Genomic DNA, 72,089 nt, shown 5'->3' with positions numbered 1-72,089 from the left:
TTGTTTCTATGAAAACCTGAATTAGTCACATTTTTGAATTTTAAATGGTTTTCATTTTTAACACCATGATAATTACTATTAGGCTTATTCTCAGTTTTAGTAGACCTTACACCTCTGAATCGCTGCTTCAGAGGGCAATCTGCAACTAGGTGCCCTAATTGATTACATCTAAAACAACACCTATGCTCAACTTTTTTATCAACCGGTGTTTTAGATGTCGAGGCGTTATTACCGCCCGTTCGTCTCACATATGGTGGGACGTACAGGTTTAGTGGAGTACTCTTTTTATTCGTCTTATCTTTCTCTCCACCATTGGGTAATACCTCATCCTCTTTTGCCTTACCAGACTCGGATGACTTATCCGAATCCGATGAGACTGGACTTGGATCAGAAATTTTAACACTTGAAACAGGCGAACTTGTTTCGCCTCCACTAACATTTGGTTCTTTACAAGTTACTTTAACTGGTACTGTCTGAGCAACCTCAAAGTCAACAGATTTCTGAACACTAGGGTTAAAAGTGTAATTGTGATTATAAGGTGGTGGAACCTAATGATAACCGATTCCTCCTCTCTTAGCAGAGGAACCTTGATCACTAACAAGGTGATCAAGAATAGCAGAAGAATTTCTGAACTGCTCTAGTTTTCTATTCAGTTCCACCACTTTTACCTGGTGATCAGCAATATGTTTTTCTCTATCAGCAATTAGTTTGGTTTTTTCCTCCAAAACTTCATAGCTTAAATCAATCACTTCAATTTTTTCAGCAAGTTTTGTTTTTAGACTTTTAACATCTTTTTCACAAGCTTTTATTTTGACTTTATAGCTATTTTCTCTTGCTTTTGTGAAATGATGATCTTCTTTTAGGGTTTTAAATTCAGCATCCAACCTAACATACTGATCGGTTATAGTTGCTAATTGCTCAGACAAGTTTTCACATTTAGAGCATGTAGGTTTAGAACATACCTCGGAGAGCTGGTCATTAACGTCTGCCATAAGAGCTTTTTCTTCTCCGGTAACCTTCTCATTTTCTTCAGTTTCAACCTTCACCAAATTTGCCTGCTCAAAAGTTTCTTTAGAATGCAGGTTCCAGTTGTATTCACCATCTTCTCTGGACATCATTGCACTATAATCTTTAGAACCCCCACTTTGCTGTGGAGACCTGCCCTGACTTCGTTCCACACGCTCATTCCTGCATTCCTTTGTCTTGTCAAACCTTGGCTTTCCACCGACAAACTTTCTTCCGGTCTTCCTCATAAACCGCTTCACTCTTCTTACAATCATGGTCATCTGCCATTGCAGATCCATTTCCTCCAGATCATCAGCATCAATCTGGTCATAGTCTTCATCCAACATAGCTGGATCAACAACCTTCCCTTGAATGTAGTTCTCATAGGAAGCAATAAAAGAAGCATAGAGACCAAACTGCTCTTCAGCAGACTTGACACTCATAGGCATCTTGGAGTTGTTGTTGCTGGGAATACTTAGAGAGCAACTACTCTTGCTTACCTGGGGTTGAGAACCACTCGATCCACCTGCTACATAGCAAACATCACCATTTGTGTTGACTGACACATGACCCTCATGTGATGAGTTTGCGCCCGACTCTCCCTTCGAATAGTAGGCAGCAGATTCAGTCTTCGATCCTGAGCTAGTGTTGACTTTAGCTCCATACATACCTGGATCTTGAACCTGATCCATAGGTGTCTCTTTTCTGACCATGTTAAGCTCAAAGGTTCTGAGCTTGTTGACTGCCGTTTCTAGATCATATGTGGGAAAGTCTTTGTCTTCCCTCATCAGCACAGTGTACATCTCCCATTTTGGTGGGAGAGCATCTAGAAGCTTCTCAACTATTTCTTCTTCTCGGTAGGAAATTGAATAGTTGCTCAATTCAGTCATCAGATGGTAATATCGAGTGATAATATCATCTAAAGATTCATTCTTCAAATACTTGAAGACTGAGAACTGGGTTTTGAGCAATTTTATTTTTGAAGCACGGATTCCTACATTCCCTTCAAATCTGTTCTCAAGAGCTTCCCAAAGCTCTCTTGCTGACGTATACTTTCTAAACGTATGAAGGATCTCTTGTGGAAGAGCCATAGTAATAGCAGCATGAGCCTTGCTCTCGGCCTCATACATCTTTTTCTCTTCTTCTTCCATTTTGCTATACTTTTTGATTTGATCACGACCTTCATACTCCATAACTGGTGGAATATAACCATCCTGGATGCATACCCACATCTTCGCATCCTGGTATTTGACGTATTGTATGAACCGATCCTTCCATGCAACGAAATCGGTTCCCTTTAGCAATCTTGGGGCCTTAGTAGCTGACCCTGCTTCAACTTCCATCTTCACTAACTCAGAGATGTTAATCGACAACATCTTTCCCGAAAAGTAAGAAACCCGAAAAAATCAAAAAATTTCCTGAAAAGTACTGTAGGCGAAGTTACGGATAACTTCCCATAAGCCTTAACTTCGCCGCTGATTAACTTCGCTGAAGAACTTCGCAGATGATTAACTTCGCTTAAGGTAAGCGAACTTAGGAGGTAGGCGGAGTTGTAGAGAACTTCGCTGAGTTAGGCGAACTTGAGAAGGTAGGCGAAGTTGTGGATAACTTCGCTTAACCTTATATCTTCGCCGAAACCCTACGTATCCTGACGGCAACTTCGCCTGATGAACACGGACGTTTTTGCATATCTGAAATCTGGTTTTTACGAGATTTTTGACGGTGCAAAGGCTTGAATACGATGGTAGGAGGTAAGATTGACTCAAAAACACAGAAAACACGTCCCGCGAATAGTCGAAACGGGACGATTTCTACACCCGCGTGAACATCCCGAACCACACAATCGAGCAAATGCTCTGATACCAATTGTAGGTTCCTTGGACGGATCGCACTAGATATCTCGGTCTACTCAGGTGCGGAATCCCTGCGTAGATCGTTACGAGTATAGAACACGAATCACACGAACACACGTTATATATTATAACTCAAACACGTGATGTAATATCACTGTTACAGACTCTCGTCCTGACGTTACAATGAACTTGAACAACTGACACGAACTTAAACCACGATTACAAACCAAGCCGTAACCTAGGACTATTTATAAGCGACAACTTTGCCACGATTACAAACCAAGCCGTTCCATTGGTGCTCTGATACCACATGTAAGTCCCCCCAGGGAGTCGCCGATCGATACGAGATCCGCACGAGGTCTAGGAGTGCGGAATCCTCCTAGACTCATTTATTGGTGTAAAGATGAAGAACACAAACACGTACACGAACAAATACAAGAACGGGATAATCAAATCTGCAGATTCTTATATAATAATCAAAACACGTTACATACCGTAACCAAACAGAAAACACGACTGACCCGAGGTGAGCTCTACCTCGGGTCGTCTCACACGACTCTCCTTGTCTCTTACTCTCTCCAAACAAACTGCTCAAAACACACACTAATTTCTGGATTACTAAACCTAAACAAGACACACGTATATATATATAAAACATTCTCGGGCCTGGGCTTCAGTAGGCGAAGTTGTTCTAACTTCGCCTATGGCAGAAGTTGTTACAACTTCGCCTACGGCGAAGTTGTTATAACTTCGCCTATGGCGAAGTTGTTCTAACTTCGTACTTCGTTTCCGCTGATCAGAATTGCATAGCGACGGTCACACAATGCACCAACAGTCTCCCCTTTGACCGTTGCTCTCAATTCTAACAAACACAAAAGATCATCTGTTACACGACATGCACCAACAGTCCCCCTCTTAACTGATGATCTTCTGTTTGCAGTCAACCAGCCGTGTCTGAATCTGTCATGTAGCTTCACAAATCTACCAATCACCCAGCGTCTTCCATATCAGATCTTCCCTTCAGTGTTAGCTTCTCCGACTATAACGATTGAGGTCTTTGAAATGCATGCATCCTCGTGCCAATAGATCATCTCAACCAATCACGTGAGTCCATCTGACTTCACCAACACGTGAAGTTGGGCTTCCTCCACAACTTCACCAACTCGTCGGCATACGATAAGGTTTAATCTTCAACTACTCAACATCAAGTGATCAATTTCATCACAAAACCACCTTGACAGAATCTAACACATGACCATTAATTAATCCGAAGCATCTTCAATCACCAGGGATAACGATCAAGAACATAAACACTTTAGTTCCCGATTAAATCCAACTTGTTCCAGAATTTTCACTCTAATAAATAAGCATCCCGTTTCAGGATCCAATTCTCGAACGCCTTGAAAATAACATAAATAATATGCTCTGACCGCAATCCAGTAATGACAAAAACCTTCCGTTCAATTTGACTTTCTTCAGTTGGTCAACCTCGAACAACAACAATTTCATTGCCCACAAACACCCAAATATGTGTCAATATCCAGTTTCAATCAATATCCCATTCACAAACTCAACTCCATATCCAGAGTTGACACGTATTTGTTCACACGTAAGACCCAGAGATAACAAGTTTCACTCGTTGACGGAACAACATCTCCGGTCTCACAATAATCGTGTACACCTGGCCATACAGACGAAAACTCCAAAACACTCTTTTTTTTTTCCCCATTAACTTCGCCTAAAGTCAACTTCGCCTGTCCATAACTTCGCCTATTCCATAACATCGCCTGACTGATAAGCGAACTTGTGAGGTAGGCGAAGTTGTGGATAACTTCGCTTAACCTTATATCTTCGCCTAAACCCTAAAATTTAAGCGACAACTTCGCCTGAACCCCATAACTTCGCCTGCGGCGCTGTTCAGCCAAGAACACATCAGATTCGTGCCAGAAACACCAAAACGCAGATCTCGAACCATAGCATAAGAGCCTAAGGCTCTGATACCAATTGTAGGTTCCCTGGACGGATCGCACGAGATATCTCGGTCTACTCAGGTGCGGAATCCCTGCGTAGATCGTTACGAGTATAGAACACGAATCACACGAACACACGAAACGAACACACGTTATATATTATAACTCAAACACGTGATGTAATATCACTGTTACAGACTCTCGTCCTCACGTTACAATGAACTCGAACAACTGACACGAACTTAAAACACGATTACAAACCAAGCCGTAACCTAGGACTATTTATACACGACAACTTCGCCTGGCATGTTCAGGCGAAGTTGTCCATAACTTCGCTTGACTAACAAGTTCGCCTGTTAAGCGAACTTGTCAGTAACTTCGCTTAAACATACAAAACATAATTAAACATTACAGACTCGACTACAGACACTAGACTATGAACTACTGACATTATGCACCAACAATATAAACCATACAAGGCATACACTTACCAGTTAAGGTAAGTGTATTAACTATCACATCGAGTATGCACACAGCCCCGAAAACATAACAAGGAAATGGGGCTAGAAACTCACCTGAATGCGGTTACGTTCACCGTTAATGGTAATCCCTTTCTTGAGCTGTGGACGACTAACTGTATAACAATTACATGTATCAATTAACTATTACTACTCATGTCGTATTTCTATCTTTATATAACCCACAACGAACGGGGTCCGAGGGCAGCGCCCTAGCAGCGGGGTTATAGGGGCGGCAGCCCCTAGCGGGGTCCAGGTCAGCTTGGAAAAATTTATTTCCATTAACTATATTAACACATTTTCTTTTAGGATTTTAATTTAATTTCTAATTCTTTAACTCATTGTTCATAACGAATTAAGTCTGATTCGCCATCCGATTCGTTACCTTGTATTTATGAGCGGACATAAATGTAAGCCAACATACATGTTGGCGAACTTAGTGTCCGGCGAACTTAGTGTTCAGCGAACATAGGTTCCCGCGAACTTAGTGTTCAGCGAACATAATGTCCGGCGAACTTAATGTGGCAAACTTATCATCAGGCGAACATATTGGTAAGCGAACTTGCTGGGCTGCTGTACACGGGTTCGTTTATCGTCCAAAGCATGCGCTTTACAACCCTTAAACCGCTCGTTTAAGGCTCGGCTTTAGTCACAGCCATTCCGTAGTCCGATTGCGGCCCAAACTTGACCCGTTTGTAACATAAAGCATGAACCTTTAAGGCTAAACGTTTAGTACGAGATCTAGGGTTCATTTTAAACGATCCGTTTATGGTTATAAGTTCGTTAGGTTCGTTTTTAACATCAAGTTTGCTACTTTGTCACTCGTTTATACCCGATCTACTCTAGGTTCAAGTTTCAAGCCTAACCGTTCATAAAAACGTAAACTTTAAAGGTAAAAGACATACCTTTATGCGTTTTGAGGTTACGTTTTAGCTTGGTTATGAACTTTAGGTCTTGAATCTATCTTGTATCACGAGAATCTACCAAGAATCGATGCTCGTTTGGCTTGGATCCCCCCTTCTCTCACGGCCGTATCTATATATGGTGATATATGTGTGTTTTTGAGTGTGTAGGCAATTTATGGAAAGATAGAATGAGGATTAGGGTGTTAGGATGGTTTAAGGGGTATTTATGTCCCTTAAAGCCCATGGACCTAAGACCCATTACCCTATATTCCACTTTAATTAATTCAAGTCCATGACCCTTTCTTTATTTAATGCTAGCTAGTTAATTGTTTACGCCCAATAACTAAACGCGACTCTTTTATTAAATGTTAGAATATTTTAGGATGTTACAAATTTTTTATCTCTAATAGATCAAATGTTAAAAGTAAAATAAAGTAAACAGGTCAAATAGGTTTATAGTTGCAACTTATATTAAAAAATCTTTACCAGATTTCATATTTCATAGCAGGTGGTATACTTGTATGTGAACCACATGGACAATATGAGTATTTAAGTAATTTTTGTTGATCACTTTGGGGTACTTTTACTTGTTTGACCCGTTTATTTATGTTGATGTTACTTTTTCCTGTTTGACCTGTTAGAGATGACGCATAATCTGAAAACGGGTAGAACCTCATCATACGGAAGGTCAGACTATGACACATCCTAATACAATGCAGATATGGTTAAGTTCAGAAAGATAGCTTTAGGTAGACAAGAATATGCTAGCAGTGAATATAGCCGACCCACGAGTGAATACGGGTTGTATCTGCCTGGATCGAGTAGTGAAGCGCAGAATACCCGTCAAACGGAAATGGGTAAGTTGATCATCACTTCATCAGCCTTACTGTTAAATAAGAAATTAAAAGAAACTGTTAGCAAAAAAAAATTAACAAACAGAAGATGCAACAAAAGGGTGCGTTCCTCTAACCTAAACAACGAAATCAATCAAATCAACCAAAAATTCACAAACGAAATGGATAACTTACATGATGATTAGATAACAAACGTTATTGGATTCAGTTCTGGATATAAGGTTTCTTTTCCGGGTGGGCGAGTATCAATTCGTCACCATCACTACTATTTGATGATTTATGGTCGCATTAGTGATTGCACGCAGGGGATAGGAAGGGTCCTTGATGAGTTAATGAAATTACTGATTATGAGTATAATAGCATCATAATGGATGAACAATTGGGATTTCAATAATATTGATTGCAATTGATAATCAATTGTAACGTCGTCTGAAGATTAATTGCAACGTCGCCGAATAAATTGAAAGTCGATGGCCGGTCACCGTGTAATTAATTTAACGGCGTCTCCCCATTGATTGTAAACGGCGTCTGAAAGTGGTAAAATTACCATTTGATCCATCCAAAATGTTTTATATGTAATATAGATATATATATAAATGATCCAATACAATAATCCCTTATCTTACAATAGGTACGCAAGTTTCTCGAACGTCGATTTGTGGAAACACGCGGTGGTAAAATTGTAAAATTTGTTCAAATCCGATTTCGTCCCAAATTAAATCATTTGCTCCTCAACCACGATCATACAACGACTCATCAGAAACATAATCAAATTTAAATTGAAAATGGAACGGTGTTCTCCGTCCTTGTTCTAGTTCATGGAGTCGGACTAATTGAATATTGAGAATTGGACTAATCGAGCAATTGAACTTAACAAACAATAATGAAGGTTCAATTTTGTTTTAGAGTAATTCATCTAAAACCTAATTTTAACATATCTGAGCCATTGAACGTTTAAACATTCAAAGGTTTGTTTAGTACAAAAAGTTTAGAAGTTCAGAACTTCTAAACTTTTTAACCCCTAGAAATTTTTATTTTTGATCGTATTAGTTGAACGTATTAATTTAGTGGCATTTTTCTGGTTTTGATTGATGACTCTGTTCGTTTAATCGTGTTGAGCGTTTAAAGATTTTGGCTTGAACGTTTAAGGGTTTGTGATTCTGGGTGTTCAAAACTAAGAACTTCAGTACAAAAAGTTTAGAAGTTCTGAACTTCTAAACTATTTGTCCTTGACTTTTTTGTTCAGAACGTTTAAAGTGTGTGTAGAACGTTTAAACATGAACCTTTATTCAGAGCTCAATTGGATGTATTATTCTGCTATTTAATAATCGACCTCATGATTCTAAACCCTCTTACACGTCAATTCCATTGATTAAATCATCAATTTGTTTTATTAACATGAAGATCAGTTCAATGACGTTTTATTTCAATCTTGGTTTTTGACTTTTGAGATTTCATACTTTAAGCTGTGATTAGAGTTTAGAGATCGGATGAGATAAAACGATGAGTTCCGAATTTAGATCAGAGCCGATTTGTAATCGATGAATTTGATCGCGAACTACTGTTGGGTTATTTACGAAACTGCCATCACGTGTTTTTAATCTAATGCTTTTGAAGATCGCGTACGTAACGTACGATAAGCCGTTATTGTATGTTAACCCACCCCTGAATATATATATATATATATATGTATATATATATGTGTATATATATGTGTGTGTGTGTAGGTTGTTTAAATTTGTGTAGGTAGATGTTAATTTTTTAATGAATTTGTGTAGGTAGATGTTAATTTGTTTGCTCAATTATATAAACTGCATAGGTTGTTCATAATTTGTGTAGGTATATGTTAATTTGGTTCTTCAAATATATATAAACTGTGTAGGTTGTTCAAAATTTGTGTAGGTATATGTTATATGTTAGTTTGATTCTTCATATATATATACTTTGTGTAGTATATGTTAATCTGGTTGTGTAGGTTGTTAAAAGTTTGTGTAGGTATATGTTATTCTGGTTGTGTAGGTTGTTCAAAATTTGTGTAGGTATATATTAATTTGGTTCTCAAATATATGTATATAATGTGTAGGCTTTAAAATTTTGTGTAGGTAGATGTTAATTTGTTTCTTCAATTATATAAACTGTGTAGGTTGTTTATAATTTGTGTAGGTATATGTTATTTTGGTTTTCCAAATATATATAAACTGTGTAGGCTGTTCATAATTTGTGTAGGTGTATGTTATATGTTAAATTGGTTATCCAAATACATATACATTGTGTAGGTATATGTTATTTTGGTTTTCCAAATATATATAAACTGTGTAGGCTGTTCATAATTTGTGTAGGTGTATGTTATATGTTAAATTGGTTATCCAAATACATATACATTGTGTAGGTATATGTTAATCTGGTTGTGTAGGTTGTTAAAAGTTTGTGTAGATATATGTTAATATGGTTGTGTAGGTTGTTCAAAATTTGTGTAGATATATATTAATTTGGTTCTCAAAATATACGCATATATTGTGTTGGCTTTACAATTTTGTGTAGGTATACGCTTGTCGTGTAGGGATATGTTATTTAATGTTTGGGTATGTGTATATAATAGTTATGTAGGGACATGATTTTTAATGTGAGTATGTGGTGTATATGTTACGAGCTTTTAGCTACATAAAGAGATGTTGATCTGATATAATTATGTATCTCATTAGACCTTGTACATCATAGAACACATACTTATATTTATTACGTGGTGTTTGCCAATAAACTTAATAAAATAAAAATAATAATAAGATTCATAAGAAACATGCATAAATAGGACGTAAAGTTTATACGTCGCATAATCAATATAGGCATTTTCATCCAAAAACAAATCTATTGCTCGATCAAGGATTAATGTCATGATATTCCAAAACTTGAAACTGTTACGTTAATACATGATGTTGGATGATAAACAATTAAAATGGAGTAATATAATAAATATAAAAAACTATGATATGAAACTTCCTAAAGAGTTTATTACTTACCAAATAAAACAAACTAGAAATTTTACTAATATACACATATAATTAGTTATGCATAAAATAAAAATGAAAATTTTTGATTGGTTAAAATGACTTCTCATACTTCTCTCTCTAAAATCACTTCTGTAATGAACCTAAACCTATATATATATATATATATATATGTATATATATATATATATATATATATAACTCACATTAAAAATAAAAAAACGTTCGTTATTATGGTGAAAATTTAAAATTATGTCACATAAAAAGTGATGGAAATCTTAAAACGGTAAGGAAATTGATATGTATCTTGCATTTGAAGAGCGAAAGTAAAAAATGTGAGGTATTACCTTTATGCCATTATCCTCACCTTTTATATTTAACATATTATATATATAAAAAAACTTGTTTGATATTTAAATATTGCATTTATTGAGGTGAAAATATTATTATACTACCGAGGTGATTGGAGGTGATCTGGGGCTCCTGGAATCGCCCCTTTTCGTACCCCATACGGCTGGAAGTGAATTTCTTGATTAGTGTTCGTAAAATATAACATATAGGCTAAAACTCGTTTTTTTCCCGTTTTTTATGTCCATCGAGATACGCGATGGACATAAGCCCATATCGTCGCGTATCGTGACCTAAGATAACTAAATATTCTGCTTCCTCTCGTCGAGAAACCAAAAAATCATATATTATGGGACCCGTAACTCATTTTCTAGCCCAGGATAGGGATGAGCATGGTACTGTACCGCTACCAACCGATACCGGTACCGAAAATAACGATCCCGAAAATCTGAAATACTTGGTACTGGGATGGTACCAGTTTCGAGTGTAAAAATTCAGGAAATTAACTCCAAATCAAAAGAAGTGAAAAATAAATATTATTATTTATTTTATGTAATAAAACATTCACTTTTAAATTAAACGAGTATTTACCCTGCGCGTTGCGCCGAGTATGTTGGTTAAACTCATGCGTTGGTAAAACCCAAACATTGTAGGTCTTGGCTTTGAGGCGATAAGTCAACACGAATTCAGTCAGTTTTGGTTATGTGCTTTATGACATCATAACTAAAACAAAAACAATTTAAAAACTGAGGTGGACCAATGAGGTGGCGTCGGTCAGTAAAGCTCGGGCTTTGGTAAAACCCAAGCGTTGAGGCGATGAGTCTACTCAAATTTGGCCGGTTTTCATCACGTTTGTTACGATACCGAAACTAAAAAAACAAAAACAAAAATAAACAAAATTGGTATCATGTCAATTTTCATTACTGTACCGATACTAAAACAAAATACGGTGATTGTACGCAAACTAGGTCGGTTTCACTTAACAACACAAATATTCGATCAACACAAAGTTAATATTGAATGATAAACCATTCTACCATAAAAAAACATAAATAACAAAATTAAAAAATTTTAAAAAAAATTATTTGTGGCATCAAGGATCCGAACTTGGACAACAAATCGGCACACACACCTTCCTTTACCAATCTAACCACCCAACCAACACAATGTTTATGCTATCTTTCAAATTCAATAATACATATACAAAAACATAAAGAGCTCATCTTGTGGCACCAAACTCTTCTTTTATACTAACTAGGTAACAATCGCCGCGTTGCGGCGGTGTAACCACGGGAATTCGGTCTGTATCGGATTATCTTACAAAAACTATGTTCCAACGCGTCACAAAGGCACGAACCGACACGAATTTGATCAATGTCGATGGTGTTGACACAAAATGGTACATACAAATTAGTAAGTTCACAAAAACTATGTTCCAACGCGTCACAAAGACACGAACCGACACGAGTTTGATCAATATCGATGGAGTTGACACAAATTGGTACAAATAAATTAGTAAGCACTAAAAAATCAATAGGAAATAAATATGTAAAAAAAAAGAAAGAAAGAAAGAAAACTTGACTTGGCACTTAAGCAACTCATTGGAACTACAAAGTACATTTAACAAAAAAAAAAGTTGCAAAGGAGACTTGAACATGTGCAAAGCATACCTACAAAGTTTTTAGCAAACCACCCTAAACCATCCCACCACATGAAAACATTGTAAAATCAATGAAATAGTTTACCTAAATGCTTAAATTTTTTTTCATAAAAAGGCTTTGTGACACCACCATTTGATATTTATCTATATAGATAATGGGTAAAAATTCAGGAAATTAACTCCAAATCAAAAGAAGTGAAAAAGAAATCTTATTATTTATTTTATGTAATCAAACATTCTCTTTTAAATTAAATGATATTTCTCTTAAACTGAACTGGAGACAACTAGTTTAAGTTTTGGTCTAAATAAAAAATATTGTTCTCATATACAAAATAATTGCATCGTTTAAATATGTTTCTACTTACAACATGCTCAATACAAAAGGCGCTTGAGATAGAACCCGTAGCTGCTGATGATTATGGGGATTGAGATAGAACGTATATAAGTTAAAACGAAGATGATTATGGGGATTGAGATAGAACGTATATAAGTTTACAAAAGGTTAATATCATATCAAGGGGTTCCACGTTAAAATGAAGATGATTATGGGGATTGAGATAGAACCCGTAGCTGCTGATGATAACTTCGCTAGATAAGTTCGCCCGTATATAAGTTCGAGTGTACAAGTTCGTCTGATGTTAAGTTCGCTGATATTAAGTTCGCTTAATACTAAGTTTGCTTAATACTAAGTTCGCTTAATACTAAGTTCGCTTAATGCTAAGTTCGATGATGCCAAGTTCGCATAATATCTAAGTTCGCTTAATATCCAAGTAAAAATAATCTGATACGAGTAGTAATAGTTAATTGATACGTGTAATTGTTATACAGTTAGTCGTGCACAGCTCAAGAAAGGGATTACCATTAACGGTGAACGTAACCGCATTCAGGTGAGTTTCTAGCCCCATTCCTTGTTATGTTTTCGGGGCAGTGTGCATACTCGATGTGAAGTGTGAATACAATTACCTTGAGTTGTAAGTGTATGCTATAATGTTTGATATGATATGTATATAGATGTTATGAATAGATGTTTGTCGGTACGTGTACGATCTTCGGATATTGCACGTATCGTCAAGGAGAATGATCTCCAAGTGGTTATAAGTATGTGTGAATATTATTATGTGGCTTGCTTATTATGTAAATAATGTAATTATAGAAAGTGTGTTGTAGTTAAGTAGAAGTAGAGTGTGATAGAAGTGGATAGGGGTCTAGTAAGAATGTTAAAGTGGCAAAGTGGCATAACGTTATTCGTTATTAAAGTGGCATAACGCTATTCGTTATTAAAGTGGCATAACGTTATTCGTTATTAAAGTGGCTAAGATGTAGGGGTAAATAAGAGGATAAGTGGTAAGGTGAGCAGGTTAGATAGTGGAGTATGTGTCTTCGGATACGTATATAATGCACGTAGTGGTTGTATGATAAGTTGCTTGATTAACTAGAATTCACTCAGCGTAGCTGACTTTTAATATGCACGCAGGTGATCTGACCAAAGAGCTAGCATGAGGATGACACATGGAATGGATTGAACGGCTGGCATCTAAGATGGAAGAAATGATGTTTTAAATATAATGTTTTGTGTTATGGTATCAAAGAAACGATTTAATATTTTGTAACGAATGCTTTAAGATAACGTTTCCGCGAAAGTTTTAAGTAACTCTGATTGTAACAACTGTGTTTATGAGTAAATCCGACGTTAAAGTAGGGCTACCGGATACGGGGTCTTACATAAAATAAAATACAAATGGATTTAAAGGATTTTTCATAATTGCTATGTATTTTAATAAGGTCCTACTAGGGACACCCCACAACCCTATACGCCCCCCGTAAAGAGCTATACGGGGGCCTATATGTAAGTCCCGAATCTGGATCACTACAATATGATATCAACCAAACGAGTATTGGTGCGGAATACTAAGACTCGGTGATTCAAGAACACGAATACAAACAAGTAATAACACAAGATTGCTTCAAAACACACGTATATTATAAATACGTCGGGTGCTTAAGCACTTACAATACCGATGACAATACTAGGAATGAACGACCCCCTCTCTAGTTTCTGCTCACCAACTCTCTTAATGTGAACAACCAACCTAAACCCTATACATGTTCTCTATATATATAGGGAAACCAACACACTGGCCCAAACACATAAAAGCCCACCGAGAACACAAAGGTGTTCTCGGTTTACATGGAACTCGCACCCAAAGCCCAATACGAAACCCAATAAATATATAACTAAGTACAAACCACCAAATATGGACCAACACTATACGTTCTGTATAAGGCTATAGGGGGCATAATTGAGAGGCCTATATGCCCCATATAGCTCTATACGGGACGTATTGGTGGGTTTTTTTTAGCAAAAATGGGCGGTGTCCTTAGAAAATCCTTTTTAATAAGAGTGTTGAAAGAGATTTATTTTTGTTTTTCATTTTTTTAATGATTCATAATACAAGTGGTTAGAAATGAGATACTTAAAGTATTTAATTCTAAAGTAGGTATATGATTCAAGCCCACCGAGAACACAAAGGTGTTCTCGATTTACATGGAACTCGCACCCAAAGCCCAATACGAAACCCAATAAACATATAACTAAGTACAAACCACCAAATATGGACCCAACAATCTCCCCCTTGGTTTGTAGCTTCGTTCTTGTTTATTTCACTTTAGACCAGCCTAACCGAAATTCGTAGGCATTTCGGTATTACACCAATGTAGTTCTTCAACTTGTTTGTGTTTACATCACTTTAGTCTTGATCATATCTTGGCCCTTTGATATGCGTCATTCTAACCAATTTATGACCCAAGAATCTCGCCTTTAGACTGATGCTTTCAAGATCTTCAGAATCTTTACTTGAACGTGATCAGCAACTTCAGCATCTGCATCCAATACTCTACCATCTCCCCCTTTTTGATAGCATCATCCAATTTGAATCTCAGATACTTCATATGCTTCCGTTGCAAGAAATCAGTCTTGAAAGAACAATCAACTTTGATAGAAAGATCAACCAAAATATTTTTGAAAATAATTAAATAAAACAAAATAAGACAGACATATTTTTGTACTTTTTATTTTTCTGTTTTTTTTTTAATTTTCTTGAAAAGACTTGAAATGAGATCATACCAGCTAAACCAACTATAACACAATAACTGATATCCGATTTCATGGGATGAGAACAAAAGCTTGATCTACGTTTAAAACGATTTCTTAACCCATTTTGTTTCGACAAGAGTAATTAAGAAGATAAGAAATAAATTAGATGAAATAAAATAAAACCAAAAACAACAAATAAAAAAAATTTAATCACCCGGTCTTCTTGTAATTTAGCAAAAATTTGGGATCAAATTTCAGTTTTTGATAAAAACGCCTCCTTTTATGAAAAGATCCAAACATGGAATCATATTGTTTAAGGTGCTGTCACAAGGATTCATGTTCAGCGTTATTATGACATAAGATAGCAGGTATAACGAACTTAGCATGATTTTCATTGCATCAGTGATATGAATTAGGTTCAGTTTGGCATAAAGCTTAGATGGACATCACTCATGGACCTGTGATGCCTTCTATCTCTTCTCAAAGCGTATTTGGCTTTCCCCAGATCACCCCAATTTGACTCCAAGCTTGATCAAAAGAATTTTATAGATAATTAAACATAATTTTAAGCTTTAAGGTTGAATGTTGGACTTACATGCCATCCGGACTTACAGGCCTTTTATTCGAGACATGACAAGACTTATTTTTGTGCCCCCATCTCTGTAGTTCTAGTTTGACCGTTTAAGCTTTTGAAATACGAATTTTTTATTTTTGCTTCACAATGATTTTTTTATTATATATTTTTCTCTTTTTGTTTTTCTCCTTTTTTTACTTCAGAAAAAACTTAGAAACATAATATTTTTGGTGATCAAGACACTAACGGGCTCGTGTATGACTGGGTAATCACTTTTCTGCCTATTATCCGGAGAGATGTATATGGAGACATGCACATTTTTTCAAAATGACTCTCCACAGTAAGTTTAGCAAATTTAGTTTATATCACTTCAACTTTTACGCATCATGGAAAGCTACCATACATATCAATGACTGTTCTAGAGCCTTTTAAGCTTAATAACTTCACCCGTTAGGCACACAGAAACAATTTATCTATCGTTTTCCAAAGGTTGGATCAATTTTCATTTGAAAATGTTTTGAAGCTTCTAAAAAGCTGTTAACTGAATAATGATATCACTTCCCATAAAATTATAGAAGACAAACATGTTAAGAACTCAGTCACCCCGGTCACTCTCCAGTTTTCAGGTAAATGGCTATCCCGTATGACCACTAGTGGTTAACAGGACCAAAACACATATGAAAATACGTGTCCCTCAAACTTGGAATTACCGACATAATTTTAAGTGAATGAATTCAAAACACACAAACACATCACAAACGCCCCAGATGCTTTCAGTCATTAGATAAATGGCTATCATATGAATCTACAAGTAGATCATCGGACCAAACATATACAAGTATATGTTCTTCAAACTTGAACAGCCGACATAATTTAAAACGAGAGTGAAGTTTGAAAGACATGGACAAAAGTTTTATAAATTCAAATTTTATTTTTTATAAACACACACACACTCTTTTTGAATTTTTTAATTTTCTCGTCCTAAATTTGTGCAAAAATTTTGAACGAAGGGAAAACTTTTATGTACAAATTTAACCTCAAAAAGACTCAATCGTCGAAACGTAGCATTTAAAAAAAAATAATATATTTAGAAGTGTGATAGTCAGCCAATTGATGTACTATCATTTCTCATGGAAGTTCAAGTCATTTTCTCATTTTTGCAAACAAAATACACTATACTTGAAAAACTATACGTGAACATATTTTTTGAATTTTTCTTAAAATTTAAAAATTTAAAATCTTTTTGACTGATCAATCTTTCATAACAAAGTGATACGGTTACCTTTTATCTTCAAGACATCATTTTCCCATTTGTGAGAATCTCCCCTTAAGAGTAAGCTTGTTTTGAGATTCTGCATCCTTGCTAGTTGAAAGTCTTGAACAACCTTTTAATATGCAATGAATTCCCTGATTTATTCCTACACACTTAGAGAGCAGATTAAAAACGTTCTGTCACCCTAAATTCCCGTCCAGGCAATAAATAATCCATAATATGGTTTAAAAATTTAAAAACAATGGATATTTTCCCTGTCATGTGCCTGGAACAACCCATTTAAAAAACAATGAATTTGTGGTTGTTCCTACACGCATAGCGGGATTAGTTGGACATAGGAACCCAAGTCATAAATGTCTTGGGGTTCCCTTGAGCATCAACATATGTGACCTCTTGCCAACTCATATCCTTCCCATCTTTAACGGAATCATTTGTTATTACATATTCTATTTGTTGAGTTTTAAGTCTCCAAGTCTGTCTTGGTTTAGTGAAATCTGAAGGAACAGACTTTGGAGTGGAACAATTCGAATTTGAATTCGAATTCTTAGAACTCTCAACACTCTTTGATTTCTGAAAATTTAATTTTCTTTTAACAGTTTCTAAATCATTTGAGTGCAAACCTGTCATATTAACTTTGAATCCTTGAGTATCTGTGACCCGTTGTACAGATACACGTGGTATTCTAAAATAAGCATTTTGTTTAACCACTGGATTCGGTTGAAACCTATTACCTTTCACCTGAGAAGCTTGTCTATTAACAGCACGGTAGTGACACTCCTTTGCCAAATGCCCGCCGTTCCCGCAGACGAAACACGCCTTCATCCTTCTTCTAATGTCAACGTAAGCACTTGCGTCATGTTGGAATTCCTTCTTAGGAAAGTTTTTCCCATTCTTCTTGCCCCTTGGTGGAGCCTTCTGATTTTGCTTGTAATAGGGAACATATAGACGATGCACACAATTTCTGGCTATATGTCCTAGTGTGCCACAGTGATAACATGTTTGCCTCTTAACATAAATAGCATCCAATGATTTATCAACACATGGAGATATGGAGGATCTATGAGGACGAGACTGTTCTTGATGTGCTGATTTCTTATGTGCCTTCCCTTTGGTGCCACAACTCTGTGTATTATTGTTAGTACAATTTTGAGTTGTGGTGTCATCTGAGTTTGATGACACGCTAGAATGAGATTCATTTTCATTAGCCTGAACCCCTTTACTATCAAAAGCAACATCATTTACTACATCTGCACATGAAGTAGAAGCATCAAAATTGTTCACACATTTAAAAACAGGCTTGATTTCCTCTAGGGATTCTGATCCAACAGTTTCAGATTGAACCTGTTTACCATAGTTCATGTCTTTTACCTTTTCTTCATGTTCTTTGGTAAGAGGAAGACCGGAATAGTTGTCATTGTAAGGTGGGGGTACCTGATTATATCCTATACCGTCTTCTTTGTTTTCTTTCCACCATAACGGATTGTCTTGAACTGACTACTTTACTGGAACCCTCGAATTTTTTGAAATCAATTTCAGCTCTCTCAAATTTAGCATTTAAATTTAAAATTTCTAACTTGGAGGCTTCCAGTTTAGCAGTTAACTCAATAATTTCTTGTTTGGCATCAAGGTGGTGACAACTTTTTATACTAAAATCAGACTTAAGCTTTTTAATGTCCTTGTTCTGAGCTTCTATTTTGTCTAGAAAGCCCTTTTCATTTTTCTCAAGTTTAAAATTTTCTGATTTTATTCTCTCCATATCTCTAGTTAAATTATCGAAATGAAGCTTATACAATTCTATTTTCTCACCACAATTTAAAGAATGGTTTAAAAACGAGTTGTGGAGAATCCATTGAGTAATTAATCTGATTAAACTTATTTTCCCGCCAAAATTTCTCGAAAAAATATGATCGCCAAAATTCTCCAGAAAGATGTCCTAATGAAAAGAAACGTCTAGGAAAAATTTCGTTTAAGACAAAATTTTTCGATTTTTTCCATCAAAAATTCATCGAAAGTCACCCCGAAAAAAATGTTTTTGCCAAATTTTTCAAAAATGAATTTGTACTTATAAGGAGTATTTTGGAAAAATTCTGTTTTTGGCAGAGAACCCTTGATCAATGGGCCAAAAACTCTGAAAATCAGCCGAGAACAACCAGAAACAGGTTTAACCAAGTAATTTTGGTAATAATCTAATCCCTGTTTTTATGGGATTCAAATTATTTCCAAACAAAGTGGATCTTGACCAAATCAGTAACTATCCTCCTTCCCCGATCAGTACCTCGGAAACACCACCAGAAAAAATGTTGTTCTTGAATACGTTGATATCACAATAACGAGCCTGAATTCGTCCAAGGCTGTGATACCAATTGTAAGTACCGAATCTGGATCACTACAATATGATATCAACACGAACACCATGTTTGTGCGGAATCCAAACACCGTGGTGATTCAAGAACAATATAAATAAAGAACAAGATGAAATATGGTTTCAATGCATACGATTCTATTAACAATAAATCGTCAGATACATAAACCACTTAGCCAAACAATCTAATGCTCTCTAGATGTGGTGGCTCTCAAAGTTCTTCTTAACAACTATCAACACGGGCTCCCCTGACTAATGACAAAATATCAACTATATATATAGGGTTTCCATATACAAAGCCCAAAGGCCAAGCCCAACTAAGCCTAACCAAAATCCATAAGGATTTTGGTGTTACTAGACAAACCGAAATCCCTATGGATTTCAGTATTACACCATCATAACCATAGTGCAATTCTTCAACTAGCCTTTGCTTATTTAACTTTAGTCTTGATCATGTCGTGGCCTTTTGATATGCGTCAGTCTAACTAAATTATGGCCCAACACTCTTGCTACTTTTTTTATCATATCACCAAGCAAATCAAAGCGTGTATTGTTTACTTATCATGTTAGTGTTTGTTTTTATTTGTTTTCAGCTGGAGTCTCAATGGTCGAAGGCGGAACATTCTTGGAGGAAATAATTATTGGGGAAGATTGTAACACCGGTGCATGTACAAAAATATGTCTCAAGACACGCTAATGCCAATGCAAAATGCAAATATTCCAGGGAGTATAAAAATAATGTATGTGACTGTTATTACCAATGTTGATGATATGTAAATTACCAAATAGCTTGGTCTTGAGAGTTAAGAAAAAGTTTATGAACCTGAGATCCTCTCTAAAAATAATATAAATAATTTTCTTGATATTATTATGAGTTGTCTACGCAATTACGCTTATAACAGGTGAGTACCGATTGGAACAATATATATACAGATATATATATATACATACATACATACATACATACATACAAACATACATACATACATACATACATTATGTAAATTGATAAGATTTAAAATAAAATACAAATGGATATAATTATGACGAATGCAATTTTGTGAGAAAATGACAAATTATGACGAATATTATTCTAGATGCCGGAAAATGACAAATTATGAAAATTGATAAGATTTAAAATAAAATACAAATGGATTTAAAGGATTTTTCATAATTGCTATGTATTTTAATAAGGTCCTACTGGGGACACCCCACACCCCCTATACGCCCCCCGTAAAGGGCTATACGGGGGCCTATACGTTTTGTATAAGGCTATATTCGGCATAATTGAGAGGCATATATGCCCCATATAGCTCTATACGGGACGTATTGGTGGGTTTTTTTTAGCGAAAATGGGCGGTGTCCTTAGAAAATCCTTTTAAATAAGAGTGTTGAAAGAGATTTTTTTTTGTTTTTCCTTTTTTTAATGATTCATAATCGAAGTGGTTAGAAATGAGATACTTAAAGTATTTAATTCTAAAGTAGGTATTTGATTCAAGTGTCACAAGATGATTGATATAAATAAAAGATAACGATGGGAATGTTTTAAATCGTTGCCGACACCGCATCACGCGGGCTACTACTAGTATGTATGTATGTATGTATGTATGTATGTAAGTATGTATGTATGTTTGTATGTATGTATGTGTGTATGTATGTATGTATGTATATATATTCAACCAATCGGTACCCACCCGTTATAAGCGTAATTGCGTAGACAACTCATAATAATATCAAGAAAATTATTTATATTATTTTTAGAGAGGATCACAGGTTCATAAACTTTTTCTAAACTCTCAAGACCAAGCTATTTGGTAATTTACATATCATCAATATTGGTAATAACAGTCACATTCGTTATTTTTAGCCTCCCAGGAATATTTGCATTTTGCATTGGCATTAGCGTGTCTTGAGACACATAGTTTTGTACATGCACCGGTGTTACAATCTTCCGCAATAATTATTTTCTCCAAGCATGTTCCGCCTTCGACCATTGAGACTCCATCTGAAAACAAATAAAATCAAACACTAACATGATAAGTAAACGATACACGCTTTGATTTGCGTGGTGATATGATAAAAAAAAGGTAGCAAGAGGACTAGTAATAAACCTCCAATAACAATAACGAGTAGCACCAAGCAAGAGTATGTAGACTTAGACATATTGTGTATGCTCAAACAAAAAGTAAAATGATTATTCTTTGAGAATTAGTTATGCTTGATTCATTTAAATAGTCAAATTTTGTATAATATTTTCTTTATTTACTATATTTCGAATAGAAAAAAACAAACCTTTTAAGAGTATATTTAATGCAAATATAACTATTAATTTGGATAATTATGTAACAATAATGAATATATAATAAGTGGTTACGATATGATAGAGAGTTGTATTTTAATAAGAAGTTTAAAAAGAAATCATTAAATGTTATGTGTCTAGTGTAGGGGCGGTAGTCTCTTAATAGTCATTAAGAGACTATTTATTTTTTAATGATTCATAACCTTTTAATGGTTAAAGGGTAGTCTTAAGTCTGAATGTTTAAGAATAATCATTAAGAGGTCGACTTTTAAACATTCAGACTTGTGGTTATCACTTAACCATTAGAAGGCTATGAAACTTTAAGAGGTAGCCTCTTAATAATCAGCTTCTTGATCATTAAGAGGCTACGAAAGAACCCCTAAGTGGGGACCAAATGGTTAAGGGCAACGAGGGAAATAAAGTTTCTCTTTTTCCTTCATTATCTTTTAACGTCCTTAAACTTTTTATATGTCATTTTGAAAAAAATTTTACACCAAAAAATTGTACGCTTTTTTTTATATTTAATATAAATATACTATTGTTATACTTTTAAAAAAAATAATCCAAAATTAATTTGGGTAAAACACAATTGACAAAACAACACATTAAAACACACAACGAACAACATATAAAAACACAATGACTTAGAACTTATAACACACTGTATTGAAAACTGTAACATCCTGTTTTCTAGTTTCGGCTAATAAAGTGAATATACGAGTTATTATGAGTTGGGCTAGTGTCGGGTAAATGGATATGGGTTATGGACTTGGGTTATGAATCAGCTGCTTATGATCTTCGCTTAGTCATCGGCTATTGATTCAGGATGATGATCTATGAGCCCCGATGTGATTGGAGGTGATCTAGGGGCTCCTAGAATCGCCCCTTTTCGTACCCCATACAGCTGGAAGTGAATTTCTTGATTAGGGTTCGTAAAATATAACATATAGACTAAAACTCGTTTTTTCGCGATAGACATAAGCCAAAAAATCATATATTATGGGTCCCGTAACTCATATTCTAGCCCAGGATAGGGATGAGCATGGTACCGTACCGCTACTGGTGCCGAAAATAACGGTCCTTAAAATCTGAAATTCTTGGTACCGGTAGCGGATGGTAACAGTACCAAGGGTAAAAAAGTCAGGAAATTAACTCCTAATCAAAAGAAGTGAAAAAGGAAATATTATTATTTATTTTATGTAATCAAACATTCACTTTTAAATTAAACGATATTTCTCTTAAACTGAACTGGAGACAACTAGTTTAAGTTTTGGTCTAAATAAACAATCTTGTTCTCAAATACAAAATAATTGCATCGCTTAAATATGTTTCTACTTACAACATGCTCAATTCAAAAGGCGCTCGAAATAACCGTGTTTGATATATATATAACTAACTAAACACCATGATATTAGACATTTAAAACACACCATTTTTTCCATTTATCAATCATCACAGGCAGCTAATTCTAATAATCAAATAAATATAGAAGTTTTATCTTTTACAATTACATCATCAACAAAAATCAAACCAAACCTAAATCTGATGCCCAAAAATTAAAACTGATATTGATTTCATTCTTAAATTGATTGATGTGATGTAAGTTTGGTTCAAGCATTTTATCAATCAGCTTGTGTGCACAAGAAGTTATTATTAGATTAACAGTCAGTCGGTTTGAAGAAGCAAGCAATCTAATATACCGAAATCAAATTGAATTGAACCAAACTAAACAACAATAATAAGAGCATGAATTCCTTCCTAATTCGTTGACACATTGATTTGTAATTTAATCGAAGAATAAACAAAAATCCCTAACTCGTTCACAAACCCCAACAATAGAAAAATCGACCGAAATTGAGCACAATTTATTCGGGTGAAAATATAATATAATATTATTATACAATCGAATGCAATTTTGTGAGAAAATGATAAATTATGACGAATATCATTCTAGATGCTGGAAAATGACAAATTATGAAAATTGATAAGATTTAAAATAAAATACAAATGGATTTAAAGGATTTTTCATAATTGCTATGTATTCTAATAAGGTCCTACTAGGGACACCCCACATCCCCTATACGCCCCCGCGTAAAGGGCTATACGGGGCCTATACGTTCTGTATAAGGCTATAAGGGGCATAATTGAGAGGCCTATATGCCCCATATAGCTCTATACGGGACGTATTGGTGGGTTTTTTTAGCGAAAATGGGCGGTGTCCTTAGAAAATCCTTTTTAAATAAGAGTGTTGAAAGAGATTTTTTTTTTGTTTTTCCATTTTTTAATGATTCTTAATCCAAGTGGTTAGTAATGAGATACTTAAAGTATTTGATTCTAAAGTAGGTATTTGATTCAAGTGTCACAAGATGATTGATATAAATAACAGAAAATGACTGGATTGTTTTAAATCGTCGCCGACACCGCATCACGCGGGCTACTACTAGTATGTATGTATGTATGTATGTATGTATGCATGTATGTATGCATGCATGCATGCATGCATGCATGCCTTGTATGTATGTATGTATGTATGTATGTTTGTATGTATGTATGTATGTATATTCAACCAATCGGTACTCACCTGTTATAAGCGTAATTGCATAGACAACTCATAATAATATCAAGAAAATTATTTATATTATTTTTAGAGAGGATCACAGGTTCATAAACTTTTTCTAAACTCTCAAGACCAAGCTATTTGGTAATTTACATATCATCAACATTGGTAATAACAGTCACATTCGTTATTTTTAGCCTCCCTGGAATATTTGCATTTTGCATTGGCATTAGCGTGTCTTGAGACACATAGTTTTGTACATGCACCGGTGTTACAATCTTCCCCAATAATTATTTTCTCCAAGCATGTTCCGCCTTCGACCATTGAGACTCCAGCTGAAAACAAATAAAAACAAACACTAACATGATAAGTAAACGATACACGCTTTGATTTGCGTGGTGATATGATAAAAAAATAGCAAGAGGACTAGTAACAAACCTCCAATAACAATAACGAGTAGTGTAACATCCCGAAATTTCTAAGAATATTAATAATTAAATTAATTAATATTAGTGGGAAAGTTTACTTAGGTTAGTCGGGGAATAATTAAATAGAGTAGAAGCTATTATGGGTCGGGCTAGTATTGGGTAATGGATACGGGTTATGGACTTGGGAAGAAAGGAAGAGACCATGAGCTTAAGCCCATGATCCATAATTATATAAACCTTAATCCCCATTTTCCATTCATTTCACACATATTCCATACACCACCAAAACACACACTTAGCTCCCTCCCTCTCTCTCTAAGCCGAAACCAAGAAGGAAGAAGAAGAATAACCGATTTCCGACCCGAGGTAATGATAGTTTATTAGTGTATGAGCTTAACCCGTTAGATATAGTCACGAAATGATGAACCGACACCGTTAAACCCTTAAGTCATGAGATCCGGATGGAATCGGGTATGAACCGAACCTAAGATGGGCTTAGGGATCACCCTAGCTCATATCTGGATCGAACGGGACGAAAAACGGTGAAACGGTGGTGAAAAAGCGAGATTTCGCTTTTCCGGCGAGATCCCGCTATTCCGGCAATGGCGGCGCCGGAAAGGCGGCGCCGGAGATTTCTGGTACAAGGTTAGGGGTGTCAGGGAATGTTCTGACCTAATCCTAGTTCGCTAGCGGGAATTTAACGAATCAAAGGTGATTCGCTAACTGATTCGTCTAAGGGAAGCATAACGAACTAAGCTCTAGTTCGTATCCGATTCGTTAAGGGAAAAAGGGTAACGAATTACCCTTGATTCGTATTAGCCATTTCGTTAAAAGAGATAATGAATTAGATTATCCAATTCGCTACATGAACTGATTCGTTAATAACTAGTTCGTTAAAGGGTCCGATTCGCCAAACGACCAGTTCGTTATAATAGTCAGTTCATTATAAGGAATGAGTTCATTCTTTAAGAACTTCAATTCGTTAGGGACTGTAACGAACTAGAAGTTTGGTAGGATGACAAAGCAGTCCCAGGATTAGAAAGAATGAGATAATTACATATTAGCCCTTGGACTTTGTTAATTAGTGAAAGACACCTTAAAGGTTAACGAGTAAAGATTAACTAACCGGGTAATGATTCAATGAAGTAAAACCGGTTTAGACGTGTAATACTAATTAGGTAGCAATGAGTATGGCCAGAGTAGTATTTGATATTCCATTATTAAACAGTTAGACGCATAGCTCGAGAAGGGAGTAACCATTAGCAGAAGAAGTAACCAAGATCAGGTGAGTTTCTAGCCCCATTCCTTGTTATGTTTTCGGGGCTGTGTGCATACTCGATGTGATTTGTTAATACACTTATCCTAAGCGATAAGTGTATGCCCAATGTGATATATGTGAACGGTATAAAGGATTTGCTTGTCGGTACATGAACGATCTTCGGATATTGCACGTACTGTCAAGTTATAGTTACGAATATGAATGCTACGTACAATGTATAAATGATTTCTTGTCGGTACATGAACGATCTTCGGATATTGCATGTACTGTCAGGCAATGGCTTGATAGAGTGTTCTTATGCTATAATTATTGTATATGTGAAGTATGCGTATACAGGTACATGAAAGGTATATAAGTTCTACGTCAGACGTAGTAAGTTAGGATGGCAAATCTCTCTAACTTTCGTTGGACATAGACTTGACAGGTGATGGCGTAGTTAAGGACGGTGGGCCTTATACGAGTTACAGACGATAGATGAGAACGTAGTTAAGGACGGTGGACCTTATACGTGCTTCAAATAAGAGTCAGCGTAGGAAAGGACTGCGGACATTATTCTTGCTGTATTTGTGTTGTGATAGTATAAGAGAGGACTACAGACCTCTTGCGTGCTAAGAAATAGAAGTCAGCATAGGAAAGGACTATGGACCTTACACTTGCTATAGTTGAGTCGTGATAGCATAGGGGAGGACTGCGAACCTCTTACGTGTTATCACTTAGTTTGCAACGCAGAGAAGGACTGCGGACCTTGCATGTGTTGTTAACATAGGATGGTACAGGGAAGGACTGCGGACTTTATACGTACCATAGATGGTGAACATAGGTAAGGAAGGTGGACCTTTTTCATGTTCACGGCCTTGAGTACAGGTATAGATGGCGGACTATGAACGTACTCACGGTAGACTGAGGTTTGTGATTGTAGATATGTATGTATGTATGTGTGGAAGTAGGGTACTGATTAAGTATTAGTATATATCTTCGGATATATATGTTTGCATGTTATGTGTACGTATTGTATGTAATGTATGTTGCCTGATTAACTAGAACTCACTCAACGTAGCTGACTTTTAGTATGCACGCAGGTGAGCCGATTAAAGAGTCGGCATGAGGAGGACACATGGTATGGATTGAACGGCTGGCATCTAAAGATGAACGAAAGGATGTTTTCAATATAATGTTTGTGATATGGTATTAAAGAAAAGATTAATTGTTTTGTAATAAACGGTTAAAGTTTTATGTTCCGCGAAAGTTTTAATAAACTCTGATTTGTAGAACTGTGTTGATGAGTAAATCCAACGACCAAATGTGAGGCACCGGGATCGGGGCCTTACAAGTTGGTATCAGAGCAAAGTTCGAGAGATTCAAGCATCCTACATGCTTAGACTCGGACAGAGAATGGGATTTAAGTAAGAAAAGAAAGAAGATGCCAGTTCAAGATAACCATGTGTCACTCAAGCAAGCTCAGTAATGGTAAAGTATATGGTTAAATAATGTTTAAGATGTTAGCTTAATTGTTAAAGGAAGGATATGTGTGTGTTAGGGATAGGATTAATTGATTTTGATTGGTTAACTGTTTAAAGTAGAAACTAGCACAAGTGAAATCATAAAGGGAAGTAGGTAGAACCTGAGGAGTAATGCAAATAGTTAATTACACTTGATCAACGCCATTAACTACTTACCTTACGAATCACTTGATAAATAATTCCTTGAGTGATGACGTTTGTGTTTTCCCCTTAGAATACAATGGCTGGAGCAAGACAGTTTGTTGGTAAGGGAGGTCACACTGGACGTCCTTGTGGACTACGCGTCGTCCGAGAACCTTCTGAAAAACCAGTTACTACCACGAGAAAGGAGAAAAGTGAAACTCTGCTAGGACCAAGCAGCGATGAAGGGTATTAGCTGGATCATGTTGTTCAATTTGCCATTTCATACGCTGTAGCTGCTGCAGGGAAGAAATTTCCTCCTGGCAAGTCTGCTGAAAGCCATGCAAGGGCCACTGAGAAGGCAGGGGAAGACAGTAAGAGGGTGACGATAATAAGGGAGGAGCGAAAGGAACCAAAAGATCTGCAGGTGTCGTGGAGTATGCAGGGAACAAGATACCAAAGGTTACGGGAAAAGAAACATGCAAAGTGTGCGGGAAGATGCACCTGGGAGAATGCAAGGGTGGTTCAAACCAGTGCTACCGATGCGGGAAGAAGGGACACATAACTCGTGATTGCACCAAGGACCAGAAATGTTACAGGTGTGGTAAGTCGGGTCACTTATCTAGAGATTGTGGGGAAGGAACAAGAAGAGATGAGTTCTCGATCTGTGGAAAATGTGGGAAGAAACACTCGGGAGAGTGCAGAATGGGACTAGGTGTGTGCTTCAGGTGTGGAAAAGCATGACATCTCTCTTGGGAGTGTAAGGAACACCATAGGTGTCACAACTGTGGAGGACGTGGACACCTAGCAAGGGACTGCAGAAAACCGAAGGAAGGACGTGAAGCGGAGAAGAATGCTTGAGGTTTAACAGTTTCCTCTGCATGCTTGGAAAAGATCATTCAAGAAGGCTAGCTACTAGCCATAAGTTTATTTTATGTTTGACTTTTAATGACTCTATGCGTGTTATTTTATATTGAAGTTTAGACTCATGTTTATTAATTATGATATGAACTGTTTTGAATGCATGTGGGTTATGATAAATAGATGTGTTGTATTAGAACGTCATCTTAGAATTTAGCGTTATTATACAAAACAAGAGCCCTTGGAAAGACGAGACGAGACTTGAGACATCGAGAGCCTCATGGAAAAGCTACCTTAATAGCTAAAACACATGAACACCGCTCGGTGACTACAAGTCGGGAGTAAAAAGATAACCCAGAAAGCAAAGACGATTCACTAAAAGTCTTAATAAACTCTGATTTGTAGAACTGTGTTGTTGAGTAAATCCAACGACCAAATGTGAGGCACCGGGATCGGGGCCTTACACGTAGCACCAAGCAAGAGTATGTAGACTTAGACATATTGTGTATGCTCAAACAAAAAGTTAAATTATTATTCTTTGAGAATTAGTTATGCTTGATTCATTTAAATAGTCAAATTTTGTATATTATTTTCTTTATTTATTATATTTCGAATACAAAAAAACAAACCTTTTAAGAGTATATTTAATGCAAATATAACTATTAATTTCGATAATTATGTACCAATAATGAATATATAATAAGTGGTTACGATATGATAGAGAGTTGTATTTTAATAAGAAGTTTAAAAAGAAATCATTAAATGTTACGTGTCTAGTCTAGGGGCTGTTTGGTAGCCTCTTAATAGTCATTAAGAGATTATTTATTTTTTAATGATTCATAACCTTTTAATGGTTAAAGGGTAGTCTTAAGTCTGAATGTTTAAGAATATCATTAAGAGGTCGACTTTTAAACATTCAGACTTGTGGTTATCACTTAACCATTAGAAGGCTATGAAACTTTAAGAGATAGCCTCTTAATAACCAGCTTCTTGATCATTAAGAGGCTACAAAACAACCCCTAAGTAGGGACCAAATGGTTAAGGGCAACGAGGGAAATAAAGTTTCTCTTTTTCCTTCATTATCTTTTAACGTCCTTAAATTTTTATACTTCATTTTGAAAAAAAAATTTACACCAAAAAATTGTACGCTTTTTTTATATTTAATATAAATATACTATTGTTATACTTTTGAAAAAAATAATCCAAAATTAATTTGGGTAAAACACAATTGACAAAACAACACATTAAAACACACAATGGACAACATATAAAAACACAATGACTTAGAATTTATAACACACTTTATTGAAAACTGTAACATCCCGTTTTCTAGTTTCGGCTAATAAAGTGAAAATAAGAGTTATTATGAATTGGGCTAGTGTTGGGTAAATGGATTGGGTTATGGACTTGGGTTATGAATCAGCTGCTCATGATCTTCGCTTAGTCATCGGCTATTGATTCAAGATGATGAACTATGTGCCCCGAGGTGATTGGAGGTGATCTAGGGGCTCCTGGAATCGCCCCTTTTCGTACCCCATACGGCTGGAAGTGAATTTCTTGATTAGGGTTCGTAAAATATAACATATAGACTAAAACTCGTTTTTTCCTGTTTTTTATGTCCATCGCGATTCGCGATGGACATAAGCCAAAAAATCATATATTATGGGTTCCGTAACTCCTTTTCTAGCCCAGGATAGGGATGAGCATGGTACCGTACCGCTACTAGTATCGAAAATAACGGTCCTGAAAATCTGAAATTCATGGTACCGGTACCGGATGGTACCGGTACCGAGGGTAAAAAAATCAGGAAATTAACTCCTAATCAAAAGAAGTGAAAAAGAAATATTATTATTTATTTTATGTAATCAAACATTCACTTTTAAATTAAACGATATTTCTCTTAAACTGAACCGGAGACAACTAGTTTAAGTTTTGGTCTAAAAAAAATCTTGTTCTCAAATACAAAATAATTGCATCGCTTAAATATGTTTCTACTTACAACATGCTCAATACAAAAGGCTCTCGAAATAACCGTGTTTGATATATATAATTAACTAAACACCACGATATTAGACATTTAAAACACACCATTTTATCCATTTATCAATCATTATAGGCAACTAATTCTAATAATCAAATAAATATATAAGTTTTATCTTTTACAATTACATCATCAACAAAAATCAAACCAAACCTAAATCTGATGCCCAAAAATTAAAACTGATATTGATTTCATTCTTAAATTGATTGATGTGATGTAAGTTTGATTCAAGCATTTTATCAAACACCTTGTGTGCACAAGAAGTTATTATTAGATTAACAGTCGGTCGGTTTGAACAAGCAAGCAATCTAATCTACCGAAATCAAATTAAGTTGAACCAAACTAAACAACAATAATAAGAGCATGAATTCCTTCCTAATTCGTTGACACATTGATTTGTAATTTAATCAAAGAATAAACAAAAATCCCTAACTCGTTCACAAACCCCAACAGTAGAAAAATCGACCGAAATTGAACACAATTTATTCGGGTGAATATTATTCTAGATGCTGGAAAATGACAAATCGACCGAAAATGATAAATTATGATGAATATTATTCTAGATGCTGGAAAATGACCAATTATGAAAATTGATCAGATTTAAAATAAAATACAAATGTATTTAAAGAATTTTTCATAATTGCTATGTATTTTAATAAGGTCCTACTAGGGACACCCCACACCCCCGTAAAGGGCTATACAGGGGCCTATACGTTTTGTATAAGGCTATATGGGGTATATATGAGAGGCCTATATGCCCCATATAGCTCTATACGGGACGTATTGGTGGGATTTTTTAGCGAAAATGGACGGTGTCCTAAGAAAATCCTTTTTAATAAGAGTGTTGAAAGAGAATTTTTTTTTTCCTTTTTTTAATGATTCATAATCCAAGTGGTTAGAAATGAGATACTTAAAGTATTTAATTCTAAAGTAGGTATTTGATTCAAGTGTCACAAAATGATTGATATAAATAACAGATAACGACTACAATGTTTTAAATCGTCGCTCACACCGCATCACTCGGTCTACTACTAGTATGTATGTATGTATGTATGTATGTATGTATGTATGTATGTATGTATGTATGTATGTATGTATTTATGTATGTATGTATGTATGTATGTATGTATGTATATTCAACCAATCGGTACCCACATGTTATAAGCGTAATTGCGTAGACAACTCATAATAATATCAAGAAAATTATTTATATTATTTTTAGAGAGGATCACAGGTTCATAAACTTTTTCTAAACTCTCAAGACCAAGCTATTTGGTAATTTACATATCATCAACATTGGTAATAACAGTCACATTCGTTATTTTTAGCCTCCCTGGAATATTTGCATTTTGCATTGGCATTAGCGTGTCTTGAGACACATAGTTTTGTACATGCACCGGTGTTACAATCTTCCCCAATAATTATTTTCTCCAAGCATGTTCCGCCTTCGACCATTGAGACTCCAGCTTAAAACAAATAAAAACAAACACTAACATGATAAGTGAACGATACACGCTTTGATTTGCGTGGTGATATGATAAAAAAAGTAGCAAGAGGACTAGTAACAAACCTCCAATAACAATAACGAGTAGCACCAAGCAAGAGTATGTAGACTTAGACATATTGTGTATGCTCAAACAAAAAGTAAAATGATTATTCTTTGAGAATTAGTTATGCTTGATTCATTTAAATAGTCAAATTTTGTATATTATTTTATTTATTTAATATATTTCAAATAGAAAAAAACAAACCTTTTAAGAGTATATTTAATGCAAATATAACAATTAATTTCAATAATTATGTAACAATAATGAATATATAATAAGTGGTTACGATATGATAGAGAGTTGTATTTTAATAAGAAGTTTAAAAAGAAATCATTAAATGTTGTGTGTCTAGTCTAGGGGCTGTTTGGTAGGCTCTTAATAGTCATTAAGAGACTATTTATTTTTTAATGATTCATAACCTTTTAATGGTTAAAGGGTAGTCTTAAGTCTGAATGTTTAAGAATATCATTAAGAGGTCGACTTTTAAACATTCAGACTTGTGGTTATCACTTAACCATTAGAAGGCTATGAAACTTTAAGAGATAGCCTCTTAATAACCAGCTTCTTGATCATTAAGAGGCTACGAAACAACCCCTAAGTGGGGACCAAATGGTTAAGGGCAACGAGGGAAATAAAGTTTCTCTTTTTCCTTCATTATCTTTTAACGTCCTTAAATTTTTTATACGTAATTTTGAAAAAAAATTTTACACCAAAAAATTGTACGCTTTTTTTATATTTAATATAAATATACTATTGTTATACTTTTGAAAAAAAGAATCCAAAATTAATTTGGGTAAAACACAATTGACAAAACAACACATTAAAACACACAATGGACAACATATAAAAACACAATGACTTAGAATTTATAACACACTTTATTGAAAACTGTAACATCCCGTTTTCTAGTTTCGGCTAATAAAGTGAAAATACGAGTTATTATGAGTTGGGCTAGTGTTGGTTAAATGGATATGGGTTATGGACTTGGGTTATGAATCAGCTGCTCATGATCTTCGCTTAGTCATCGGCTATTGATTCACGATGATGAACTATGTGCCCCGAGGTGATTGGAGGTGATCTAGGGGCTCCTGGAATCGCCCCTTTTCGTATCCCATACGGCTGGAAGTGAATTTCTTGATTAGGGTTCGTAAAATATAACATATAGACTAAAACTCGTTTTTTCCCGTTTTTTATGTCCATCGCGATACGCGATGGACATAAGCCAAAAAAATCATATATTATGGGTCCCGTAACTCATTTTCTAGCCCAAGATAGGGATGAGCACGGTACTGTACCGCTACCGACCGATACCGATACCGAAATTAACGATCCCGAAAATCTGAAATTCTTGGTACCCGGTACCGGGATGGTACCGGTACCGAGGGTATAAAAATCAGGAAATTAACTCCAAATCAAAAGAAGTGAAAAAGAAATATTATTATTTATTTTATGTAATCAAACATTCACTTTTAAATTAAACGATATTTCTCTTAAACTGAACTGGAGACAACTAGTTTAAGTTTTGATCTAAATAAAAAATCTTGTTCTTATATACAAAATAATTGCATCGCTTAAATATGTTTCTACTTACAACATGCTCAATACAAAAGGCGCTCGAAATAACCGTGTTTGATATGTATAACTAACTAAACACCACGATATTAGACATTTAAAACACACCATTTTATCCATTTATCAATCATCACAGGCAGCTAATTCTATTAATCAAATAAATATAGAAGTTTTATCTTTCACAATTACATCATCAACAAAAATCAAACCAAACCTAAATCTGATGCCCAAAAATTGAAACTGATATTGATTTCATTCTTAAATTGATTAATGTGATGTAAGTTTGGTTCAAGCATTTTATCAAACAGCTTGTGTGCACAAGAAGTTATTATTAGATTAACAGTCAGTCGTTTTGAACAAGCAAGCAATCTAATCTACCGAAATCAAATTGAATTGAACCAAACTAAACAACAATAATAAGAGCATGAATTACTTCCTAATCCGTTGGCACATTGATTTGTAATTTAAACGAAGAATAAAAAAAATCCCTAATCGCAATGCCGCATGATCAGTATAAACTATGGTTTTTGACGGCACGAGATAAGAACGAAATTTGTCGAACGCGAAGACCACTGCTAGAAGCTCCTTCTCAGTAGTCGCGTAATTCTCCTGAGCATCATTGAGGGTCTTAATCACGTAATAGATAGGATGGAAGTGCTTGTCCTTCCGCTGACCTAGAACAGCCCCGACTGCAAAATCACTAGCGTCGCACATGAGCTCGAAGGGTAAGCTCCAGTCGGGTGCTACTAAGATAGGGGCATTAATCAACTGCCCCTTGAGAGACTCAAACGCCTTCAGATAATCAGCATCAAAGTCAAATGCGACGTCCTTCTCTAAAAGGCAAGTCATGGGCCGGGTGATCTTAGAAAAATCTATAATGAACCTACGATAAAAACCCGCATGCCCGAGAAAACTACGAACGGATTTCACACTAGTCGGTGTAGGAAGTCTACTGATAGTGTCAATCTTAGCTCTGTCTACCTCAATACCGTCTCGCAAAATCTTGTGACCGAGCACAATGCCTTCAGTCACCATGAAGTGGCACTTCTCCCGGTTCAACATCAACTTAGTCTCTATGCATCGCTTCATCATCTTCTCAAGATTAGAAAGACATTGATCGAATGAGTCCCCATATACCGAAAAATCGTCCTTGAAAACCTCCATGGAACTCTCGATCATGTCCTGGAAAATCGCTACCATGCAACGCTGGAAAGTAGCCGGAGCATTACATAACCCGAAAGGCATATATTTGTACGCGAAGGTACCGTATGGGCATGTAAAAGTGGCCTTTTCCTGATCCTCATGTGCGACCGAGATCTGTAAATAACCTGAAAATCCATCAAGAAAACAGTAAAACTGTTGTCCCGATAAACACTCCAACATCTGATCTATGAACGGAAGAGGAAAGTGGTCTTTCCTAGTAGCGTCATTAAGCCTCCAGTTGTCACTACGTTCGTTAGTGACAACTGTCATCCCTCCCTTCTTAGGGATGACCTGGACGGGACTCACCCATGAAGAATTGGAAATGGGATAGATCAGGCCTGCGTCTAGGAGTTTGATAACCTCCTTTTTGACCACCTCTGACATGTTAGGGTTGAGCCTCCTTTGAGGTTGGCTTGTATTCATCCTCCATGAGTATCCTGTGCGTGCAAAAGTTCGGGCTGATGCCCTGAATGTCCATGAGTTTCCACGCAATAGCCTATTTATGTGCCTTGAGCACATCAACCAACCTCAACTTCTCATCATCCGTCAAATGAGAAGAAATGATAACGAGTAAATCGGCCTCACCGTCCAAGAAAGCATACTCTAAATGAGGAGGTAGCTCTTTAAGCTCGAGGGACGGTGGTGCCTCAATTGATGGTCTCTTCTTCGGTCCCTCGGTGCTATCGGCAATCGTGAACACCTCGGGGTATTCAGGAGGTGAGCTAGCAAGAATGCTCGGGTCGTGCTCTGGGGAACATCAACCTCTTCCTCCTGATTGAGAAAATCTGCTCCAGATATGTAGTCAAGACAGCGCTCGAACTGAGATATGAACATGTCAAGAAAGTAAACAGAATCGTCCTGACTACTGGAGTTCCTCATCGATTTGACGACATCGAAGGTGACGTTCTCCTCCCCTACACGAAGTATAATTTTGCCTTCGAAGACGTCAATAAGCGCTTTAGCAGTACGCAGGAAGGGTCGTCCCAAAATGAGTGGGACCTGATCGTCAGCCTCAATGTCAAGAATAACAAAATCCACGGGGAAAACGAATTTATCGACTTTAAAGAGTACTTTTCCAAGATTCCCCGCGGATATTTGACCAAACGTTCGGCCAAGGATAAACTCATGCGCGTCGGGACCGGCTCGCCAAGGTCTAACTTTTTATAGAGAGAATATGGCATCAGATTTATGCTAGCACCTAAATTGTAACATCCTGAATTTTCAAATAATAATATTTTATATTATTCTTAATGGAAAAGTTTACTTGGATTAATAAACAAAATACGAAAAAAGGGAAAGAGAAGTAGGCCAATTAGAGAGAATTAATCATGGACTAAAAAGGAAAGATGGGCCTTAGGTCCATGGGCTTAAGGGAGTATAAATACCCCTTAAACCCTAAATTTTTCCATTTCCATCCATATTATCCATCTTATTCTCTCTACACCTTAAAAACACACACTTAAGCCTAATACCCCTCCCTTAGCCGCTGACCACCATCCGAACCTCAAAACCAAGATTTGTAATAGTGAATCTCCGATCGTACAAGCAAGCTAACAAGTCCTAGATCGCATATCAAGCTAGTTACAAGATCCAAGCTCATAACCAAGCTAGCCGTGACTTTAGAAACTTCATAAAGGTACGTTCTTGACCTTAATGGTTATGTTTTTATGAACGAATAATCATGAAACTCAAACCTAGAGTAGATCGGTCTAGTTAGTTCATAAAGTAGCAAACTTGATGATTAAAACGGACTTAATGGACATATGGTTATATACGGCTCATAGATGAACCCTAGATCTAGCCTAGAACGTTTTAAAAGTATAAAGGTCCAAGCTTTATGCCTAAAACGGGTTAGATCTTGAACCATGATAGAAATGGGTGTAAAACGGTTATGAATGATGTTAAAAAGGGGGTTAAATGTTCATGATTTGTGCCATAGAATAGTTACTGTGCAAGGCAGAAACGTAAAGGTAGAAATATGAGCTGAACTGGGGTCTCGGCCAGATTTGAGGGTTCTCGGCCAGCCCGTGATTTCGGCCAAAACAAGTTCTCGGTCAACGAGAGTTCTCGGTGACCTGGGTTCTCGATCACCAAGAGGTTCTCGGTCAACAACGAGTTCTCCGCCAAAGAGTTCTCGGCCAAAACAGGTTTTCGGCCATCAGGGTTCTCTGCCAAGGAGTTCTCGGCCAGTTCCTATTTGGGCCTGACCCAAGTTGGGCCTAAGTGCTCTAAGGGACAGTTGGGCCGATCAAAGCCCACAACCCACCTAAAACTAAGCAAGACCAATTTAGAAAATGCAATGGTTAACAATAATACCAACTAAAGCAAGTAAACGGTTAATTAACAAGAAAATTATATTTAACAGTTAGCCGTGCTCAACTAAAGAAGGGGATTATGATTAACGGCGAGCGCAACAGGATCCAGGTGAGTTTTTAGCCCCATTCCTTGTTATGTTTTCGGGGCTGTGTGCATACTCTATGTGATAGTTAATACACTTACCTTAACTGGTAAGTGTATGCCTTATATGGTTTATATTTTATGTATGTATATCTTAAATAAGAATGAAAGCTTGTCGGTATGTAAACGATCTTCGGATATTGCACATGCTAACAAGGGTGGTATGTTTATGATAGATGAATGTGTATGATAGATATATGTACAATATATGAATATGTACGAAGGAAAAGAGAAAGTGTGTAAATTATATATAAACAAGAAGGAAGGTATGATATGAAGGAATTGACGGTAAGGGTGGCAGACCCTAATAATATCTGTGAAGGAGGGTGGCAGACCCTAATAATATATGTGAAGGAGGGTGGCAGACCCTAATAATATCTGTGAAGGAGGGTGGCAGACCCAAATAATATATGTGAGGTTATAGGGCGAGAGGCTCTTTAAGGGTGGCATACCCTAATAATATCTATGAGGTTATAGGGAGAAAGGCTCTTTAAAATGTAAAGTATGTATGTAACGAAAGATAAAGTATGAGGTATGAAAGAAAGAAAGAAAGTATGAAAGTAAGAATGAGAGTATATACTTACGTATGTATGAAAGAAAGTAAAGAAGGACAAGTATGTAATATAAGAATGTATTGTATGTTGATTGTATTAACTAGAACTCACTCAGCGTAGCTGACTTTTAGTATGCACGCAGGTGAGTAGAATGAGGCAGATAGCTTGAGGGGGACACGTGGCATGGTTGGATGAAGCTGGCATCTGAGGATTTTGTTATGATGTTTTATCACTATGTTTTATGTTATGTTTTAAAAAGACAAATTATGGATGATTGTAACGAATGATTGACTATTTTAGTTTCCGCGAAAGTTTTTAATTAACTCTGATTTTAGAACTGCGTTTATGAGTAAATCCAACACCAAAGTAGGGCTACCGGTAACGGGGCCTTACATAAATCGGCCAACGCGTAGCTCTCAGTCGAGCTGCTAAACAAACACGGGATCGTGAAGTGTCCCAGGTCTGCTAATTTCTCCAGCAGCTTGTTCTGGACTACCGCAGAGCATCCTTCATTTAAACTTACTGTCGAAAGCCCCTCCTGCTTCTTCTTATTCGAAAGAAGATCTTTTCAGAATTTGACATATTTAGGCATATGCTGGAGTGCCTCGACAAACGGAAGATTGATTTTTAGCTGTTTTAACATGTCTAAGAAATGTCCATATTCCCGTGCACTTCTACCACAGAAGACAAGCAGGTTACGGAACTCGAGTAAGATCAACTTCGGGACTCTTCTTATCTTCAATCTTCTTCTCAACAACTTTCTTCGCGGGAGACTCACTATTTGACACGGTACTTGCTGGGGCTCGCCTCTCGTGCGTCCTCACAGGAGTCTCCATCTCTATCTCCTCGTCCATCGGCTCCTCCTCATCTGCCGGCGACTGCTCTCGATCACCTCCTCTGCCACTACGGATGGTCATTGCCTTCAACTGTGCATTCGGGTTAGGCTATGTGCTGCCCTGAAACGCTCCGACCTGTTTATTAGGTATCATCTGCTTCATCATCTCATCCACCTTTCGAGACATCTCCAAAAATGACGACTGTTGGTTCTTCAATAGGGTGACGTGCTCAACCAATCTCTGATGTGTGTTATCATCTCTGTCAATAAGGTGAGAAAGCATGGTAGATTGCTTAGTTAGAAGTTCCTTAAGATCCGGATCCATACCGCTACTCTTCCCCGCACTCGAACTCCCTAGTGCCTCAGGGTTACTAACCTGAACCTGCTCCTGCCTCTGCTGAAAACCCTGAGCATTACCTCCCGACCTCCAACCATAGTTGGAGTTATTTCTCCATTCTGATTACCCAAGTAGTCCACCTTCTCTTGTTGATCGACCGGAAAATCAACTGTATCGTGCCCTACACGACAGATTTCGCATTTCTAAGCGATCTTCTTCAACTCTCGGATATCCTTCTGCATTGCCTCTAAGGCAGCCGCGATGCTAGTATCGTTCGAGACTTGATAAATGCCTCGAGCGGAAGAGGTGGTGGTTTTAGAAGTACCTCGGGCGAACGGCTCCTGCTGCTCAGCTAGGGCGAAACTCTCAAACAACGACTCACACTCATCTATATCCAGCTTCTCTAGCATGTTTCCTCCTACTGGCGTATTGAATCTCTTTTGCATCTCAAAGGTCAGCCCGTTATAAAATTTCTCAACTACAGCCCATTCGAGTAGACCATGCTGGTGGCATCTACTAAGCAGATTATAGAACCTTTCCTAAGCCAAAGGGTATGGCTCGTCATGTCCATGCGAAAAGAACAGATCTGATCATGAAGTCGTGAGGCTTTAGATGGCGGAAAGTACTTCTTAAGGAATTCAGCTTGAAGATTATCCAAGGTAGTGATGGACTCAGGGGGGAGGTTTTCCAACCACGATGAAGCACGACCCTCTAGAGAAAAAGGAAAAAGATGAAGGTAGAAGTAGCACGAGTGACGTTGGTAATATTAAAAGTGTCGCAAATACGAGTGAATTTGTTCAGATGGCCAGGTGCGTCCTCGTCTTCAAGTTCGTGAAATGGGGCAGAATTAGTGATGGAATTCATGACATTGGTCGAAATCTGCCAGTTATTAGCATCAGGCATCGCCGGACGTGAGATAGCAGATCGTCTCCCCATAACTCCCCCATTCTCTCTCGAGTAAACCGTACGCCTAGGGGGGTTAGCGTCACCCATATCTAAAGTGGAATCAGAAACGTGTACCTTGATTTCGCGTAGAGCACGTGCAATCTCTCGAAACTCCTTACGGCGTTCACGAAAATCTCTCTCGGGTTCGTCAGAAGCAGTGAACTCTAGTGGTCCTAGTGATCGTGTACGTCGCATACGCTGAAAAACAAGTAAAATAATGAGGACCCAAACTTATCCCTAAAGCACACACGTTACAATCAAGGCACATATAGCAATCAAGAGCAATTATATAATAATAAAATAAAACTAATTAATTAACTAAAACTAAAAACAAACAAAAAGCAAATAGAAACTACTTCGCTATTACCAAGTGTCCCCGGCAACGGCGCCAAAAACTTGATGTGCGCAAAGTGGTATATAAAATTTTAGCAAATAATGACCAAGCACAACGAGTAATAAAAACCTAGAATAGCCTAAACCAAACCACTAGCAATAGGCAAGTGAACCTATTGGGTGTAGAATAGCTATGGGAAGACCGGGAATATCGAACTCTAGAGACACTATTTAATTAACGAGACTAGTTCTAAAAGCTAATTTAAAGGAATAATTAAGAAAATAATATTTTTAGATTTTTATTTATTTTATTATAAAAACTAATAATTAATTAAACTAATTACTTAATTAAATTAATGTAAACTAGAAAATTAAATTACCGAATAAGAATTTAGTAAATTCAAATGAGAGCAAGAGTTACCTAGGCAAGGAATCCGAATTGTGATGACTCGGGCTTTTATCGATTACGGGAAAATGTTATGGGAACCGGGAATCTAAATGTATGAAGCTCTAGGAAACTTAATGGATTCTTAATCACTCTCAAGGTGTCACCAAAAAAAGAAATCTTAGAGATCATGTAAAAACACCGGCTTATTAGTTCACCAATTACGATTAATTACCCTAGAAAACAGCTAACCCGTCGGTTTCACTATCTCAATGCACCTAAGTACACGGGGTGGTTTTTGAAAAGTCTAAAGAACACGGGTAAACAATGAAATTAAGGCAAAAATAGGCAAACCTCCTGTCAGACAATTTAACCTATAACCCTAACAATGCAGACAAACCCGACAACTTATCACCCGTCGGATATTTAAGCTAGTAAGAATATAAACATTTAATAATATGCCAAAAATCAGTTTCTATGGTAAATGAGCTCAATAAACCATAAAAAAATTGCAAACACACAGTAAACAATCCTAACATGCAACCTGTAATCGAAAGACAATCAATCAAGTAACATATGAAACATCCATTCAGACGCAAATCAAAAGTAAATACGCATGAGACACATCCAATAAAACTAATCAAAACTTTTAATTAATCAAAATCCCATAATCAAAACCGAAAACCGACTAGTCCAAAATAATCAATAAAACGTCATCACAAGCCTAGATAACTAAAAGTATTTAGCCAATAATCATGTTTAAAACAATAAAATATAAAAGTTTAATAATGGAATTCATAATAAAAATAATATGTTCAAACCAAGAATAATGAGTGGTGGTTGATTTCTTTATCTTGATTGACCTTTCTTTCTTTCTCTCATGACCTCACACCCCAACGAAAACAATAATAAAAATTGTTTTTAGGTTCTGCTGCTTATATTCTTTTTGGCTTCCCCACGTAGAACAACAACAATGATTTTAATCTTCTTGCACCCAAACCTTAACTAACTGACCATTCCAACACAACTCAAAATATTCCTCAACTATCTTAAGGAGTTAACCAAAACAACAATCCTATCAAATTCCAAATTAGTGTCCATAGAGGACGCTTCTGAGGCATGAATTACCAAACCGAATTCTTCGCCTATTTTATTAAAAACCCTCTCATCCCACAAATGAGGAGGGACGCCACGTATGTTTACCCATGCGACTCTATCAAAGGGCAATGAATCACCTGAACAAAGACAAAGTATCGAGAACCAAGCAGACCACATTCCTTTCTGATTCACGAGGAACTCATCAGCCTTTGTCGACCCACCAGAGAATGTTAGGAGCACTCTCAATCCACCAATGTACCTCACCCCGATTTCTTTCTCAAAACCCGCCAAAAAAAGATTTTGCTTAATTGCTAACAGGTTTGAAATGTTAATAAAAGTTCCCACCAATGACTTTCCTTTCCATTTGGAGGAGAATGATGCCTCATTAAGCTGTAGAGAAACTTGTTTCATCCTTTCCAAACTTTTTTCAATGTGGGGTTTGGGTTTGGGTTCGGGTCTGTGGCTAGCAGGCACAAAAGGCCTTGTAACCGTATTAGAGGTTGGCACACGATCATACTTTGCCACATTAGCTCCAATCTTACCCCCCCCCCCTTATCTTCACCTGATTCAGCTCCCGAACCACCTTATGTGGATCAACAACCTAATTTAGCCTCATGAAACCAAAAAATTTCCCAAACATGTCCTTTCTCCCAGCCACAAACACATCGGCTAAATCTCTACCAAAGAAACCCACCGCCTTTCTGAGCTCTACAACTGAGCACCCAAAAGGTAGATTTGAGACATAAAAGGATGTAACTCCTTTCTTGAGTGTACCCCTTTCTTCCACATCTTGATGATTCCTCATATCCTTTTTGCTAGAAACCTTCTGGCCACCAAGATTTTCTCCTCCAGCTTCGTCATCTTCCTTTTTCTTGTCTTGCCAATCACTTCGTCCTCTCGATCTGACCCGTGTCTCGATCCTCCTTTCTCTCTTGACATTCCTCTTGTTCTTCCCCCGACTCTCAACCTGCCTCTCTCTCTTGACCTTCCTCCTACCATTTCTTTTTGACTTTATAATCGTCGGAGCTTTGCCGAAAAACTAGTAGCGGCGGCGTGACTTGATTAGCTGCACGCTGCCGGAAAACTAATAGCGGCGGCGTGACTTGCTATCTCCTCACTTGATTCCTCCAAAAACCCACGTAGGGTTTATTTTCACAATAATAATAATAATAATAATAATAATAATGTGTGACTCTCTCTCCCGTAACCTACTAGCCCATACTTTAATATTTGTGTGTGATCCAAATTAACTCCAAAGCCCATGAGGTCCATCAAGACTTTTGCAACTTCTGTATCAAACAATATAAATCGATAAGTATATATAAATCATGAGTCAATAACTCCCTCATTAAATGACCATATACTTTAAAGGTGCTCAACTATATTAACAATATAAAAATGTAATACAATATACGTTTAAATATTTACTCGTTCTCAAGTTTATATTTGATATACCGTTTTAGTCCGTTGTCTCTTAGAACCTTAAAAACTCACAATGAACCAATTAAAATAATATCAACAAAAAAATGGCTCAAAAGCACTTAAAAATAGTAGGGAATATATATAATAATATGTATATATTAGACCACATCAACAACCTACAGTGAGTGTATTAGAATGGGGCTACCATTCGAATACAAGATCACAGTGGGTGTATTCGAATGGGGCTGGCATTCGAATACAAGCATTCCATGTTCGAATAGAAAGGAAAGAAAGAAAAGAAGAAAGGAAGAAAAGAAAAGTTTTATTCGAAAGGGTATTCGAATACAATGGCCCATTCGAATACAATGGTTCATTTGAATACAAGGGTATTCGAATAAAGTGGACCATTCGAATACAACGGTTCATTCGAATACAAGGGTCGTTCGAATGGGAATTTACATTTGATTGACCCATACTTAGAAGTTTCAGATGAAACTTAAATAATGTGATTAGGACCGGTAACTGATACACGTAATTTATATATAGTTAGCTGAGCCCAATTAAAGAAAGGAATCACTATTAACTCGGAAAGAAACAGGAGACATGTGAGTTTCTAGCCCCATTTCCTTGTTATGTTTTCGGGGCTGTGTGCAATCTTGATGTGAATAGTTAATACACTTACCTTAAGTGGTAAGTGTATGACATATCAATATGTATGAATGATATATATGTATGAGGTGTGTGATATATGAATGAATGATATATGTATGAGATTAGCGGTATGTATGAAAGTAATTAATGAAGGATGTAAAGAAGCGTATGTACGGTTGTAGAAGAAGAAAGAGATCAGGCCCTAATAATATCTGAGATAGAGAAGAAATGGATCAGACCCTAATAATATCTGAGATGGAGAAGAAATGGATTAGACCCTAAAAATATCTGAAATAGAAAAAGAAAAGGAAAAATGAATCAGACCCTAATAATATCTGAGATAGAAAAGGAAGGGATCAGACCCTAATTTGTATGGAAGTATAAAAGTATGAACGTATGCATGAATGTATGAATGCATGAAAGAAAAGTAGTATGTAAAGTATTTAATATGTATCTTTGGATGCATATATGAAGGTAAGTGTATGTATTGTATGTTGCCTGATTAACAAGAACTCACTCAGCGTAGATGACTTTTTGTATGTACGCACGTGAATAGGATGAGACAGATATTTTGAGGAGGACACATGACAGAAGAATAAGAAACTGGTATCCGAAGACTTATGATGTATTTATGAATGATGTTTTATTATGAAAGACAAATTATGTGTATTTAAGACAAGTTTATGGCATGATATGAAATGTTTATTGAAAGTTTTATATTACGCGAAAAGTTTTAATTAACTCTGATTTTTAGAACTATATTTATGAATAAATTCAACCTCAATGTAGGACACCGGGACCGGGGTCTTACCACAATCAGAATCTAACAGCAATTGTAGATATTCTGGGAAGAAACAACGAGGTTTGCCACTAAAACAATGGCATTTTGAAGTACTTTTAGTAATTTAAGTACATTCTAAACATCCACTAACCAATCAAACTACACCAAGTTTGTTTCACTACATGTAAGTACATTAAGATGTAAATAATTATAAAAATACATATTTTCATATTTAAATAATAATAAATAATGAATATCGAATGAGCCGAGACAAGCTATGCTCGAGCTTGAAAAACTAATCACGAGCTGAGCTCGAGCTTTAATGATAGAGCTCTAAAGATCTTATCTTGAGTCAAGCTCTCTTAAGTTAAAACGAACCAAGCTCGAGCCTTCAGAAGATCAGACAAACGCTCACTCAGGTACTCTTAAGGTCACGGTCTTCTAATCCGTTTTTTTTTTTTTTTTTGTTATTGTTTGTGCTCGTCTCGTGCCAATTGTAATGAAAAAAGATTATGAGATATAACTATAGAAGCATACATGACATTCATCTAATTATCATCATTTCTACAGTTATATTGGTTTAATTAGTATCGTGAACAGGTTATATTGAAGATCATCAAACGCTGCACGTAGTTTTCATACACTCTTGTGACCGGAAAACTTCTTGGGTAAGATATGTTATAATGACACTGTTCATTTATTTTTAGATTACATTTTTTTAGTTATTCCACTATAATTCTTTGTGTGCTATTTTTTGCTAACTCATAGATCTGACAGATTTGTGATGAAGATGAGGAGATTGTGACTGCAGATGATGATAACTATCAATTTGAGATGGTGAGTTCATATGCATTATTAAGAAAGTTGCAAATTTATAATGATCTTGCTGCTCGTAGTCTATTTTAGGTCGGTTCTTGAGATCTCCAAGAACAACCATAAACTTCATGTACTACTTTTTGTTAACTTATTTTGGATAAGTTACAGATATCGATTCTAAATCATATCCTTTTTGTTTAAAAGAGTGGCTCCTTTATTGAAAAGTTTTTTATGTTGGCTAAAATCTGAAAATAAATTTAAGTGACCCACAGGAAACCACTATTGAAAATACATTAGTACTAAGCAATCGTGTACCTAATTGAGATAGAGAATAATAATTTATATTGGTCTATTTATTGCGTCTAAACTGAACATATTTCTGTATTTTCTTTTTTTTATTTTTATGGTTGCAAGTTCATTAGGAAACAGGGATCTAGAGGTTCATTCGAAGAGCCGACATCATCTACCAAGGTACAATTATATTACACCATAGTTTATGCATGTTTGCAGTTTATATGCAAGTATTTCCATACTCTAATCAACCCTAATAGCCTTGGTATCATTACCCATGTAAACGAGACGAGTGGATCTCGAGCTTGACTAGGCTCCTGTTTCACTCATTTAATTTACGAGCTTGACTTGGCTCGTGCAAAAATAGTCATATTTCGCAACTTGGTTTCGGAAGTGCGTAAGCGTTATCATATGCTTGAGGGAATTGAACAAGAAGACACCAATGAGTTTTACAAGTAATATATTTTATCATTTTCTTCTTCTAATTTGTAAACGAACCGAATGAACATGAACGGGGCATGTTCGTGCTCGCTTGTTTAACCTTTAGCCAAAAAAAGATTAAACACGAAAACTAAAAAAAATCTGGTCCTAAACTTAACCAAAACATAATTGATGATGAATTGATTATGAAATGACTATATTTGTTACAAGATGCTAACTTGCTATATTAAAATTAATTGTACATAATAATAATATAAAAAGTAGATGTGGGTTTTATTAATAACTTAGGCTTTCTTGTAATTATTCGCTTTCTCCATATGGCCCATCTGCAAGATGCTGCTCTTAGATGTTGGTGAATTGAAATGCTATTGTAATAGAGGTGGAAAATGGGTGATTAAAGGTAATAATTCTAGACCATACTTTATACATGTAAGAACAATCTAAATCCATAATTTGTTGGTTTATGATTTTTATATAAGAAAATGACATGTACTCTTGGAAAATGTCTTGAATACCCAAGCCAGGATAATCTCGGGTGGGCATTTATGGAATTCATGTAGTTTGATGTTTGACCGAGGAAGGTCAAACTGCAGCCACACAAATTATGGGTAAAATCAATGTCGGGTCAAAAAGTTAAACTGCAGGAGCAAAAGTTACGAGTAAAAATTGTTCTTATGGGTAAAAATTTAGGTGGATTAATTTTGGTAACACAAATAATGTCGCTATAGCGCCCCTACATAGAGAAGTTGTAGTTTCCCGCTATATGATGAGTAGTGAGCAAAAACCGGTAAAATAGCGACAGTTTACATTAATTCCTTTGAGTTTTGGGCCTGACGTTGATATTAGATATGTAGAAGCCAACGTGCTTTAAAGAATAATCGAGTTTAACACTTTAATTCTTTCAAAATCTGATCAGCTATTGAGGGGCGGCATCAGTTTTATATTGATTGTGACTAAATTTTATTTACACTTTAATCTTAACTACACACCACCCTAAGTAATTGGAAATTCCAAATCTTCATAGGTTCAATATTGAGAGAAAAAAAAAGGTTTGTTTTACAATTCTTATGTGTTTTTGATTGTTTGGTGTTTTTATTATTTTTCGGTTTATCTGTACATGGAAGTGCGGGGATTATTTACCCTCTTTTGTTATCCTCACTTTATAATATAAACTTATATATTCAACAAATTTGGTCATTTTCTTTTCCTTTTTAAGCTCATATATTCTTTTCTATTTTTACCCATTTGGCCCGTTAGATTAAAAATAATCTGAATCGACCAATTCATAAATGTAAATTTGTAACCAAATTCATGCATTGATTTTCACAACTAAAATTACACGTATATTTACCCACTATTTAATTTTACTTGATCAATTTATGTGTAAAGTTACATTTTTCTCCATTCAGAGATCTTAGGTTTCTTTTCATATACGTAATTCGTGTGTATTTGTATAATGAAACCGTTAATTTCATACCGACTAAATCATATATAGTTGATGTAGGTTCCCAATAACATACGGAATTAACATACTAGACATATACTCATACGCGCCATACAATCCACTACATCTGTTTTTTGGATGGGCGGAATATTATGTTTGGAACCATGAATGGGTTGATGTGTAATACATAACAATATCAATCTAACACCAGTTGGTATTCAAACAAAATGGTTAAGTTTTTTATTTAGTCGCTACCTAAAGTTGAAATATAATACGTGGTAGTAATCACCGCTTCTTATGAATCGAACATCAGTTGGGACACCCGCCGCAACGCGCGGGCTCTCATACTAGTTTTATTTAAGTAAATTGTTATTAAAGTCTACTTATACCTTGTTTTCTTATCCTCATTTATCACACCCATTTTATTAACTATTAATTAGTTATTCCTTTACAACTTTAATGACGTATACTTTTACGTTAAAAAAATGTGTTTTAGGAATTTCTTTGTTTTATTAAAATCCATTTCAACTTTCGAAATGTTTTATACACTGTTTTATAATTAAAAGTCCTTGAAACTTTTGTTCCTCAAAATCATGTATTTTCAAATGTTTGTAAACCCACAAGATTAGAAGACACATGTGGACCATCCAACGATAAAAGTAATTATGGTCCGGAACATAATTATTGAAGTCCTCGCATGGAAATCATAATGTATACAATTGTGTGTCGTAATATAGAATAAAGTAGTTGGGATAACGGTACAAATGTAAAGATGATAAGGACATGATGGATACGTCGTTGGTACATCCTATATATAAGTGCCCTTATAGGATTTTAATTTGGAGCGTTGTTTTAACTATTTAAAGTTCTGTGTTATGATAAATATTAAACTATATTTTAAAATTTTCCTTTCTTCAAAATGTAATGGCTTTGCTATAGAATCCTTTAATTTCGAGACGAAATTCCCTAAAGTAGGGGAGACTGTAACAACTCGGATTTTAAATTATTATTTTATTAACCATTACCCGACTCATTTTACGTTCCGAAAATTTTTACCAATAAAATATCACGTTTATCAAGTTGTTATTATTATTTTAATATTATTGTTTAAATATTTATTGAATTATTAAAACTACTTTGTAAGATATACACTTTTTAACCCTAAGACATTCTTTAGCTCAAATCCGTCTCCATCTTCATAGTTTAAGGACTAATCTGCAAATTTTGATATATTATCTAACAATACTATTAAATCATTACATATGCTCCACATGTCACTCAACTAGGCTCTCCACCTATGCAGCCTAGTCACAAAGTTTCCATTTAAAATTTGTCCACCTATGCAGCCATGTCACCTCTTGATACAATCACCCTATATTAAACCTTAACTCTTCACATTCTCTTCCCATATATATAGTATTAGTATTAGTATTATTATTATTTGTATTATTATTATTATTATTATTATTATTATTATTATTTACTGTTGAACTTTGATTTCCTTATATTGCCCCATGCATATGTACTCTAAAGCTGAGGGTCTCTCTGGAAGCCACCTCTTTATCCCTTTGGATAGAGGTATGATGTGCCTACATCACACTCTTCCCATCCCAGACCCTACTTATAGCTTTGCTGTTGGTGGGACTTCACTAGGTATGATTGATTGATTTATTGATATTTTTCTCCCTTTCTCTATTAGCCTAATCTCCTTTCACCCTCTCGGAATATTCCGGCTAATCTAGATCTAGATTTGTAATAATCGTTTTCCGGTAAGTTTATATTTTATAATAAATTTCCGATTGTTGATATATGTATTTCCGGCAATATTATATTTTCTTCCGGTTATTGTTTTCTCTAACCTTTGTATCTTTATTTTCATTGTTAACTGATTTTATTAAAATAAGTTTAGGTTGTAAATCAAAAACGGCGATGAAGCTGATATGTGGATGTATTTACGTTTTTCCGGTAAGTTTTTTCGGTTATGTGTGATACCTATAACAATGGTTGTTTTATATTTATTTGAAGTTTTATATTTTTCCTGTTTTTTTGTTTTACATGTTGTTCTTCTAGATTCTAAATAAAAATCAGCTTCATCCATGGGCAGTATTATTATTTCGTTTTTCCAATAAGACACATTTAAATTATCCGGTTATAAGTTATAATTCTAATCTTCCATAATATCAATCTTATAACACAACTTTATTTTTTAGGTTAAATACCCGATTGATTTACGGAATATATCAGTTTACCTTCTAAATCTAAATCTGAGATACCATGGTCATTTCTTTTTTGAATATTCATGTATATTCATTATTTATACATAAAATAATATATTGATGTATATCGGAGATACCTTTATGTACTTAATTAACTTTCCAACTTAATAAGTTTTCCGACCATTTCTAAAAATAAGTTTTTTATTTTAAATTACATTTACATATATATATTGTAAGATTATAGTTTTGATTAGTTCCTAATTTCCACACACTTTCCATCTTTTTTGTTTGACTATTGTATAATGAGGCATAAATGTCATAATTAATAATTAAAATTTCATTTGGTTATGGAAACTGTAACAATTAATGAACTATAAAAAATCAATATATTATTTGAATTTGAATTCAAAATAAAGATATATTACAGTTGTTTATGGAAAAATTTGGTTTCCATTGTCAATATTATATTCTTTATTAGTTTCCAATCTCCACAAACTTCCTATCTTATCTGTTTGACCAATTTATAATTAGACATAAATGTCGTAATTAATGATAATGGGTTTGTAACAAAATTGAATGTAGATATCATTGACGGTAATAAAATAATATTAATTATGGATCTACAAGAAAAAATTTCAAGATTATATTATGCCATGATTTTTGTAATATTTTTTGTGTTTAGGATTTTTGACTATAACAAATTTCTTTTAACAATTTTGGTAAACAGATTTATAGCTTAAATAACAATTTAATATATATTAATTTAATCAAATCATATAATAAAGTTGAAAGTCATTATTTATAATTATTACTTTTTACGTGTATTCAAATTATTAATTCGAATTTCAAATAAATAAGTTGACTATAATTTATTTATTTATTTTTGGAATTGACTATAATGTAGGTCGGTGTTTTCTAAAATTTTTAAAGTTCATAACTTCCTTTAATATTGTTGATCGAATATTAGTTTTAATAGTTTCAGAAATTTTGGAAAACAGATTTATAACTTAAATAATCATTTAATACATTCTAATTTAATTCATTTTCCTAATATATATTCAACATAAAATGTCAATATCTTAAATACGTGTCTATTACATTTTCTGTTTGCACGGGATATTCATATACATTCATTAGTAATGTCTTTAATAATATTCTCATTTAAATATAACAGTTAATTTAATCATTTTTAATATATTTTTTTTATTAAAAATACATGTATGTATGGTATATATACATCGGTTAAGAAAAATAAATTATTTGTATACTAAATATCTTAATATTTAAAGTGTTTTAATTGATTTTGTATCATATTTTTTCACCTTAATTATTTTCAAAGTCAACATAAACTTTTTAATTTTTCCAAAGTTATTTGAAAATTTGTTTATTGTAAAAAGTTTTTAAGTTTTACAAGTTTAACAAAATATTAATGTCACTGATTTAAAAGTTTGTTGAAGATTGGTCAAAATAAAAAAAATCATAATATTTTGAAGTTGACTAATTCCAATTTTTTTATATTTTGTAAGTATTTTGAAAATATTTAAAAACGGGATTATTTTAAAAGAGTATCAAATTTGTTAGGTATAAAATGACGGCCAAAAAGGTTTTTATTGATATATCATTTTGGTTTAATGGTTTAAGTTAGAAAGATGTTTTATGTCGTCATTTTACTTTATTTGTTGTTGTATGTTATTTTGTTTTTAATAAAAACAACGATTTAATAAAAACAACTTTATTAATGTTCAAATGTTACAAATTATTAAATATGTTATTATGGTATATTTAATTTGGATGGTATAGTTTTATTATATTTTCAGGTGGTGAAGTAAAAATGAGTTTCATTTGGTAGAATGTTAGAAGAAGTTGATGGTGGTTTAATATGAAAGAACATGACTATGTCTTTTGTTGATGTTTTTTGGTTGTTCGACGTACATTAACTTATTGTAACTTTTAACTTTTAATATCTAGACAATGTAAATGGTTAACGTTTTGGTCCGAAAGTTTGAAGAAGTTTTGTGTTTCTTGAATTCGTTGTTTAAATTTATTATGTTTGCTGACATGTTTTTCCACCCGTGTGTAACACGGGCTATACCCTAGTATTATATTATTAACCCATAATATGTACCCATTAACCCGTTTGACGAATCCAGAACCCGTTTTACTTCTTGAACCACAATTCTTGTAGTATATTTGGTAAAGATCCTAGCAAATCGTCCTTTTACCAAAACGAGTTATTACCGACGTTTTTAATTAAAAATTTGTGATTAGTGTTATATGTATTGATATTTTAACAAAAACAGGACATCATCATCACGTTATACCATCCGCAGTGGACAAAAATTCAATTAAATAAATATACACCCTATTCTGGCCTTGGCGATCATTAGCCCTTCAACCAATTTCAATTCATAGGTCTGAAATTTCTCGTAATAACCCGAACAATGCCGGCATGTCTAACTCGTTGTTCTTCATCATTACGGCATCAATTTGGGTAATTAATATATGCTTTATGATTGTCTCTAATAGTTTAACAAAATCCCTAAGGTTGATTGAACGAACACCGATCAGATTAATCAATATGGAATCTAGGGTTCATATGGTCTGGTATGGGTTGGTGCAGGTCTGTTTATAAAGTTCTCGTTTCAGAGATTATAGTAATCTAATCCCCTAGCCCTGTAACATCCTACTTTTGATTATAATAAATAAATGAAATTTTGTTTATTCGATAAAGTGTCGTGTGTCGGTTTAAATAAATAAACTAATGGAAGGTGGGCTTGGACTTTAGAAGATGGAATAGGAGATGAAATGGGTCTTAGGTCCATAGGCTTAAGGAAGTATAAATACCCCTTAAACCCTAAACCTTTCCATTTTTTATCCATTCTCTACACCATAGCCTACACCATAAAAAACACACACAAGACCATCCTTTAACCCGAGCCTAGATCCGAAGTTGAAAACCCAGATTGTTGTGAAAACAAATATTACTAGAATCCATTAACGTTTGATAGGTTAATCGATAACCTAAAAGAACCCATAACCTATATGCCTAAAACGCACCCTTAAACACGAATATTCAGACGAACAAAGGGTTAGGGTTTGTAGGCGCTGAAATTCCGAATCCGTTGATACTTAAATCGTGTTATTTAGTTAAGAAACGAGGGTTTAATTGCAGATCTAAGATATGTTGACTATTTGCTGTTCTTGATGATTTTGACTTTGACCCCGGAGTCAAAGTCTGGATAAGATTGAGCCATTCGTTATAAAAAGGTAACGAATTAGTTAATCAATTCGTCATAGCAAGATAACAAATCAGCTCTCCAGTTCGTTAAGATCAGGTAACGAATCAAGTACTAATTCGTTATAATAAGATAACGAATCGGGTCACGTCAAAATAACGAATCAGCCAGCGAACCAGCTCTTGAAAGATAACGAATTAAGTTAACTAAAGAAAGGGATGACCATTAACGGTGAACGTAACCGCATTCAGGTGAGTTTCTAGCCCCATTTCCTTGTTATGTTTTCAGGGCTGTGTGCATACTCAATGTGATAGTTAATACACTTACCTTAACTGATAAGTGTATGCCTTGTATGATTATATGTTATGTATGTATATCTTAGATGTGAATGAAAGCTTTTCGGTACGTGAACGATCTTCGGATATTGAACGTGCTAACAAGGGAGGTATGTATATTGAAAGCTTGCCGGTACGTGATCGATCTTCGGATATTGCACATGCTAACAAGGGAGGTATGTATATGATAGTTGAATGTGTATAATAGATATATGTACAACATATGAATATGTATGAATGATTAAAGAAAATATGTATGTTATGGGTATGTAAAGACAGAATGTACGAAGATGAAGAAAAAGGGATCAGACCCTAAGAATATCTGAGATAGAGAAGAAAGGGATCAGACCCTAATAATATCTGAGATGGAGAAGTAAAAAGGGATAAGACCCTAAGAATATCTGAGATAGACAAGAAAGGGATCAGACCCTTATAATATCTGATATAGAAAAGAAAGGGATCAGACCCTAATAATATTCGAGATAGAAAAGGACAGTAATTTATATATTAGAAAGTAATAAAGTATGAACGTATGTACGAAATTATGTAATGAAAGTAAAGCAGTAAAGTAATTATTATGTGTCTTCAGATGCATAATCGAATGTTAGTGTATGTATTGTGTAATGTGTGATTAATCAGAACTCACTCAGCGTAGCTGACTTTTAGTATGCACGCAGATGAGTAGAATGAGGCAGCTCGCTTGATGAGGACACATGGCATGGAATTGAAAATACTGGCATCTCAAGGAAATGTTATGATGTTTTAAAGACTATGTTTTGTTTTAAATGACTATAAATGTTTGATAAGACAAGATTTGAAAGTTATGTAATGTTTTTTTGTAAGGCCCCGTTACCGGTAGCCCTACTTTCGTGTTGGATTTACTCATAACGCAGTTCTAAATATCAGAGTTAATTAAAACATTCGCGGAATATAAAAACTTTAGTAAAACATTTCATAGCAAAACACATCTTGTCTTAAAACAACATCTTGTCTTTCAAGATGAACGAAACATTAAACTTAAACGTCTTGAATCTTCTGATGCCAGCCTCTTATTCAGTGCCACGTGTCTCCTCAAGCGAGCCGCCTCATCCTACTCACCTGCGTGCATACTAAAAGTCAGCTATGCTGAGTGAGTTCTAGTTAATCATACATTATACAATACACATAATCTTATATTCTTTCATTCATACTTTCATACGTTCATACTTTCATACTTTCTTACTTTCATACTTTCTTTTGTATTAACTTGCTTTCATATCTTACGTTATAAAGAGCATTACGCCCTACATTCCTCGAGTATTATTAGGGCTCGGTACCCTCCTTCCTCGAGTATTATTAGGGCTCGGTACCCTCCTTCCTCGAGTATTATTAGGGCTCGGTAGCCTCTTTCCTCGAGTATTATTAGGGCTCGGTACCCTCTTTTCTCGAATATTAGTAGGGTTCGGTCCCCTAGTTCTCGAATATTAGAAGGGTTCGATTCCCTCTTCGTTACCATACAACCATACATCATACCTCGAGTATTATTAGGGCTCAGTACCCTTTTCGTAACCATACAACCATCCTTTCCTTCTTTTATTAACTTTACCACGTTCATACACATAAGCATACATATCATACTTACCTCATATATAGCGTTACAACCTGACAGTACGTGCAATATCCGAAAATCGTTCACGTACCATCAAGCAATCATTCATACATTTCACATTATTCACATAAGGCACACTTATTTCTTAGGATAAGCGTATTAACAGACATATTGAGTATGCACACAGCCCCGAAAACATAACACATAAATGGGGTTAGAAACTCACCTGAATCCTGTTACGCTCTCCGTTAATCGTTATTCCCTTCTTGAGCTGTGCACGACTAACTGTATAATATTTACATGTATTAATTAACTACTACTACTCATGTTGTATTTCTATCATTATATAACCCACAACGAAAGGGGGTCCGGGGGCAGCGCCCCTGGCAGCGGGGTCTAGGGGCGGCAGCCCCTAGTAGGGTCCAAGGGGCAGAGCCCCAGGCTAGGGTCGAGCTACCATGTCACCTTGGAAAAATTTTATTTCCATTAACTGTCGTAACACATTTTCCATTATAATTTCGAATCATTAATTAATTTGCTAACTCAAAAGTTCAAGGGATGAATTGTAAATAATTCATTCTTTTTCTAAGTCCAGTTCTGTCATTTTATTAAACTTTCTAGTTCGTTATTCAGTCTTTAACGAATTGACTTATCTTAGCGAACTGGTCATTTGTAACGAACTGAACCCTCTAACGAACTGGACCTCTGACGAATCCGTCCTTGTACGAACCAGTCCACATAGCGAATCAGTTCAAGTAACGAATTGGACTTTCTAATTCGTTATCTCCTTTAACGAATGGCTATAACGTAATGGGGGGGTTAATTCGTTAAATTTTCCTTAACGAATCAGGACACGAACTAAGGCTAGTTCGTTATCTTTTCCTTAACGAATCAGGACACGAACTAAGGCTAGTACGTTATCTTTTCCTTAATGAATCAGGACACGAACTAAGGCTAGTTCGTTATCTTTCCTCAGCGAATCTACTTAACGAATCACCCTTAATTCGCTAAATTCCCGTTAGCGAACTAGGGTTAGGTCAGGGAATGTCAGAACATTCCCTGACATACCCATAACCTCGTATTACTTTTCCGGCGCCGTCATTGCCGGAAAGCCGCCGGAAAAACGCTAACTCATCGGAAAAACGATTTTTAACTCGTTTTTCACCGTTTTTCGCCCCGTTCGATCCAGATCTGAGCTAGGGTGATCCCTAAGCTCATCATAGGTTCGGTTTATACCCGATTCCACCCGGATCTCGTGATTTATACGGTTTAACGGTGTCGGCTCGTTGTTTCGCAACTTTATCTAACGGGTTAAGCTCATACAATATTAAACTATCGTTACCTCGGGTCGGTGCTCGGTTTCCTTCTTGATTTCGGCTAGAGATAAGGAAGAACTAGAGAGAAATCTTAAGTGTGTGTTTTGGGTGGTGTATGGAATATGTGTGAATGAGGATTAAATGGATATTAAGGGTTTATATATTTATGGATCATGGGCTTAAGCCCATGGTCTTTCCTTCTTTCTTTCCTAACCCAAGTCCATAACCCATATTCATTTACCGGCCCAACTCGTATTCTATTTATCTAAACCGATAACGACCCACTATGAAATAACGAAATTTATTTTTATTATAATAACCGAAAGTAGGATGTTACATTTTTTGTTGAAGTTTTATATTCTGCGTAAAGTGTTAATTAAATCTGATATTTAGAACTGTGTTTATAAGTAAATCCAACACCAAATGTAGGGCACCGGTAACAGGGCCTTGCCCAGTTGGCTAGGGTGGTGCGTGTTAAGTTTGGAAGTGGCTTGGGGCGCGGGTTTGAGCCAACGCTGCCCACCTTTTAAGCTGTTTTTTTATTAAAACATTTAATTTTTTATATTAACATAATTGGTTATTTAAACTACGGAGGTGTTTGGCCTAGTTTTTTTAGCAAAGCTTATAGCTTTTTTAGTTTTTTTTTTTACAAAATAAGCTTAATTTGGTTTTTGGTTGAGCTTTTTTAGCTTATGCTTATAAGCTTATATAAGCTAATTTGAAGAAGCTTACTTGAAGATGGTTTTTTAGCTTGTTTGAAGAAGCTTATTTGTTCAAGGGGGTAAGTTACTCATTTGCCCTCAAATGATGATGGATTAATAATATTGAAGCAACTTATTACGGTAACAAATCAAAAAAATGGTGGATTTAACAACTTGTTAAGACGTATAATCAACTTGTAGAATATAAGCTAATCCAAACACTTAAAAAGAGCTTATCAAATAATCCAAAATAAGCTATAAGCTACTTAAAAATATAAGCATAAGCTAGAAAATAAAAACTAGGCCAAACACCCCTATATTATAAATATTATAAATCAATAACTAACCGATATTTTTATAAAACCGACATATTGCGTTTTCGAATCCTTGTTAAAAACTATATATATGCATATATTTATGTGTTTTGTGTGTGTGTATATATGTACGAATATGTATTAAGTATAAAAAAAGTGATTTAAAGAGATTTTTAATATAAAATATATTTAATATAACCTTTTTAATTAACATGTTAAAATATATAAATTCAAGTATTTATAAAATATTAAAGTTTATATAAATATTGTTATTTATTATGTATTAATTATTTATTTACAATATTAACCTAAAAAGAAATCTTTACTAATAATAAAAATATACATAAATACATAAAACATATTTTTGGGTTAAAATAAACATTTATAATAAATCTCTTTATGTAAACTATAAAGATCTTTATAAATATTTGGTTAAGTATTTTTATGTATTTAAAACAAATTATTTATGATAAACCTTGGTTAAATAAAAGTAGTAATAAAACTGATAATAAATTAACGTAATATATAATTTTCGCAAGAACACACTCGATCATCAATTCATGAATCTCCATCTATACAAGAAAAGTGATTATTAGAGACTAAATTATCAGGGACTAATATATCAGTCTCGAATACATAGTATCTAAGACTTCAGTCACTAATAATATTAGGGACTGAGTTTTATGTGCCTAATGTTAGTGAGTGATAGTCAGTCGCTAATAATTTGACATCTTATCTAAGACTAAATTTCAGCCCCAAATGTGTTTATGAAATATAAGGTTGTTGTGAAAATTTATTGATGACTGAATCTCAGTCCTAAATTTGTAATGAAAAATTACTTAAATGTATGGTAAGTATGTTTATTATAATGAGTCTCTAACCTAGAAGGAACATATTAGAGACTTGGACTAAACTATTAAGGACTTGTGTTTTAGTCTCAAATACATGGTATTTGGGACTATTTTTTTAGTTGCTAATGCATTGGGGACTGTTTTTTACACAACATATTTTTGTGACTAATAATCACTCGCTAATATTTAGACACATTATTAAAGACTAACTTTCAGTCTCAAATATATTTCTCTATAATGGAAAAATGGGGAAATTTTCTTAAAGATTAATCTTTAGTCTCTATTATGAGGGAATGTATATGGACTGAATATCAGTCCTTATTACTTTCAAAACATGATTAATTCGGAACTGATATTCAGTCTTAAATGTCTCTTAATGTAGGAAATGATCGGTGACTAATTTTCAATCTCAAATTATGTTAATCAAATTCTACCATTTGATAGGAAGTATCAACGACTAAAGATCAATCGCAAAGATCTTTTTTGCAATATTACAATCTTATTCAAGACTGATATTTGTCTCGGGTATATTTAACTCCTCAATATTTGTATTTTTCAAATGGTCTTCTAACTCTGCTAACAAGTGGTAGAACATTATGGTATATTTGCAAGATTGATTTTCAAAACCTCTCTTTGTTGATGATAGTCAGGAAGAAGAATTTTTAATCTGAGCTCCAATCTAGAAAAATTATCTTCTCATATTTTGAACTTTAGGGGATGGTTGAGAATGCTTTAATAGAATAAAAGAGAAATACCCAACTTCATAAATCATGGTAAATAAATTTTCCACCCAAAAACTCTCTTCATATACGCAACCTATTTTATAAATAAAGATCCAAACTTTACATGTTTTAAGTATTTAGCAAAGCATCAACGGCATAAAAATGATCTCCCCCCTTAATCACATTTACATTTAAATTATTTCAAATTAGGTAATATCTATTGTAGACTCCTAGTTATTCTCCTGTATCTTCTCAACTATTTGTGTATATTTGTTCATGTATTAAAATTGTTAACGTACGTACATTGAATGAAAGTTCCTGATTTCTTCATCAAAATCTCTCCATGATCTCTCTAATACTTAATTAATATGGCAAACTCTTCTTTTTCTTCTTACTTGCTACTGTTGCTTCTACTTCATCAACAATAAGTATAAAACTTCTAATCCGTGTTACATTGAAGAAAGTTATATTTAATATATGTAAATATGGGTATACTTAGCCCATTAAAAGGTACACTTTCGATCCAGTTCTTTTCTGTTCTCCATAGATCTAGTACAAATCGTTCCGACTATACGTTTTGTTTTCATCTTGTTATCCCATCCTTCCCCACTTTCTCATAATGACAAAACTATCTTTCTTTGCATTTTAAACCAAAAAGAATGTTTAAGATAAAATCATAACTCATTTAACTTTGAGTAAATTAAAAAAAAAGACCAACTTAATTAGAAGAAACACAAAACAAAAATCATTTATGATGTAACTGTCTAGATATAAACATCCATTATTTAACATTCAATGTGTAAGACTTCAATCCATTTCAACATCTTCAAAAGTTAGTTCATATGTACTTACATTTTTCAATATTTCATCTTGATGAATTTACTTTCATGAATAAAAAAAACATGAATACCCAACAAAGTTTTACAAGATTGGAAAAAAAAGGTAACTTACAAGAGATTTGAAAAAATTAACATTTTACGCAAACACCAACATTTCATCTTTCTTGTTTCTTAGCATATCATTGTTGACATATGTAGCTTCATAGCAAACCTTAATATGGATGTAACTCAATTATAATAACAGGATTAATAATGAGGTTAGAAAACTGGGAAGTACATCATCTAGTAAATTGCCCAAAAGTTATGTAAACTCTATATGAGCAAACTTATGTGCATTTCAGTGAGTGTATAGACTTTGCAGACAAAATTAAGGAATAAACATGAATTTTGAATACTTTAAATTGGGTTAAGTAATATACACCATAAGTGATGTGTGTGTACATGTATCTCCATTCCAGTAACAGTAAGCATGTCCTCTACAGCTCAAGTGCATTTTTTACTACAATTCATTGTCATATATGTCATCAATACCTGCAAATTTATAAAAGTTACACCTTCTTTATAGTTAAGCTCACCAAAATGGCATACTTGGTTATATTCCCTTAAAAAAAATCCACAACAAGAATAACATTTTCACACAAAAACAATGAATCATTCATCGCACATATTGATATCCCATAGTTAAGCATTTGTTGTTGCTGAAGGGGCATTTGACTGCTAACGGGTTATATTAGACACGTTAGTAAAAACTTTCTTTTGACCAATTAAGTTAGCAAAATTGAGCCAATGAAGCATAAAAAAAAACTTAACCCCGTTTACAATTTCACCATATTATAAAAGCACATAAAAGCACCTTTTGATCCGTTAGTGAATTAAAAGTTGATCCTAATTGTGGGCTAACTGACACCCGAAAATAAACGCCTCTTTTTTAATCGTTAATGTATAAAAAAAGTTGACCCATTACCGGATTGAATATGTTCCGTATCAATTTTTTTTATCTATTTATAAAAAAAAAGGTTGACCCGTTACCGGTTTAATTTTACCCGATAATAAAAACAATTCTTTTACCCGTTAATGACACAAAGTTGACTTGTTACCGGGTTAAATATGACGCGTTAGTAAAAACCTTGTTTTACGCGTTAATGAAATAAAAAATTGACCCGTTAACGGGCAAAAATTGGCCTTACAATAAAAAACTTGTTTAACATGTTAATCGAACAAAATATTAATCCCAATACCGGGTTAATTTTGATCCCATTGCACCAAAATAAATATCGCAAAATACTTGGGGCTTGCGTTATAAAACTCGAATAACTCTCGGCCTCCTAAAACAAAAAAAGTCAAATCAAGGGAAAATCAAAAGTTTTTATTGGAGTATTTGAAACAAAATTTAGATATGTAAATATAAGTTTAATTATATTAAATCAATAACAAATTACTAACCTTTATTGTAAATCTTCTAACACAAACACCACTCTGCACCACCTCTATCCGTGCTACCATAGCCACAGCGTTCCACAAGCACCACCACGTGCATCGTTGCTGCCCTCTAGTCGCCATTGACAACACTACCTCCACCTGTTGTTGGAATGCCCACAACTGGTGTACACCTGAGTCCAGATGTATGTATGTATGTATGTACACATAAAACTTCCATATCATCACAATATAATAATTTCAAGGGTTTGGATCAAATACAAATAAAATTAACGTGCTAAATGTGAGAATCAAGTAGAGTAATTATGTATACAAGTAGAGTAATTATCATAGAGTAATTACGTAATTACTCTATGATAATTACTCTACTTGTATACATAATTACTCTACTTGATTCTCACGTTTAGCACGTTAATTTCATTTGTACGTTAACCTTCCCCATAATTTCAAAAACTCCGGTGTAAAGAAAATACATGAAATGTATATTAAAATATAAAAATATCATGCCAAAATATATAATAAAACCAAATAAAAAAACTAGAGTTTGTAAGTTTCCTTGTGGTATGTTGGCCCTAACCTGAAGCGCCTAAAATCATAGCCTGAGCCTTGAACCTTTATATATTAATTAAAACAAAATACGGACCTTGAACCTTTGTATAATATCAGGATGCTAGGGGGTGCAAAAAGATCTTCCTCTACGTCATTATCTTTGCATCGCTTGAGAACATAAAGCTGGCCACGCAAATGCACAACCTGCGATTAATAGCAATTACAACATTAACAAATTCATGTTTTTCAACCCAAATTGAAACAATGGCAGCATTAATAACTGTACCTCTTCTTGAAGCAAAGTAGGAAGGTTAACCATAGAAACAAGGGTGTCAATTTCCTGAAACAATATATTATCTTTGATAGGAGACCAGGTCTGCGGCGGTAAAGCTAGTAAAAGTGCTGTAATAGGTGGCACGTCTTCATCGGTCACTATCCTAGACACTACTGTAACAGGTTGCGTGTCTTTATCGGCTTTTATGCAACGAACACATGTTTCCCGACAACAAAAACCATTAGAGGATTCACTTTGTTTTAAATATCATGCTCCCTGACAACACTTGCTTGCTGTAGTATCATCCAAACGGGCTTCTTGCCCGAACAAGGTGGGCCCCGGCAACCTGGTTTGTCAGGTAACAGAAAATCTGCAACGTGTTTGCATAGTTCAGTATCCCGAACCTGTTTCAGTATCTTCCCCTACAGGAAACCGATAAAAGTTGTACTATGAATTTTGATTGAAAACGGGTCAAAAACAAGCTGACCAAAACACTATAATATTATAAGATACCTTGATTGAAAGCCGTTCCTGCTCTTCCGGGCTTAAACTTTCATCACCGTCCTCTGCTCTCCTATCTTCTGAGACCCACTTAATAAACTCAAGAAACTTTGATGTCATAAAGCTAAAAACAATGTACATAACATCTTTCACATGTTTCACATTCTTCGAACTCAATAATTCCCAAACATCTTCCAACAAGTACTTTGCAATATTAACCCAACTCTCATTCTTACAACTCTGTAAAAAATGACAACACACAACATCAAAACATGTGTGTGTGTGTATTATACAGGTAAGGTAATGCTTAAATGTACCAGGGTATAAAGTAATGCTGGTGGCCTTTGAAGCCTGGATATTAGCTGTAAGGCCTCGAACCCGGTGACCCTACTTTAGCGTCGGATTTACTCATAAACACAGTTCTTCAAATCAGAGTTTATTAAAACTTTTCGCGGAATATAAAACATCAATCATTTGTTACAAAACATTAAATCTTTTCTTTGATACCATAACACAAAACTTTATATTTAAAACATCTTTACTTCTTTCTTCAGATGCCAGCCGTTCAATCCATGCCATGTGTCATCCTCATGCTAACTCTATAATCAGCTCACCTGCGTGCATACTAAAAGTCAGCTATGCTGAGTGAGTTCTAGTTAATCGAACGCCATACAATACATACACATACATACATATCTGTAGATACATATCCATACTTCACTAGTTACCCTTCTGTTCTACATACATACTTGCTACCATACATACATACATATCTACAATCACTAACCTCAGTCTACCGAGAGTACGTTCATAGTTCACCGTCTATACCTGTACTCAAGGTCGTGAACACGTACAAGGTTCGCAGTCCTTACCTATGTTCACCATTTATGGTACGTACAAGGATCGCGGTCCTTCCCTATACCATAGTACATCCACAACACGTACAAGGTTCGCAGTCCTTCCCTATGTTGCAACCTAATTCATAGCACGTATGAGGCTCGCAGTCCTCCCCTATGCTACAAAATCAGCACGTATAAGGTTCACAGTCCTTTCTTATGCTGAAATACATCCACAACACGTACAAGGTTCGCAGTCCTTCCCTATATTGCAACCTAATTCATAGCACGTACGAGGTTCGCAGTCCTCCCCTATGCTACAAATACAGCACGTATAAGGTTCACAGTCCTTTCCTATGCTGACGCCTATCTACATTACGTATAAGGTTCGCAGTCCTTATCTACGTTTACATATATCATCTACTTCACGTATAAGGCTCGCAGTCCTTAACTACGCCATCACCAGCCGAGTCTATGTCCGACAGAAGCTAGAGGGATTTGCCATCCTAACTTACTATGTCGAACGTAGAACTCACATGTCATTCGTGTACCTATATACACATACTTACATTATAACATAAGAACACTCTAGGCATTCCTTACCTCATTCATTTAACAACCATACCCCTTGTCGTTACGTGCAATATCCGAAGATCGTTCACGCCCCGACAAGTATTCATTTGAAATATTCATACATCTTCGATATATAATATTGGTACCTTTATTTTTAACCTGACAGTACGCGCAATATCCGAAGATCGTTCGCGTACCGACAAACAATCATTCATATCTATCACACATATCACATATGACATACACTTATCACTTAGGATAAATGTATTAACAACACATCGAGTATGCACACAGCCCCGAAAACATAACAAGGAATGGGGCTAGAAACTCACCTGAACACGGTTACGTTCACCGTTAATCGTAATCCCTTTCTTCAGCTGTGCACGGCTGACTGTATAACAAGTACACGTATCAAACAACTATCACTACTCATATCATCTTTCCAGTCTTAACTACTACCCACAACGAACGGGGTCCGGGGGCAGCGCCCCTGGCAGCGGGGTCTAGGGGCGGCAGCCCCTAGCAGGGTCCAAGGGGCAGAGCCCCTGGCTGGGGTCGAGCTGTCTTAACAAATTTTTCATTAGATTTTTAATTTAGTTTCTAAACGAACTTGACTTTAGGCGAAGTTAACCCTCGGGCGAACTTAGCTCTAGGCGAAGTTAACCTTAGGCGAACTTAGCTTTAGGCGAAGTTACCAGCTAGGCGAACTTAGCTTTACAGCGAAGTTGCCATCAGGCGAACTTGGCTTCAGGCGAAGTTGTCATCAGGCGAACTTGGCCTCAGGCGAAGTTACCAGTTAGGCGAACTTAACTTTACAGCGAAGTTGTCATCAGGCGAACTTAGCTTGCAGGCGAAGTTCATCAGGCGAACTTAGCTTGCAGGTGAAGTTCATCGCTTTGAAAGCGAAGTTGCCCAGTTGCAGGCGAAGTTGTCCAGATCAGCCGCTGTTCGGTTTCTGTCCAGCATTTTGAGCGATTTTAACACCCTTGCTATGGTTCAATATCACCCACTACGCTTCCCGACCATTTTCGGTCGCTTATACACTAAAAAGCTTGGATCTTTAAACTTCAAAGATCAAGAATCATACCTTTTTGAGCTTGTTTGGATCTCGTTTAACTTGTTAACACACTAATCGCTCTCTCTCTCTCTCGGATCTGCCCGTTCCTCTCCTCGGCCCGGCGGCGGTGTAGATGGTGTGTGTGTTTTTGGAGTGTGTGTGTAGAAAGTAAGGAAATGAAGATATTTTTGGGTTTAGGGGATATTTATATCCCTGAAATCCCATGGACCTAAGGCCCATTCTCATTTAACCCGTCTCCATTAATCCAACACTAGCCCGACTCATACCAACTCCTACTCTATTATTTATTTCCTGACAACCCGAGTAAACTTTCCCTCTATTAGTAAGTAATATAATTAATATCACTTTGAAATTTCGGGATGTTACATTAGCATGAAACTGAAAGAAATAAACATCAAGTCAACAACAGGTGATCACCACAATATTATCTCACCAAATCAGTAGTATTATGTATCGACAAATCGGTATTACAAATTATTAAGCAATAAGCAAATGACCAAATCAGTAAATCAAGAAGCCAACTAAGTAAATTGATGGGTTTAATATAATAGGAGAAGACATGGTTAAGCAGAAAAACAATGAAATTTCTGATATCCTTAATTTTACCTGGGATCATAAACTCCTCTACGGCATCTTCAATTCCAGAATATCCATCCAGGTTATCATCCTTAATTTGCAAATTTTAACATCGCAGTGAATCAACCACTGGTGAAAACTATTCAGTTTGATCGAATTTTAAATTGCTCAAACTCTACATGAATTGCAGCAAATATTAATAACAACTACCTCTGGCACATAATGCATAAGCATAATTTCAGTTCTTGATTTCAAAGTGGCAGATGAGCTTGGGCAACCGCTACATGTTCCTTGCATTTTTAGCTTCACAACTCCAGATAATCTGTCAAAATTAAAAGTGTTAAATAGACAATATTATATATATTTAAGTTAAATATACAATAACCAGAGTATCAAAGAAGCATACGGATCAAATCCTATGCACTCGATGTCACCACCATCATCCTGCACAACAGGTCGTATCCGAGTTTCCAATAACTCTTTAATCATCGCAACAGTTTCTGAGTCATCCTGCAACATTATGTGACAAATGATCGGTAACTTTAAAGATCAAATATACACTTAATAACTGCAACAAAAAAAACAGTTAGTTCATGGATGGCTGTATCCATAGAAGCTAAAGTGGTTGCATCTAGAAAGAGTGGCTGCCCATATGAGTAAAAGTCCATAATTGATGCAAATATTTTAGGTTTTAGAAAAGGGAAAATTCTCAAAATAGCCTTTTTAGGAGAGAGAAATTAAAAAATAGCCTTAAATATCAACATATCCCAAAATAGCCCATCTAATTTGGTCTGAGTAGATGAGATCTGAAAAAAAATCCTCCGGCCAATAATATTTAGACAACTGTCAAAATCCGACGAGAATTGTAAAAATATTGGTGGACCAGTCCATATTTTCTGTTAAAAGTTCTTTAAATTAAACAGTCTTGCCAGACGGTCTTTTAATGTTTCCTAACGGGTCCCCACAACTTCCAAAAACATGGGAAAATGTGCCTTCAAATTCAGTCTTTCAAGACACATTTAGGGTTAATTTTGTACCAATAAGATCGTAAATTTATAAATATTGAGGGATCCCTCCATATTTTTGAACTAAAATTTATATTTCAAAGCGTTCCTGCCAGACGGGTTATATAAGTTTCTTATCTCGACCCTATATATTTAAACTCATGGAAAAATGTGCCATTCAACTTTGTCTTTCAAGACACTTACTTAAAAATTTTGAACGAAGGGGATCATATTTTTGAAAATATTATGGTACTTGTCCATATTCTTCACAAAATCTTTATATTAAAAAGTTGTCTTGCCAGACGGGATTTTTAAGTTTCTTATCTCGACCCTATATATTTTAAACTCATGGAAAAATGTGTCATTCAACTTTGTCTTTCAAGACACTTGAAAAATTTGAACGAATGGATCATATTTTTGAAAATATTGTGATACCCGTCCATATTCTTCACAAAATCTTTATATTAAAAAGCTGTCTTGCCAGACGGGACTTTTAAGTTTCTTATCTCGACCCTATATATTTTAAACTCATAGAAAATGTGCCATTCAACTTTGTCTTTCAAGACACTTACTTGAAAATTTTGAACTAAGGGGATCATATTTTTGAAAATATTGTGGTACCCGTCCATATTCTTCACAAAATCTTTATATTAAAAAGTTGTCTTGCCAGACGGGATTTTTACGTTTCTTATCTTATCTCGACCCTATATATTTTAAACTCATGGAAAAATGTGCCATTCAACTTTGTCTTTCAAGACACTTACTTGAAAAATTTGAACGAAGGGGATCATATTTTTGAAAATATTGTGGTACCCGTCCATATTCTTCACAAAATCTTTATATTAAAAAGTTGTCTTGCCAGACGGGATTTTTAAGTTTCTTATCTCGATCCTATATATTTTGAAACATGGAAAAATGTGCATCAAAAATTTGTCTTTTAAGACACGAATCTTTAAAATTTGTATGAAGGAGACGAGCATTTAGAATATTCTTACTTGTCTGTCCATATTTACATTATATCTATCTTCATCAATCCTCATTCATTCACATATTTTCATCAAATTCTAACTCTTCAAATCATGAAGTTTAAAAGGGGTGACCAAGTGGAGGTTATGGATATGGTCCCGGGTTCGTTGTATCCTATTATGACGGCAACATAATCTCGACGTTCGGAAATGAGTTTACAGTTTATTGGAACATAATCATATCTTCTGTTACCGGTTTGCCAATTACCACCATAACAAACAACAACATTATCAAAATCCATGGAAGATAAAGTTTAGAGTGGTATGAGAGGATGGTTTAGGGTGGTATGAAGTGGAAGATGATGAAGATAACTCATGTATATTATTTGGATGATCATGTCAGAAAAGACGGAATCTCATACTATATTGTCGGTGTAGACGGAATATAAATAAATTTTGAAGGTCTAGACTAAATTTAAACACATAAGAAATAAACTACAAACTCGTCTTCTTGGTACAAATTCACCCTAAATGCGTCTTGAAAGACTGAATTTGAAGGCACATTTTCCCATGTTTTTGGAAGTTGTGAGGACCCGTTAGGAAACATTAAAAGACCGTCTGACAAGACTGTTTAATTTCAAGAACTTTTAATAAGAAATATGGACTGGACACTCAATATTTTTAAAAATCTCGTCGGATTTTGACATTTGTCTAAATTTTATTGGCCGGAGGATTTTTCCAGATCTCGTCTACTAAATCCAAATTATATGGGCTATTTTAGGAATATGTTGAAATTTAGGGCTATTTTTTAGCTTCTCTCTCCTAAAAGGGCTATTTTGAGAATTTTCAGTTTAGAAAATCCCAAGAAGCATCTTCTGACTTTGTTACAGTTACAAAATCTGAACCAAAGAACACACGAGTAATTCCTGCACCAATAGCATAATAATGTTAATGTCATTAGGTCACGTATATAACCATGAACACACGAGTATACCAAGATGACCTCACCATAAATTCCATAAAGGGCCTTTGCTAATGGTGAATTTAAGTACCTTGTAATCTTGCATAAACTCATAGTGCAACTGTTTTTGGGTTTGCTAGAACCTTTTAGAAACTGATCTAACCCGTCTCGTGTTCCATTGTCTACTTTGATGCAAAATAAATAAACTTTTGGGCAAAATGAGTGAAATAAAACCCAAATTTTCAACAAATTTAGCACTCAATTTTAAATTAAACACAAATGGAAACCAGCTGATGTTATATCACCGATTCATGTAACAATGACTACTAAAAAAACCGAAAGGCTCAAAAGGTATGTGCATTATAAGTTCAACATAAAACAAAACATGTCCAACTCAAGTCAATCCAAATTGCACAAATGCTTTCAAAGTTTAACAAATAAAAAAACAAACTGTTCGTGAGCATCCAAGTTAACTTGCAGGGCGATATCATATCAATAACCTTTGAATGCTAAGTAACACAAGCTTCTAAATTAAGTTCCATCGGAATCCAACCATATTATCTGAAAACACATTATAGTCTGTTAGTTGAATCGTTAAAACATAATTGCTTAAAATATAACAATAATTTGTCAAATTCGAGTTTTAGAGTAGTAATATTCTACAAAAAGTTAATTTATTCATTTCCAAGTTAAATACAACGTGTTCATGTAAATTAGCATATATATATGTGAAACTTAAATAATCAAAACTTACGAAATTTATTTACTAACCATCACAAATCATCATCGTCTGACTCAACACTATTAATCTCATCATTGGAATTTTCGGTGTCTGAATCACCCAGGTGTGACTCTGAACCAAAATCTTCCATACTATGATCAGAGTCAGTTATCTCATCATCAACAAAATCATCAATAATGCCATTAGAACCCTGTTCATCAACATTTTCAATAATTTCTTCTATAATATATTCATGGAGAAGGTCGACTTCTTCTAATAAATCTTGTGCATTCTTGTGTTCTGGAATATCCCACAAGTGTCTGTAGGCAATTCTTTCAATGATTTTCCATTGTGAATTTGGTTTAAGTGCATCATTTATATAAAATACTTGTTTAGCCTGGTTTGCCAAAATAAAAGGATCTTCCTTATAAACATGGGACGTGTCAATGCTTATCAAATGAGGCTCAAATATCACGTGTTTTCTTCGACGATCAGTATCAAACCATGTGCATTTGAATAAAACAACACGATAGCCTCTTATAAATGAAATTTCAATGACTTCATCAAGATATCCATAATAATCGTCTTCGACATCATTATGAACGCCAGGGACCATAACTCCACAATTTTGTGTTTGCCTACGATCATCTCTCGACTTAACTAAAAATTTAACTCCATTCACTACGTTTCCCTTGTGTGATAAAACTCGGTTATCAGGAGGGCAAGACAATGCATATAATTCTTCATTCATTTGGGATGGAGTTAGCGAATACACATCTCAATTAGTAGTAAATGACATGTTTAGTTCGATATTGAATACCATTATGTGGCTGAATTGATGAGTGAGAGTGATGTTCTTCGATTAGACTTTCACTTCAATAGCCCTTTTTCTATATTGACTGCCATGTCCATGAATTTTGATGAATTATTTTTGTAAATTGATATAACATAAGTCCATATGTTCTGCTTACAAGTAGGGGTGGCCAAAATACTCGAACCCGATTAACCCGACCCGATCCAAAACCGAATAAGCTCATTAGGTTCGGGTTAAATAGCTACACAAATTATTAATCGGGTTAACCCAATTAACCCGTATTATCATTAGGGTCGGGTTTCGGGTTCGTATTTGATAAAAAATAGGGTTTTGGGTCAACTCGAATAACCCAATTAATAGTTAACTTAAGCAGGCCAACTATTATATACTTTAGCTTTTTTATATATTCAAACTATACTCTTTGTATATATTTAAGATTGGTTATTTGTATTCTACCGTTGTCTTGTATAATTCAAAACATTATTTGTTCATATTGATTGTCTAATGCTTCTCCAATCTATTTATATTGTTTTTTGAGTAAAAGATAAGGAGGATATCATCGATTAACATGAGTTTTCTAATATGGGGAAACCACTTCAAGAATTTAGTAAAATAAAAACATTTTTTTTTGGTTTAGTTAAAGTTGTTGGCAAATTGTTTGTACATTTCATTTTAACGATAATTGTTTTGTGATATGTTTACAAGACTTATACATCTTTGCAGCCCATCATTAAAAAAAAATTGCAGCACTATTACAACCCGAAACCCAAGTAACCCGACCTGATTAACCTGAAACTTGTTCGGTTGACTCGATTAACACCCTATTTACAAGTTGTATGACACTATGCCCTGAGCTACAAGTAATCATAATTTAATTTTAGGGTTGTATTTTGTTATCTATTCATGTTTTGCTTACATGAAATATATAATTACTTCGTTACAACATCTTTTTATCTATTAATGTACACACTTCTATGTTCTAACGTGTGGAGACACGTATATCTACATTGCATCTGATAGAAAAAGAAAAAAAACATTAGATGTAAGATAATAATAAACATATGCATATAATAAAGCATATTAACATGGACTTTCTTTGAATTGTTGCTAATCATTACACGCGCAAGTGATAATCAGTAGGCCATTATATTGATTCTTATGGACACAATTCAATCTATATCTACACTACATGTTTACATTTGATTAAAAAAACCCACTGCAGTTTAGATAGTATGCATATCTCACATGTTTAGTATCATGCTTATGTTCTATTTCATAACAATACTTGTTGCGGAATGTATATATCAGATTTTTGACTCTCGATTTTCTTGTAGGACAATGTGGATGTTTATGTTAGTGATGATGGTCTTTACAAGAACGAGATCTGAAAAAGATTCTCGAGTACCTACAAATCAGTCGGTGGTTGAGGGAAGTGCATCTGCTCTGGTGTCGCACTCGACACGTAGACGCAAACATAATACACCCAACACCATTGGTGATACTGGTAAATTATAATTTTTTTAAACTAAAATTTTCATATTCAAGCAAAGGGTAGTGGTTGGTTTTCGTGGGGAAGGGTCTGTTTGAAAATCGCACTTCAAAAGGTGATGAAATAGGTTGAATTACTTTGCCAAATAAACAGAATTCAAATCATTTTATCCTTTTTTGTCTTTTCTACATTACATGCAGAACAACTTGTAGAAGCAGAACAACCACCTGCTCAAACAGAACAAAATGTTCAACCACCAAATTGTAAGGCCCCCGTTACCGGTAGCCCTACTTTGGTGTTGGATTTACTCATTCACATAGTTCTAAATATCATAGTTAATTAAAACTTTCACGAAATAATATAAAACATCAACCATGCATTACAATTATCCATAATTTGTCTTTTAAAACATAACATAAATTATAACATTCAAAACATCATGACAATCTTCAGATGTCAGCCTCTTCAAACTTGCCATGTGTCCATCTCAAACCTGCTGTCTCAATCTGTTAACCTGCGTGCATACTAAAAGTCAGCTACGCTGAGTGAGTTCTA

At 35.1% G+C, this 72,089-nt stretch overlaps 1 protein-coding gene and 1 pseudogene across 1 annotated transcript; both read right to left on the bottom strand.

Moving 5' to 3' along the window:
• Positions 1-42,393: 42,393 nt before the first annotated feature.
• LOC143582666 (glutathione gamma-glutamylcysteinyltransferase 1-like) lies at positions 42,394-65,658 on the bottom strand (annotated as a pseudogene).
• A 90-nt stretch (positions 65,659-65,748) lies between these two features.
• On the bottom strand, positions 65,749-68,671 carry LOC143582664 (nifU-like protein 4, mitochondrial). The gene is made up of 5 exons (XM_077065184.1): positions 68,558-68,671; positions 68,409-68,475; positions 66,165-66,279; positions 65,987-66,090; positions 65,749-65,902 (listed from the first exon to the last, which is right to left on the bottom strand). The coding sequence occupies exons 1-5, from the start codon at positions 68,622-68,624 to the stop codon at positions 65,749-65,751; spliced, it is 507 nt and encodes a 168-aa protein (XP_076921299.1). The 5' UTR covers positions 68,625-68,671.
• Positions 68,672-72,089: the final 3,418 nt, after the last annotated feature.

Source organism: Bidens hawaiensis, unplaced genomic scaffold, assembly GCF_021521415.1.
Source record: "Bidens hawaiensis isolate Kalapana, Puna unplaced genomic scaffold, B.hawaiensis_p1.1 tig00031836_1, whole genome shotgun sequence".
In the NCBI taxonomy this organism is placed as follows: domain Eukaryota; kingdom Viridiplantae; phylum Streptophyta; class Magnoliopsida; order Asterales; family Asteraceae; genus Bidens; species Bidens hawaiensis.
Note: the sequence above shows the minus strand (reverse complement) of the source record. Positions and strands in the feature narration are given on the sequence as shown.

Bases quoted from the DNA above. Each gene is read 5' to 3' on its own strand.
- LOC143582664 (XM_077065184.1), bottom strand. From the start codon at position 68,624: ATGAGTTTATGCAAGATTACAAGGTACTTAAATTCACCATTAGCAAAG. The intron at 66,280-68,408 runs TTTTCTAAACTG...GAGAATTTTCCC, and splicing joins TCAGAAGATGCTTCTTGGGA to TTTTCTAAAACCTAAAATAT. The intron at 65,903-65,986 runs GTATGCTTCTTT...TAATTTTGACAG, and splicing joins GAGTGCATAGGATTTGATCC to ATTATCTGGAGTTGTGAAGC.